Here is a 72089-nt window from a genome sequence, read left to right on the forward strand (position 1 = left end):
CCGAGACCCCACGGATTTTTGTTTAGAAAGATTAAAGATATAACAACAATTGATAATTAAGAAATATTTTTAATAATTGATAGTGGTGATGAGCAGAACTAGATTTTTGATATGCGGAAAAAGGATAATAACAATGTAGAGATAATCGCCGAGAGTTTTTTACGCTACATGTTAAGGAAATATTTTAAATTTCCTTAATGTCGGCAAATTTTAGATTTTTGATTTCTACAAAAAATACCATTCATCTTTACAATTAATTATACAATGAAATCGACGTACGTAAATTGTGGGACGCAGCTTATATGGGACCGCTATAGAATTGTGTACCGAGCTCGAAAGATAAAATATATAGAAAATATATACATGTATGTATACAGTGGTATATATATGAAACTTCGTAGCGACACAATGAAGCCATACGAATCCATCTATGCGGTGAGTGGCAGTTAAAACAAAAATCAGGCAAGTCAATACGCATACATTCAAACAAACGTGTTTACCGTTCTCTCAATGGATTTCTAAGCGCGGTGTGCACCTTTGCGGCCCGTTGAGTTGCTCATTAAGAAAACCATCAGTGACCAGATTAGCGCTGCTTCAATTTTTATTACTTCACTACATCCGCTCACACCTCCTGTGGCTGCTCCAATTGTCGAACGCTGCTTGACCTGTTGAAGTGGCTGCCTCAACTGCCGCGGCCGCATTTGGTTTCGGTGCGGTTGCTTATGTCTACGAGTATGTAATTTAACAGTTAATGCCACTGTCTCAGTCGTTAATGTTGGTACTACGCCTACCTCCCGCCACCGCTGGCCAACTTTGTACGCGCATGCCGTTTCGTGCACAGATGGACTCACGGCGGCAAGTCTTCACCAGATGACGCAAAAGCTCACTTGCCCATTCATCTCCGGCATCAAATGGAAACCATAAATTTTCGACATACTCGCGCGTGCAAAACAGTCATTTGCTCCAGTGCAGGCCCCTACATGCGCCATTGGATGTGTGTGCGCCACACAGTCGATCACACAGGCATTCAATCAGTTGGTTAGTAACTTTATAAGTTGGTCAGTGAGTAGACCGTTGCATTGTAGGTACATAATTTTTGATGTTTCATTCCTTTCGATCGTTTTTTTCTAATCATCACCATTGTTATTGTTGGTTTCTTAGCACCTTCTACTCAAGCTGGTTAAAATTTGTGATTTTCTTTCAGCGCGCTTCATTGTACCGTTCTATGGTTACTCATAAATAAACGGAAAATCATTGCTTACTCGGTGGTTACTTACCGAGGGAATCATTGAAAGTTCGTTTAGGTGGAAATATATGTTCTGAAAGCCTCAATATATGCTTCGACCAGTTATAAAATAAGTGAACTAACTCTAAAGGTTATCCTATAAAAGCATTTAAAGATTTTAGATAGATTTCCTACAATAAAACAAATTTAAACATTTTATTAAAAATGTAGCAAATTTCTTTTCAATAACTGTAAATACACCTTGGAATGGATGTAATGATCTAGTCTCTTATGTATTACTACAAACTCTTCCTTTCGTCACTTCTCTTCTCGCTATGTCTGAGCTCTATTTTCTTGTCAAAAGATTTACATCAAGTTAATATTAGGGAGTGTACTTAAAGTAGCATACGCGGAATCATTAAAAATCTATTGTATCTCTATTCAAATATTATAGCCAATTTGAATTATACCAGTTATTTGTTCACATCCCCCGTCTTTAAATTTCAACAAAACGTTGAAAGCTGTCTTCGCAAACTTTTTTTTGGAAACTTATCCGAGTGTGATATCGTCAATACTGAAATGCAGCGGTTGGTTGAAGTGATACAATTATTTTTACAAATCATTCGCTGCAGTCTATACATAGTAGCTAAGCATCTACATTAATCTAACCACATATTAGTAAATACAATTAAGCCAATTTTAGTCCAGTTCACTTACATACTTACAACATGTACGAGTATAATTACTCTTCTCATAAAGATTTTCGGATTTTTCTTGGGCAGCTGCTAAGAGTAATTAAATAATTTTGCTATAAGTTGTGCTATCTAATAGTTAAGAGCTTGTATAATAATCGAACGGGTGATTTTTTAGACGTGTGGTTTTCAATGAGCTAATACTTTTTTCGAAGTTGTTTCTTTTGACAGTTGTTACTTGATTTATTCTAAGTTTGGATTGTCATTTTATAATAAACCAATCAACTCGGAAACAAAGTTTGCAAATCGTGCAAATTTATTACCAAAGATAATGGATCGGTTCGCGCGACTTATCGCGCGGTGCGTTCAATATTCGATCGATGTAATCAACCATGGATCACTTTCACACCACGTGTCCTCAGAGACGCCGTACAGTGCGTACCGAACACGCTATTGCTGCTATGGAACAGAGTATCGAAGATTACTCGAATGAGTCCATCCGCCATCACTCGCAACAATTGGAGCTGTGCCCATACACTTTATTGAAGATTTTGCGGTATTAGTTTGGTGTTCGGGCTTATGAAATCCAACTGGTATAAGATCTGTAGACGAACATTCATCAAGCGTGTCGCATGTTCGGTGAATGGGCACAAAACGAAATGGCCACCGATACCGATTTTCACAAGAAAATTTTATTCAGCGTTCAAGCTCACTCTTGGTTGAATGCGGACGTTAATAAACAAAATTATCGAACTTGGAGTGATGTTGATCCACATGCGATTGTTGAGACTCTGTGCTCTATGGGCAGAGGGAATCATTGGTCCATATTTCTTCAAAAATTAAGCCTGCTATAAAGTCAATAGGGAACGCTATAGAGCCATGATTAATAACTTTTTCGTGTTTGAATTGGAGGTTTTTAATGTGGACGACCTTTAGTTACAACAAAACAGCGCTATATACCTTACAGTCAACGAAACAATCAATTTATGGAAAACAACTTTTGGTTAGCGCATTATCTCGTGTCGTGGACCTATGACACGGCAAGGTCATGCGATTTAACACCGCTGGACTATTTGTGGGGTTATGTGAAGTCGCATGTCTACGCATATGAGCGCGAGAGGATTGACGCCTTGGAAGAAAATACTCGGAGCGTTGTTGCTGACGTACGGCCCCTATTGATGCAAAAAGTGGTCGAAAAATGTGCGCTTGGCTGAAATTTTTTCGAGCTAGTTACATCAATTACTTGCCTGAAATCATTTTTAAAACATAATGGCAAACCATAACATTAAATTATATGCATTTTATTTCTTATTGTCTATATTTGTCGTCACATCCGATTTAAGGTTATGCATAGTAGTACCAACCAAGGTTCTCCGGTTTGGCTAAGATTTTATTTATCGCATAAATAATGAAAACATAACACTTTGTCATTCAACGATAATATAGTTTCTAAAGGTGCTCATTGTCTAACCGAGGAAGCTAGTTATTGCTGAGTGTCCGAAAACAAAGTAACGTATATAAGGATTTATGTTTGAAGAGACACTGAATACACGCAAACATTCATAGATTGATTTCAGCTGGCCTGGAACTACAACGTTCGGTGTTTAACGGGTTCTACATTCTACATTGAACTGACACAAGATCAGCTCTTTACGCATTCGAATATTAAACCACCATAATACTCCCCGAAGGGCCTTACGATTGAGTAGGTTAAAGCGAACTCCAAGGGTAAAAGAATTAAGTCTCCGATCTTGACTGCGAACCTAATGTCCGACTGGCCTGGAACTACAATTGAACTCAAGTATTTAATTGAGATTACATTGGCCATAGTTCGAATTTGTTAAAACACAATTAAACTGACAGCGCTGCAGAATTCAATGTTACAAACTCTCTAATCCTAAAAAAGAACACTCAAAAAGTCTTATTTATCATAAAAACATTTTTTTTACCTAATAATTTTATTGGTCCAACAACTTCTCAATAAAAGTAATCATTATTAAGCCTCTGATTAAAGCTTTCACAGTACATCGCTGAGAAAGCTACAATTTCTCAAAGTAAAATGTGTCGAACCATTTTTTAAACCAAACCATTTAAGGCTTATTAGTCCGTTGCGCTTTTCGACGCCTTTTTACGAGGCCATTAATCTACACTATGATTTATCGATAAGATTTCGAAGCATGAAATGACTGCACTTACCAGATGATTAAAGATAACACTCATTTTAAATTAGTTCCATTAGCAGCTAATTGCGATCGAAAAACTGTAAAGCAATAATTAAGCCATAGTGATGTGAAGAGAGCGTACGAAATTTGAATCAAAAACAACTTAACCTTGATTTTAGAACGTCTTCAAGAGTTCCGTAAATAAAACGCGCATACACGGCAGCCAATGCACATATCGGAATGTGTACATACGCTTGTAGATATATACATATTTATATGCTTATGATTACTTACATATGCATATGTATATATGTACATATATATATGCTTGTGTGTGTATGTGTGCGCAGTAATGAAAATGAAAGTGCTAATTCGGTGATTAAGTGAATGGCGTTTTTATTGCAGTCGATTATTTGGACTTGAAACGTTTCCTTCACAAAACGCCGCTGGTTGCCCAACAACAAGAATAACAGTAACAGCAACAACAACAACAACTATAGTGAGTGTATTCAAACTACGAAAGAAGCAAGGAGCAGCAGATGAAATAAATGCGCTAATGTTTACCAAAAAGCTTTGATTTGATAAACTTCAAGTCACGGCTGTAAGATTGAAACATGAACAGCTCACATACGCAGTTATAAGCGTAATTGTGTGTCTTGCACCCATCATTACAATAATAGCGAAATTTTTAATTGAGTGATGCATGGAACATGGAAAAAATAACTCCAGGCCAGAATTGAGTCGTGCAATTTTTTTTTTCCAACCAAGCGAAGCTTTAATTCCCTTTACAAACAACGAAGTTCCTATACAAGAAGTTGATGTTGATCGTTTAGTTTGTATAACAGCTATATGATATAGTGATCCGGTCTAACAAACTTCTTCAGATATTGTAGCGTTGTCTTAGAAAATAATCTATGCCAAAATTCGCAACGATATTTCGTCAAATATAAAAGATTTCCATGCACAGACTTGATTCCTATCATTCAATTTGTAGGTCAGCTATACGCTATAGTGATCCGATCAGACAGACAGACAGACGGACATGGCTAAATCAACTCAGCTTACATGCTGATCAATTATGTATATATTTTATATTCTCTCCGACGTTTCCTTCTAGGTGTTGTAAACTTCATGGCAAACTTTTTATAACCTGTTCAGGGTATAAAAAAATATTTAAATTTTTTTAAATTTTTTATTTATTTATTAAACGACTTGTTTACTCTTACAAATTACAAAAATCAAATTTAATTTATTTACTTAAACATTTACATACGTATTTCTCCTCATATTCTGTTTATTTAATTTATAATTGTATTATGTGCGCGTGTTGTCTCAAAACATATAACTACCTCTTTCATCATTTATTATTATTAGATTTATTTACAAGTGACTTTTAGTACTTAGCTTACTAATTACTTAATATAGGTATATGCATTTATTTTCGCATTTTTGCTTATTTATTTAAATTTTAATATTTAATTGTGGCACTTACAACTAAACAAATACTCTATTGACGCTTTCAAGTGCTGCTGAGTGCAAATTGGTGGACTGTTGAGGCCCAATTCACACTTTTTGGTAGCAAAAAATTATTTTCAACTTTCCTGACTTTTGCTAGCTAACTAATCAAAAATTCATTTAGGTTTAATATTACATTATAGTTAATTTAACAAAACTTATTACAAAAACAACTGTAGTTTAGATACTTTGCATATAATGCGCTCACCTAAATACTACATACTCACACACACACCTATATATACACAAATACCATATGTGTATGTACGCATGTGAAACTGTATGTTTATGTCCAACAATTATTATTTATACACTTAATTTTCATTATGCTTATATTTTCACCACATCTGTTTGATAGTAAGTCACGAGTATATGCGCACTGTTTTATCACTATTGACGCAATTGCTAAATGTTACAGAACTCAGCATGAAGCTGCGCTACGAAATATGCTCGTTTCACCTACACATCCACGATGACCGTTAGTTATGTAATTTTCAACTCAAAACACTTAACACCTTCTAAGCAATACTGCCGTTTGTCTCTTTGCTCTCGCTTATGAGCTTACATCCACCTCGTCGCTGGTTTTCGTCGCATCTGCCGACGGCTCTTGTTTTACGAGCACTGCATCCTCACCACTACTAATAGCCAACGCATCGACTGACGATGAACGCGAGACGGATAACTCCACGTCTGCATCGCTGCCCGCATAGTCGGTATCGTTTTCGGCCCCACCAATACTTGTTGGTGTATACTGTTCTTCGCTGTATGTGCCTTGGCCCATGAAGGAGCGTATCTCATCGAGATAGTTGTCCTCCCGATCTGCCTCATTGGAGGATGGCGAGTCGCCGAAACCAACACCCAAACCGTTCGTGTCGGCTTCGTGTTTCTTCAGATGTCTGTCGAGATTCGTTTGCTGGCCAAAACAGCGATCGCACAGATGACAGCGGAACGGACGCTCTTTATTGTGTATATTGCGCACATGACGCTGAAGGTTCGACGAAATGCTGAAAGCACGATCGCAGTACTTACACGTGTAGGGTTGTTCTCCGGTATGTGTGCGCACGTGACGTGTCAAATTGGCTGAACGCGGAAATACCTTGCCACAGTACTTGCATGTGTAGCGATCCTTGATTTTGCCGGAGGCCGTGGCCAACATGCTGCCGATGAGACCGGCAGGTAGTAGATTTTTGCGAAAAACCGGTTCGGGCGGAAACGGCATGTCAGAGCATTGTAATGCTCTATCAAAGGCTGGCCGTCCGCCCATTGGCCCTAAAAAAGGAAACGGGCGTGGAAAGATGTCATTTAGTGTGCGCGAACGATGATAGATCTCTTCCAAGAATAGCGGATTTCGTTCTAACGGTTGAAGGCAATCAAAGTCCGCCGCCGACGCTGAAGAATTCAAATCGTTTGACAATAAATTGACTTGCTCTTTGCTGGGTGGCGAAGGTGATGGTGTTGGTCCAGGCGAAGCGGTAATCGAGGGTGTACGATTGAGCTTCTCGCAGCGACGTGTTGATATTTTTTGGCTTGATCGCTTGAGTAATTTATGGTGATGCACGCGTATTAGGTTAGACTCCGGTTGCTGTTCACAATCAGACTTGTGCTCGCCTTGCGTAGCCTGGTTGGTGGAGCGATCGCTGTGCACCGATTGCGTGTCGGCAGTTGAACTGGAGCTTGCGGTGCGTGCACGCTTGCGGCCTATACTCAAATCTAGTGGCAGTTCCGCAGCTGCGGCGCTATTTGTGGTTTTGCTATTTTCTTCATCCGAGGGGTCCGCCGGAGGTGGAGTGCTCATTATATCAATCGATTTCTGAAAACAGAGGACAGGGTTGTTAGTTACATGGCGACGCAAGTGACTTTTAAGTGATGCTTCAAGTAACTTACCTTGTCATCTTCCATAAGCTTGTTGGTGCTGGTCTCAAACTTTGACATATCTGCCGCCTCCTCAACTTCTTCTTGCTCCTGTACGTCGACGTCATCATTTTGTGTAATCTTTAGTTCTACAGACGAGCTGGTATCCTCATCACTTGGATTGTGTGTGGAGAAACTGTTTTGATTGATATTAAAATTTGGTGAATTAGAAGCTAACGTCAAGGCAAGTGGAGTGGCCACTTTTCCATCTTCATCAGTATCCGTGGCTAGACTTAGTGTGGCATTAGCATTACTATTCGATTGCTTCAGACTGTGCTCACTCGACGGCGGTGATACATCTCCTGAGCGCATACTCTCGCCAGAGGTCAAATTATGAAGCCGTCTAGTTTTAATAGACGGCAGACTGCTGAATGTATTGTGACCACTTGACGTCGGCATACCCGGCATACACATATCCAAATTAGTCTTTGGAAACAAGAATGGGAAATTGGACGCCTGCGCTGAGCTCGGCGGAAATATGCCCGGCAATCCGTAGGCAGCGGCTGCAGCAGGAAAATTTGGAAAGAACGGTGGAAACAGCACGAACGGATGGTCGGCTGGCGACATGCCAGTACCTGGTAAGCCAGCGCCTGTACCATTGGTATTACCAGTGGCGGCTGCGACGGCTGCGTTCATCGATTGTAAGACGCGAGACTGCATGACTTGCTGTTGGTGCGACGGCAAATGTGGTGGCAAATTCACACCGGATCCGGCTGATACGGGCTGTGGTGGCAGCGGCACGTTGGTGGGGTCACAAAAACGCTTGTGCTTTGTTAACGAGGTACCCGTGCTGAAGCTCTGGCCGCACTTAGGACATCTGATTTGCATGCGACAATCGGCGTGCATGCGCTTGTGACGGCATAAATTCGAGAATTGCGTATACGCCTTGTAACACACCTCACACTGGAACGGCTTCACCGACGAGTGGATGTGCGTGTGCTGTTTGAGGCCGGACGATGTACCAAATGTTTTTCCGCACTCCGGACACGCGTGACTTCTGGCACCGATGTGGTTGGCACGAATATGCCGCTGTAAATTCGATGGATCACAAAATACCTGTGCCAAAAAATAAACGAAACGAAAATGAAAATTATGAAATGAGACGGGAGTACACACAGAAGTATTGCTTGTATGTAGCTTGCTACACACAATCAAGTTTAATCGTATAAGAAATATAATACCATATACAAGCATACAAACAACTACACCGAAAAATGTAAAAAGAGATCAAAATTATAAAATGAGCAACGCTTAGCATCAAATCGAAATCAAAAAGCATATGGCGACCTTAAATGTACCGTAACAGAGAACGGACGCGGCCAAATTCGGTATGAGACAATGCGAAACGAACGGCGGAGATGCGAGACGTCGCGCAGCGATGGCGGTATGAGTTCAACCGTGTAGCATAGTTGCCGAGTGAGGCAAGCGAAGTGAAGGTACATGGCTCAAAACAACGACAAAGAAGCAGCACGCCGAAGCAGGGTGAGGCAGCTTCGTCGTTTGTGTGGTAAGAGGTTTTGAGGAAGCTGCAGTGAGGGTTGGGCAATGCGAAATTATGTTTAAGATAGACAAAATTGAGTGCGCCATTACTAGCAGGCCTAAGTGAGTATTACAAATTTTTTTCACATTAGGTGCCAATCACAAGGCGAAGTAGTGGCAGCTTTGTGGCCGTTTAAGGCCATGCTACCGTTTGAACGGTAATCACAACTGCGAGACTAGAGCGCGCAAGACGGCCTGGCTGGCTATTTGAAATGGTAAGTGAAAGGGTGTGTGTGTGGTTTGATAGTAGCGGATCAACAGAAAAATCGAAATGCAAATGAAATTAATCAATCATAGCAACGGTTTTCAAAAGCAACATCAAGTGCTTGGTGTGCACTGTGTAGCCAGCGCTGTGACAAAATATCAATGTCAGAGAATGAAACGGAAAAGGCAAAAATTTTAAACAGGTAATGCGCGCTCAAACGGATCTGCGCCATATGCAAATGCGCGCTGGCTGCGCAGGAGCAACAAAAACACAGACACCGAATGGCAAATATACTTAAAAGGCATAATAGAATAGCAAAATCGAAAAGTGGTAAAGATTAGAGATAAACGAGAGCAAATTTAACGCGCTGCCAAGTGCCAAAACGAGAGCAGCTCCTAAGTCCAACTGCGCAAATCAAAGCAGCGCACTGCGACAACGCCGCCACCCACAACAATTATTACCTTCAATTGTTACAATTGTCGCTGATCCGCAACGTGCGCGAAAAAAAGTTAAAAACAAATGTCGCACCAAAGCCAAGCAAATGTTTTTTCATCGGCGCTTGGCCGTGCGCAGGCGCGAACCCGTACCCGCTATAGAAGCGGACGGTACAAACCTAATGACGCAAACCAAGCGGCCAGGTGTAGATTACGGCACTGGTTGCCAGGCATTTGCCAAGAGCCAACAACAAATGTGTTATAGAAAGATTTGCGAGAATTTGTTACGCTTGCCGCTGGCACTAAGCTGCCGCGGCCCGCCCGCGCAACCAACAGCTAGAGCAAAGCTTTGACTTTTCGTTTGCTGCGCTGAGCGCGGGCGTGTAAGGGACGCTTTACTTATCGTTTTTATTGCAATTGTATTTGTTGTTGTTGTCGTTACGGACACGGGGCCCGCGCACGATTTGCTGCTTTTATGAAACTGTTATGCCTAATCATGCTGTCATAATGGCACCGGCTGGCTGCTCGCCTGCCCGACACGCTAGCTGCCTCAATAGCTCAATGGCTGACTGGCAATGTCTCCCTGCCTGTCATTGTCTGTCTGCTTGTCCGTCCGTCCGCTTTTACAGATTTCTATGGCGCTGGAGTATGTACCTTTGCGCGCATTAGATTCGGTGCTGGCGGATGATCGAAGTACAGCCGTGAAGCCGTGAAGACTTTGTTGGTTGTCTTTCATTCCTCTGCATGTATGTTGATTTGATTTTTATTTTTTTCTACTTCTATGGCGAAACAAGAATAGCTCGTGCTATAACAACATCAAAAGGATTAGTGTAAAGTCGATTGAAGCATTCGCTGAAGCACTTTTGAACGTAAACTCACTTTGAGCGCCTGTTATTTATTATAATGTTGCTGCTCTTTTTCTTTTATTTTGCACTCGCTGATATGTTCAGTGTGAATGGCGTAAAATGAATTGATTGCGTTCGCTCTGCGCCAAGCTGATTTGAGTTATGCGCGTCGCTTCGAGTTGCGATAGCCATTTGACGTGAACAAACGTCCAACCGGCTTGCTGCTCGTTATGCTGTTGTGCCTGTGTCAGTGTGACAAAACCAACTGTCTTCACTGTTGGCGCTCCAACACCCTCCATCGGCACTTTAGCACAAAGTAGCTTTGCTGAGCTGAAGCTGCCCATCGACCGCACTCAGCGTGTTCGTTTGGCTTGCATTGGTATGGTGTTCTACGAATTCTTAAAGGAAACGCACGCAGCACCAATGCCACCTAACCACGTAATGCAGTTCCAAATAAGAATTTTTCGTATGCACCCACACTCTGCTTTGTTTTTTTCAACATTTTCTACCGTCTGTCTGTTTCCAAGAAATTTCATTGAAATCTGAAAGTGCTCGCCTAGCATGCTAACGCGCCTAAGTAGCGTTTATAAAGCCTACACTTGATGAGCATTTGAAAGAAATATTTTTTTAATTTCTGAAATGACCATGCAAGATCGATCAGCCCAACAAGCCTTACGACATAATAAGACCACACCATTGTCTACTTACGCAATGCGGGTGTATCTTCAGAGTTGTGCCCATTTTGTAGCACGATCAGTTGAAGTATACAATGTACACGACACGTTAACTACTGAAACAATTACCGCGGTGTGCCAGAGTCACGCGCAGCATAAGCTCATCACAATGCGCCCATTTGGCTGCGTAACTGCAAACAGGCGACCATCAGTTTCTGCCCCAATGACCGTTGATTTGATCGATCGATCGATTGTTCGTTCGTTTTCATCCGTTGACCGTTTGATCGCAGCAAAGCAGCGGTAAAGTAGCAAAATACAAATCATGTTTGGTTGCATGCCACCAAACCACAACTTGCCGCTGCATGTCAGCCATTAAAAGCATCTTTCAAGATGTTTCCAACCACCGAGAACCTACTTATTGCTAATGACCCACAATTCGATCGACATGCAAACCAAATTTCCACACTTAACGCAATTATTGTGTGTGAGTGTGTGCAGTGTTATGGTGATGCGCGTTATCGTTTTGTTGCGTTGTTGCTGTGAGGCATTGTCCATCAATCTGAGCTGCTGCCCAGTTGGAAAATCGTTAAACTGTGCATAAGGGGTTACATGGGTTACACGGCTTCAAAAAATTGATTTTTTTTATTATCTTATTTAATTCTATAACATCTCTAAAATACTGTCCTAAATGCTCAAGCTGGTCCGAGTAATAGTTTTGGAGATACAATCTTGAAAAGTCGCGCGCTCGAAGTCAGCTATGTAAATAATCACTTACGACTTTAAAAGTGTTTTCCTCGAAACTGTGTTTTAAAGTTTGTAGGAGATGTATCGCCTACATGAACCTGAACCTTGAACTGAAAACCAATTTTCAAATTGCCAAAAATAAAATATCCAATATTGTCCTTCATTCAATATCTAGTTTGTGGCCTTAATTAAAACACGTATTTTTTCTTTTTTACTTTAGATGATCCTGTATGATGTTCTGCTATCAACGCGGAGGCACCTTTTTACAGAGTTACTGCCGAAAATAGCGTCGTAATTTGCGAGTTTTGAACATTTTCTTTTGAAAATTTTCAAAAATCTATGTAAAATATGTATCTTTATAACCATTTGAACCTTTTATTATAGAACTTTATTTTTAAAAATACATAAAATTTTCTTTTTATAAGGTTGCTTAGGTTCGAAAACACAGGCAGTAGTCTAACAGCATATTAGGTTTAAGTTTATCTGTTCCGCTCAGTTTCCGCAAAGGCTGAGCTATTAGCTGCCGCTTTATGTGTGTGTGTATTTTCATAGTGCACCATAATCGTGGCAAGTGCTCAATAACGTTCCGTTTTTTGTTTTATTTACACCTTTCGACCTTTTTGAAGTGTGCGGGCGGACGTCACAGCTCCAAATTTGATCATTACCACACTTTAAGTACTTTGGGTAAGTACACGCCCTGATTTTGAATATTTCAAACTCATTTTTCTTTTGTCTAATTTTCTACATTTTTTTAATTTTGTTTTTCATTTTCGAGTTATTTTTTATGTTTAAACAATGCATTGAAATTTTTTATTTCGAGTCTACTTTTTTGCGTTCAATTTCATTCTTTTTCATGGTATTTGTTGTTATTCAAGTAACAATTGTTGTTATTGTTGTTAATCTTCTATTGTTTTCTTCTTGTTGTATTTCGCTTCAGTGGTAATTCAAAAGTAAGTGGCCCCGGCTATTGATCTACTAGAAATCAAAAGTATTTTATCATCAGCATTATCAACACGGCAACGTCGTCAGTGGCGCTGGCAGCGTAGCTCCTCATCGCTCATAAATTTATAGACCGAGTATATATTTTTTTCTCTATCAAATCCCCAGTACTTTATTATTGCGTATTTCATGCGTTACTTTGTTAAATGCCACATTGTAATGAAATCAATGATTTGGACATTTGTCGTTGCTATGATTCGAAATGGCGTCTCCACTACGCTCCGCATCTCAAACTCTTAACAATCACGCAGGTCTTTCAGGTCTATTTGTTATTGTTCTGTTGTTGCTTTGCCTTAACTCTTTCATTTTGGCGCTGGTTGATCAATCTTCGCACTTAAGACATTAAGCACCGTGACATTCCATTAATTTTTATCTTATTCATTATACTATTTTCTTTTCTTATGTGCCCCCATCCCACCACCGTTCTGCTTTTGAAAAATTAACGCATACTACGTAATCTTGGATTTGTTGAAAACATATTCCGCTACATAGAGAAACACCGAGGCATAGCTCATGGCAAGGGAGTGTTGTTGCTGCGAGGCGCAAGATTGTCACAAAGAAGATAAATGGACAAGGCGGAGTCTCTTCAAAGTCAACAACAAGCAGCCGAAACGGCGCACAGGTGAGCTTGCATGGGGTGCGGCGCGCTGCTCTACAATGCCACACTCTGGCCGGACAATCTCTTTCGTTTGAGAGGCAAAACACGTCTGAGCTGACAGCCCCTGACCGCGAGCCTCAGCTTCATTTGCCACTTGGTAGAAATGTGCTCGCGCTTATGGCTATTTCGCAGATTGACTAATGTGTATACAAATGATCAACTACTGTTGGCTACCGCACCGCGCTGTGTTAACAAGGACATGAACACGTGGTGCGCTTATTAAATATGACCATAAGTAGACACGTGTTCACGATTTTGGATAACGAAGCTCGTAAAGGCTTCCGTCACAACGAAAGGTTTAACTGTATAATTATATTATAAGTATTCATACATAATATATTCGCCTAAGTGAAGTATTTCTTTTTTTGCATGCACAATGCTTGGCATGTGAGGGAATTCTGCTCTATCCACAAGAAGAGAGACCCCCAGTCTCGTTAATTAGAGCGGGATCAGCCTTCTTAACTTTGTATATAAGGTTCTTTCGACAGTATTATGTAGAAGACTTTAGCTCATTGTAAATAAACTTATCAGTTAGGCTTTAAACCTCGCAAATCATTCATAGACCAGATTTTCACATTACGTCAAATCCTGCAGAAGACCCTCGACAAACAAATCGACCATTACCTTTTTGTCAAGCCGCTTTCGACAGCATTAACGGAAGCTGTCTATTCGACGTCATGTTTAAAGTTGGTATCCCTGCGAAACTAACATAACCATCAGCTCCGTCGATATCGGGAAGAACCGCTTCGGGCCGTTCGATACAAGATGAGGTTTTAAACAGTGCGACAGGGCATCTCATGAGTCTTCTTCAATATAATGCTGAAAAAAGTAAAACGAGCCGCTACTCTGAACCATATTGGCGTTGTCACTCTAAAGATAAAGTGAAGCAAGGTTTGGAAAAATTCTGACATCAAAAGTAGTTTTGGGTTTGGAGATGAAACCAAACTATACATAATCTATGAAAAATAGGACCTGATACGCACGAATGCGATCAAAACTAATACAGTTATCGTAAAACCGAGTGACCTATAAAATCTACAAATACTATAAGCGATTTGGTGGCGAAATTGGATAAAGCGAACAGCTGTCAAATTCGGTCGACGAATGAAGGAATAAACGTTAAAAAAAATTCGCGATTGAAAAGCCGTCAAAGTATTTGTAAAAAATTATAGATATGGTGATTGAAGGGAGTAAAGAAGAATAAGAGTATCAATTCGTTATTTTTATTGTCTTTGATAAAAAAATTCATTACAAGAGTAATGCTTCCTTTACAATTGTTAAAAAAGTTTGACAGTTCGTTTCAAGAATTTCATTTCTCTCGAATGATTACGAATGTATAGGAACTTAGAAAATATACGATATATAACGAAAAACATATTTTAGAAAACATTATATGGTTCCAGATACTGACCAGTTTCTGGATTCAATGTTAAGATCTCTGGCCTTAATGAAAGGTAGCTATGTAGCACTTCGTCGGACTAACGCAAGCGCATGTTCTCAAAGGAGCACCCAATCTGGCCATAGCTGAGCAGCCGGGGAATCGCTACCCGTATTAAATCGATGGGATAGAAATAAAATTTCCCAACATAACTTCAGACGCCAATGAAAAGAAGAGTATATAGGGGGCCTCCATAACACGTACCGAAGACAGACGTCTGAAAAAGTGCCAAGCCTTGGAGATTCTGTTCTCATCCATGACGATTGTCTCCCGCCCCAACGAATGGCGGCTCTGACACATAGAATGGCTGCATAACGACTCCGATGGTCATATCCGAATAGTTGATCTCCACATGCAAGCCGGAATGCTAACTAGAGCGCTTGTTAAACTATTTTTCCTACCAATCGAAAAAGCAAATAATGAACAATCCGAAAAAAAACCGAAAACAAATCTAAACAAAATTTAAATAAAGGGTAGATCAACACCACCCCTTAATGCTTAATAACATTGCTAACCTCAAGCACAAACTTCCCTTTATAATTCTTCTTTCTCAAATTTAAATTTTGCGAAATTTGGTAGTAAATAATAAACGAACTTATAAATAATTTATTGAAACTCACCTTTGGGCAATTCTCACAGGGATACTTTCGAACTTCGTTATGCGCTAAGGCGCGATGCTTCAGTAATAAAGGTCGATGACAAAATGGCTTGTTGCACAATTCGCAGGGAAACTCGTCTTTACGAAACGAGTGCTTAGCAACCAAATGATGGTCCAAACTAGAAAATAAAATTATAAATTAGAAACTTGTAAGTTTTTAAAAAATGTATACATAAATAAAATCAAAAAATAACTGAAAAAACAGCATAAATAAATAATATATAGCAAATATATATGCTAAGCAATGTAGCAATCATGATAAATATCCTCAATGCCGCCAAAGTTTATTATCTAAATATTTGTCTACTGGTTCGCCTGTCAACAATTAGCCAAATGATGTTCAATATTTAATGTGCGATACGATCGCGCCGCTCCAATATGTACAATCCCGACCGAAATCGCTTTGTGAGCGCAGCTGTTGGAAACCATGCACAACAGAAACGTCAGGATTTGTGTCCTTGATGTGCATGTCCACGCATACACAGCGAATAACGGTCATATTCGAAACATAAAAATTCACAATTTGACGACCGAAGATGCTTATCGCGCACGGGCGTTCAACGAGTGGGGCGCGCTGTGTTGTCGGTTGGGTTGGTTGGAGTACCGCGCGTAATGAGGTAGCACATGTCAAGTGGCTAATACAAGCATGCTCTGCCGCGCTTACAAAAGCCTTGTGCTATGTGTGTGTATGTGTTGGTGTGTGCGTGGGTGTTGAGTGCCTGAAGGCGTTATTGTTTGTATTTATTTGTCTTTCTGGGGCGGTTTGCATGTACATCAAAATGAATGAGTGCACGACAAATATCAGATAAGAGCACCAACAAAAAGGATGGCGGGAACGCGGCGATAATCAAGCAAATAATAGACATATGAGCGTATACTTATAAAGGCATATGTGGTGCGCCGCGGTGCGCGCTTCTCAAGTGGGGCGTTCTTATTGTCTCTCCACACATTTATATTTGTATAACTGACCGCTTTAGGGATGTGGCGCTCAGGTAAAATACAGCGAACGCCTGTTGGCGCAAACTTTGCTTTATGCTGGTTTTTGCTCTTCATAATGGAGAAAATATCAGCGAAAGCACCTGCGATATCTTGGTTGCATATAGTGGCGCCTGAGCTGCGCTGAATGCCATGTGTTGCATAGTGGCGTGGCGAGTTATCTGTTGCGTGCCGTCGCACTTGCTCATTTAATAATGGCAGAAAATCTAAAATATGCATTAGGCGCGAGCACACGAAGGGCCGGCAAGCGCCCAAACGAAACATCCTGCTCCACATTACTTTACTTTCGACATAATCACGTACATATTTTATCGTATTCCACGTGCAGCGGCGGTGGCACAGTGACCAGCTAAGCTCGCTTGAGTTCAACTCTCCCTCTACCTCCGTTTGAATGTGCAAACGAATCAGTATTTGAATTGTGCCTGTGTCCCCGTCGTGCTCAGCCGCGCTCAATCACTGCATATGTATGTGTATGTGGCGTGGCATGTAAATATATCAACACTTCAACAATTGACTTTAACTGTCGTGCAAATAAGCTGGTATAGCTAGTGCGCTCCAACGCTTAGCGACACAACGGCGTTTGCACACAAAAACTTGCACTAATTCCACTCGAATTGGAAGACACTCAGGGGTGTCTTCAAACAAACACCAACACTTTATCACTTTTGCGTATAAATATTTGCATTTCAATTTGCTTGACAATCCATTTTTGTTTACCAAGTCGTTGAGCTCTTTGTGATAATTGGAGAAAAGTGTTGTGAGCAAATAAAGTGATTAGCAATGTTAATGAGCGGTATGGATTTATGGCCTTTTTCTGTTGTTGTAAAAGGTACCGTGTGACTATTTTGTTGTAAAGCAAAACATCACATGAAAAAACCTTAACTTCAGTTGCATTGAAGCTATATAACTCTTCACAAATAAATAAGTTCCTTACAAGCTTTGATCGGTTTGGTTTATATTGCAGCTATATGCTATAGTGATTCGATCTGAAAAATATCTTCAGAAATTGCATCATTACCTTAAGCAATAATCCATGGCAAATTTCTTGAAGATATCTCGTGAAATGAAAAAGCTTTCCATACAAACTTTTTATTCCGATCGTTCAGTTTGTTGGCAGCTATATGCTACAGTGACTTGATCTGAACAATTTCTTCGGAGATTTCAGCTATGCCTAAGGCAATAATCTGTGCCAAATAACTTCCATATAAGCATATGAGAATTATAGAAAAACGTAGATAATAGAAAACAGAAAAAAATAAAAATAAAATCGTTTTTTCACAAGTGGTACGTCAAGGTCAATCTAAATATCAGCTAATACGAGTATATATACCTAAACGTGTAGTAGACTAAGTTCTCATAAGGTTACAGTTAGATTGACACATTTAATTGCTGCCTCATTATCGCTGATGACACATACGGGTGTAATTAACAGCGGTAATCTGATTAAGCAACCGATTGACTGCTACAGTCCTATACTATTAATAGTTCCTTCTTGGCAAACAAATACAATTGTGGTTTCTTTTATCTGATTTCCGTTGCTTATTAGCGTTCGAAATTCAAAGGGTTATTTTAATTATCAAAACAATCACTGACGATAAGCATATCAGCACTTAATAGAGAAATAACTTGCCTAAGGATGGGTTAAGCTCTTGGACGAGTGTGGCGTAAATATGCGAGTAGAGGTTAAATTAATTGAGACCTGAATATTTCAAAAATATTCGATGGCTACGAGTGATACTAACTATACGGTACAATGGAAATTCTTAACAAAAGTTTGTTATTATACCCTGAACAGGCTATATAAAATTTTCCATGGAATTTGTAACATCCAGAAAGAAACGTCAGAGACCTTATAAAACATGTATATAAATCATCAGCGAGATGAGTCGATTTAGTGACGTCCGTCCGTCCGTCTGTATGTCTGTATATACGAAAAACTAGTCCCTCAGAGATATCGATTTGAAATTTCGCACATGTCTTTTTCTCCCCAAAAAACTTCTCACTTGTCGGAACCGCCGAAATCGGACCACTCTTAGCATATCGCTGCCATACAAACCCAACGATCAAAATACTGTCCTTGCAAGGAAAACATTTTTATTTGGCAAAATACTTGGACAAAATTTAGCTTGGTCTATCCCGCAATGGTGCAATCTCCGAACAAATTGTTCAGATCGGACCACTATTGCATATACTCGTCACTGCCATACAAACTGACCGATTAAAAGTTCTTGTATGGAAAAATTTGTATATGTGAAGGGTGAAGTATAATATTTATAATTTAGAACAAAAACAAGAAGACCTTTCTTGCATAATTGGAACTTTCTTATATAATTGAAAGCCGGAAAAGTGATATTGAAATTCAAAATAATTGAAAGCTTTCTTAAATTTCCTAATGAGTTGAAATCAAAAGTTTTCCAAAATTTGGGCCCACAGATACACTACTTTCCTATACAAATTATGTCTATATATAATATATTTGGTTCTCATTAATATCCCTGTGAAAGAAAATCAGTTTTGAATATGTATGGAAAAGTGTAAGCGCCGAGTTGACGAAGGCCACTGTTGCGGTAAAGTGTCATGAACTGCCTCTATGGTGAGACAGACCATTTTTGTATAGTCACTCAGGTCGTTAAATTGTTAATTACGGCGCGTTTTTTATTACTTGTTTACTTAATTATTTTCCCTTCCTAAAATAAATACTAATTTTGGGCGGCAACGAAGCAAACATTTAATAATAATATTTCTAAAAACTCAGATAATGTAGTTAATTGATTTACTTACTCGTCTAGGTCCGAAAATGTTTTATCACAAACTTCACAACGTATGTCGAAACCGTTTTCGTCGTCGGTCAAATCAAGGCAATCCGCTTTCTCGCTAAACGAACGGTCACGGTTGTACTCGTCGTCGCCTGTGGTGTTGCCGCCACTATAGAGAGATCCTGAAAAAAATAAATAAATAAGTAGACGAATGATTCCAAAGTGTAACATTCATACAAAAAAAAAAAAAACACAACAACAATAAAATTATTGACACATATTTCGGCAGCACAATGCTCATTACATGCATGTAGCGCGGCTATCTTGGAGCCCAGTAGCGGGCGGCGCGCTTACGGCAAATGATTTATGAGCGCCGAGGCGGCAGCAAAAGGCACGTTAACTACCCGCGCTGCTCCGCGACATCTTCGCCGGAAAACAGCGCCACAGCATCAGCTGCCTTGTGGCATGAGTTTGTGGCGACGTACTTATTGCCTCGCCACCGGGCATCACAACCGCAGGAAATTACCAGTTGCAGCTGTAATTTTGGGCTCATCAAAGGTCAATTGACCAGCGTGGAGGACGCCTACTGACTAGCTGGCGTGAAAAAAACTACCAAATTGTTGGCTACCAACCAGCAACATTCGGTAGTAGCCCACTATTGTACTCGCCATTAAATCGAACGCTGTGTGTTAAACAACAACAACATACGCCACAATTACGTGGGTGAGCAGTTCGGAGCACTAGACCACTGTACCACTTTTGGCGTTTGGCTGGCAGCTTACGGCTGGTAGCTCGTAGCTGGTGCAATGGCCGCGCCACTTTTAATGAATACACCGCAGATAAAATCACTGAACCAATAGTTGTTGTTGTTGTTAACATTATTATTGTTATTGTCTTTTTGCTTCGCGTAACAGGATGCTTTTTAATTCTAATGTGGCAGCCATGGGCTGTACCGTTGATGGTATTGTCTTGATATTACTATTATTTAGTGCGGCTTGAACGAAGTTGAAAGTCGTAAGCCGAAATAATAATATTATATTATACCAAAGCGAAAAATTTCAAAAATTGATTTTTTCAAAATTTTTATTTTTTTATATAGATATGTACTATTTGATTATAATTATTTTTTAATATTTAAATTGTTATTATTATTTTTAATTTGGAAAAACAAAAAAATGTAAAAACTAATATACAAAATGTAATAAACCGTGAAAATAAAATTTGAATAAATAAAACATAACTAACACATTTTTTTCAAAATCTGCGTTTTTCAAATTTTTTTCCTTTTTTATTATGTATTATTTCATTATAATTACTTTTTAATATTTAAAATATTATTTTTTTAAATTGGAATGGTTCAAACATCAAAATAGGAAAATAAAAAACTAAATATACAAAACTTAATGAGAAAAAATAATAATTAATTATTTTATTGTTTTTTTTTCAAAAATCAAAAAATTTTGTTTTTTAGTTTTAAATATGTATTATTTTAATATAATTATGTTTTATTATTGTTCAAAAAACAAACAAAAAATTAGAAAACAAAATACACAAAATGTAATAATAAGAAATATATGCTTAACCTTGAAATTAAAATTAGAAATAAGATAATTTTTTTTTTGTTCTATATTATTCATAGCCCCAACAAAATATATGAAAAATTTGAGTATAACAATAGCCATTTGTATATTAAATTTCCCATTCAAACTAGTAAAAATCATAAAAAAATTAGCAAACGAAAAAATAATAGATATGTTAAACAATCAAAAATTTTAAACAAATATATCTCTATATTTTTTTATATAACTTTTGAAATGTGTAAAAAATTTGTTTTAATTTTTTTTAGAATTAGACATATACATGTCTATTTTTTTAATAATTTTAGAAAACTAAGAAAAAAATGTTTTTTATTCATTTAAAAAATATTTAAAATTAAAAATATAGAGGAAAATATATCTGAAAACTATTAAAATAATTTGTTAAAAATGGGACAAAATATAACAAATGTGCTGAAAGTAAGATTTTCTTATAAGTAAAAAATATTTATTTTTTAATATTTTAACATTAAAAAATAAATATAATAAAGAAAAAATGATATACTTTTTAATAATTTGTAAAAAATTTTACGAAGCTACAACAAATATATTTGCTTTTTGGAATATTTTTGTATTAAGAGTTTAAAAATTCTATACAGCTTTCTAATGTTAAAATGTTAATTTTAAATATTTAAAAACTCTGCTTTCCAAGCAAACCTAACATTTGTTTTACCAAATTCTTTAAGGACTTACAGTTAGCTTTTAATTCAAAAAATTCGATACTAAGATAAAATTATTTTTATACGCAAGAAAAGCGCCAAAAAGGTGTACCTTAATTTTCGATTATTAATATATTTTTTATAGCAATAAATAATGCTTTCATTTTTCAATAAATTTTTGAGCACACATACTATAATACAGGCATAATGTACTTACACAGTAAAAACCTCAAAAATTTCACTCTAAACTAAGGCACATATTTTCAAAACGCTTCTCGATTAAAAATAACTAAAACCAACACAAAACTATTGAACTTAAAACTTTTTACACACTTTTACAGAAGATTTTCGAGATGGACACAACCGCTCACTAGACGCTTTGTGGAACAAGTGTGCCATTTAAGGCCGCGCAATTGACTCTTTAGTCCAAAAAACTCGGACGGACCGGAAGGACTCACACAGGACTCGCGCTCGGCGACGAAAGTGAATGCGAGCAGCGCTATCTGTGTGTGTGTATGTGTGGGCGAGTGTATGTAAATGATGAATCGTGTGCACTCATATGGCACACAATAAACGCAACAACAAAAAAAACAACAGCATTAATAATAGTTAGTAGTACATTTAAGTCAGAAAAGTGAATAGATAATTGGCCCGAATAAACAACCCCTACGGCAGCGACACTACCTGGCTTACACTCAATTCCACTTTATATGTGGGCAAGTGTGCTGACACTTGACCGCCGTTCCAAAAACAACAGCAACACTCGACCAAAAAAATAAAATAGAATACAGAACACTAACACATGCGTTGTTGTTATAGACGAACTCATTTGATGGCGTGCACGACGAAAACAACAATTGCAGAGCAAAGGTCGAAGTGCGGGTACTGCTCTACTTGATCCCAAAGGGACCTAATGGCTATCTAAAGATCAGAAAGTGTTGTTAAAATGCATTCAATTCAATCAAATACCCCAGACAAGCGTTGGTCAAAACCTTAGTTCACCAAGTGAGTTGGATAAGTCAAAGCGAACGGTTCGTACGACCGTGGTGATTCGGTCAAGTTGAGATTGTCAGGATATTATACTTCGTTGCAGTGCTTGTTATTTGTGAAGGACTGCAACACAGGTTGCACGGGTCCACATGCATAATCACACAGGTGTACTTCTTCAGGTGAGCTGTCATGAAACATCCCTTCGAGAGCTGACTCAACAATCCATTCAAGTTTGCTCAACTCAACTCAACACCGCTCAATTCAGCTGAGCACAATTATGCATAATTCAGACAGCAGGTCGTCCTGTTCCTCTGCGTGTGTGGGGTACGCTGGCAGATTGTTGCATACCACGAAACGTCGAAATACTTGCGTGGGCAAGACGTCAAGCCAAGGCAAGCCGGACCAAGTCAACCACCACTGTTCCGCTGGATTGCCTTCTGAAAAGTCATATAGCACCTTTGCCTTTTTCGTTAGAGTCTCAGCACAGGTGTTGCTTTGCCGACACACACATACTCTCTCGTATGATTTTGAGTTTTTGGGGGTTGTGTTTGCGGAAGCGTAGCACGTTTTGACAATACCGCAAGAAGGGTCAAAAGTTAAATTTTAAGCGCTACAATTGATCTAAATGATGACTCGGTCATGGTGCACCAAGCATGAGACCGTCAAGCAAGGGATGTTCATATCGTCTAAGGGACGGGGTGCAATACTTGTATAAGGAATATGCCATAAGTCACCAAGCATGCGGAGTTCTCACGATTAAACTGGTCAAGTACTAAATACCATAGTCTCCGAGAAATGGAAAGTATGATGATGACGAAACGATAAGATGTACTTTCGGTCACAAGTAGCTCAAGGAAAAACAAAAACAAACATAACAGTGATAAAGTCAATTAGAATAGTAAGTGTCGCTTGTGGGAACTTCTCGTTGCTGATAGGAAATATTAAAATTTTGCGAACATTTCTAAGATAGTTATCAGGGTAGTGGCATATGGCTTTTATGACATGGGAATATTCATACATTTCTCTTATAATTCGCTATGGAAACTATATTCATATCAATAATGTATAGAATTTGAGAGATGATATATGCACTTTTTCTTTATCAGATGTTCTTTTTTTCCTTGTTCAGCAGTCTTTAAATGAAATAACTCGAATGCTATAAATATGACAAAACTAATGGCTCTTTCATGAGAATTAGCAAAAAATAATTGTTTTTTTTTGTTAAGTTGAGAATGCAAGCCAAGAAAATATTGACTGTATTTATGTAAATTAAATAAACAATTTCTATTGAAATATACAAAACTCAACTGAGAGAAAAACTATTTTAATATCGATGAGAGTTAAGTACGAGCACCAACAAGAAGGTTGAATAGCAAGATATCTACATATCTCTTTGAGAGTCAGCAAAAGCTCGTTGAATTCTTCCGACTTTTGATGAATGAAAAGACGTTCTAAAATATACCAGATATTCTATCTGTAACCAAAGCATAGAAACGGCATAGTTTAGACAGATGCTGCCTCGTCACAAGTTTTCTACATTTTGGATGTTCTACAACTGTTTAGACTTACAACTGGTCTCTTGTCCTAAACTAAGTTTATTGGTTCCCAAAAACTTTCCAACTTAAGTAAAATTCTTTACATATTAGAAATAATTGCTACCTTAAATTCGATTTTGATTCTACCCAATGCCATTTTCGCAGTCTTATAGAATTGAACTTAAATTCGGTCCCAAATATTGCCTTCCTTTCTGAAGAAGAGTGGGAAAGAAGCAAGGTGGATAAGGGCGCAGGGATAAGCAGCTATACGGATGGGTCCAAATTAGATAATAGAGTGGGAGGTGGTGTCTTTTCTGCAAAATTAGTGTCTTCCAAGCGCAGATCACTGCAATTAAAAAAAACCTTCCTGTTCTGCAAAAAGTGAAATCAATCCCTAATTTTGGCATCAATGGAATATGGAAATATGTAATGACTAAAGAACTCTAGTGGGAGTGCTAACAGGTCACTGTCTGATGTCAGAAGACTACGAATACCATATAATAACTAATGTAGAAGCTGTCAGAAAGTAAAAATAGAGGAGACTACAAAATATCTTCTCGTGTAGGAAAAGAATCGCATCTATTGGTCGAAGGTTTTTTGACTATGTTTCAGAGATTGCACAGATACAACTTTTTATACTGATGAACTTCATCAGAAGGACGGAGTGGTTCGGAAGGGAGACAATAGAGTGAGGGGATTTTAGTCCAGTTCTTTCACAAAAGGTCTCCTAAAGGCATAGGTGCGTCGTTACACAGCCACTCTAACTGTCTACTATCCTTTTCCTTATATCTCCCTTTCGATATATTTTCTGACAGAATACAACCCCTGGCCACATGCATAATACCTGTTTTATATACCCTAAACAGGTTATATTAAGTTTGGAGATTTTATATTTACACTATATAAATAATCAAGTCTAGTCTCTCATTTTTTTGTCCTCAAGAAGCTGGTCATTTGTCGGAACCACCGATATCGGACTGTCATACAAACTGAACGATCTAAATTATGTATGGAAATTTTTTTAGTTGACAAATATCTCCACAAATCTTGGCACGGATTATCGCCCAAGGCAATACTACAATATTCGATCAAACTGTTCAAATCGAACCACTAAACCATATATCTGGCAAAAAACCTACCGATCAAAATCGAGTTCTTGTATATTTTTTTATTTGTGAAGGGTATTCTAGTTTTGATGCAACCGAAGTTAACGTTTTTGCTTGTTTTCTTTTAAGCGAGTGGCAAAAAAAATGCTTTACTCTGTTAAATTCTCCTTGCATAATCCTCCGTTGAACATTTACTCCATTTTGTTATTTTTCCATATTTTAAGAGATTATCGTTGTGATCGTTTGAAATATTTTCAGTACTAATTTATTATTTCTCACTTTTTGATAAAAAGTTTTAATTCGCTTTACTTGAAAGATTAGACCAGTTTCTATATAGTACTTTTTTCTTAATTTGTAAACTTTTGATTTGAAACTCAGTACTTTTTTAAAGATAATAATAGTTATATCAAAGCACATGCAACATTTTCATTATTCTGCAATGCTTATCAGGAAATTAAATGAGTAGTCTCGTGGAACAATTAATCATGTGACTTTTATTCACACTTTTTTACTCCTTACACAAACATCTGGGTATCCTATGCACATCAGTCATTTCCCATATACGACAGCAGATAAACAAGCGAGTGCCATCCCTCGTTTAATCCTTTGGGAGATGCGCGCATGCGTATATGTGTACGTAAGCATGTGAGTCTGAAGTCAAGTTAATGTTGCCTAATCGCAGCATCAGCGCACAAATTAAGATCATCATTGATGCATTGTTCGCCGCCACATACACTAAAATAACAACAACCGCACTAACAATGGACACGGCAGCGATTCAACACTGAATTAGAGGTTGGTACGTGCTGGGCGCGTGTGCCGCAATCGATGCCACTGCCAATCAAGCCAAGGTGCTGTGATAAATGATGACAATCGGCGGCGTGACGATTGATGGCACATTGATTAGAAATTGAGTGTCCAAAGCAAGCGCAGAGAACACACACACACTCATGTACGCCTCACAGCCTGACGAAAGAGTTACTCGGCACCGTTGATTAGCGCAGTGCATTTTGCTTTTGTGTTCGTGTATTGTTGTTTGTGTGCAGTTGGGCAATTGTCGCGCAATTTAGTTGTCATTTCAGCACGCAGTCCGCGGCGGTGGGAAGTTCCAAGCCCGCAGCTATTGTCTGGCAGCCAGCATCACGGCATTCGCGTGCCCACTGCAACTTCGTCTTCCACTGCAGCAACAGCAAGCCATGGCGCGAGTTGCTCAACTTCGAATTCCCAAAAAATCAATTTCGAATTTAATGCCAGTGGCAGCGGCAGTGTTTTGCAGTGCCCAAAATGTTGCAGTTGTCAATTGTCTTAATGGTTTTTATCAAGCGACAGCAAATGATTGATTCTATGCGCGCAACGCTTCAATTGCTGGGCGCCTACATAAAGTTGTGTGTGTGTATGTAAGCAAATGTGACAGCATCCGCATGCGCAAAAGGGTTAACTACATACATCTATGTGAATTTGTATGTGAAGGCGTAACGCGAAGCGGATATGCAATCGCTCAATTTAGTCAGCGCAAATTGTGGCCAACGATCAGCGATGACGCGCTAATTGAATTTTAATGCAAGTAATGACTTATTTTTATGCAGAAATTCTTAGCGAAATGACATTGTGTAAAATTGAATAAAGCGATTGATTTTCCGCTTTGTTAGCTAACGGATATATTCCGGTGAATTCTTTCTATGCTGTCAATAGAAAGATGAGCGGAACTAGAGTGTGCGATGTGTTCATTGGCGTTCTCACTTTTCGTGTGGAAATGGAATTCCCAACCGCATTTATGCAAAGCAGTTGGCCGCCGTGACAAGCGTTGAGTAAGTTTTTGTTAGCAATTCCAATAGGCAGTTCCGCGTTTCGAATTGTAGGTGATCTAGGGATCTAGTTTATTTTATGGTATTTTTCTGTTCAATTAAATCACTTGGTCGATAAATATATATATCAATATACAAGTAGTGCATATAAAATATTAATTTATCCGATTGATTGAGTTCCCCTCATAACTGCTTACAAAATATTAACTAATTTAATTTACCCGGTTAATTGCATAAAAATTCATTTTAATTTAATTAAAGTAATAAAATTACGTTAAACATTTTTACTATTTTGTTCAATTCCAGCCTCTTTGTTTGAGAAATTATTTTATTAAGAATATTTTTGGACGAATGACATTGCTAAATCGACTGAGGTCGTCATGTTGATCTTATATACCATATATAAATCTTATAAGCTTTCTGACATTTCCTTTTAGGTGTTAAACACTTCGTGGCAAACTAAATATACCCTGTTCAAAGTTATGCTATTTTTTAAGGCTGTAGACTGGCCTAATCTATTAAGCGAGTTTCCCACACCATAGTTGAATGAACTGGGCAATAAATTAGGGTAATACCTTGTAGTAACACCTATGAATATGATTTCCATTTTGACAGTTTCAGTGTTAAAATGATATTTGGCATATAATTTGTATTCACGAAGCTATCAACGCTAGCGTATGTTTTTAAGAATTGTATTTTAATCTGCTAGAAAATTTTATTACTCGATATATCTCACTGAGGTAAAGGCGCTAACCCCAGCATACGTATAAATAACCAATAAGAACATAGTATGTCAGTTCCCACACTGTCGGGTTGGCTTGACCGAAACATATCCAGTTTTTCGATATAATTCGCAGATATTTCGATCCGAAAATAACCACTGTATAATCACTGGGTTAACAGTAAATTTTTAATATGCGTAATTTTTAGTTTCTCAGAAACCTCATATATATAATTCCTGGAGTAAGGTTGGAACCGGGATAGAATCTTGTCTGCAGCCTAACTTACGATTCTAAAGTGGCTTTATGTAGTGTGTTAGAACTTTTGTCAGACACTGGATTACTTTAAAAAATTTAAACATACTATACTGGCATTTGAAAGCTTAGACTAGGTTAAGTTAGGCTAAGGCTATGGTCATACTTTAACTGCTAAGGATAATCCTTAATGAAGCCATGAAACTCTTGTTGTTGTATCTCACATATCAACAAACTGCTTTGAACCCGTTAAATACACGTTAAAACAAACTTTCCAGAACAAAAAAAAAACAAAAAAGACTCGTGCCCATTCTACCAATAGCGAGACCTTTTCATGCAAGCTCATAAGCTGTATGATTATCTGCGATTTTGCTTCAGCTTGGTGTGCTATTACACCTTTAACTATATCCTAAGTTTGATTTGATCGTAGGTTTGATTCAAAAATCGAAGAATCTCACTTGGACAGATATTTGTTCTATTCGGCCAATTCAACCCCAACCTCTTCGATATGTTCTCCAAAGATGTGTCTACCGAGATATTTTAATTTAAGTCTGACAAAAGCTGAACAATATAAGAGAAAGTGACACCTTGCTTTTTTCCATATTGCTTTGACAAAGAGCATACGTCAAAATATTTAGTTGCACCGCGTGTATACATATTGGACAGTGTCCAGTCAGAATAATTCCGGCTAGATTGCTAAGAGCCAGTAGTTCAGAAGCTTTCTTACGTTCACTCTGGGCCAGAAGGATCTCGCAGTTGCACAAGTTCTGGTTGTGGATCAGCATTTGCTGAGCTCACTGGAAGTCCAAAGCTCCAACGCCAGAACACAAGAAGACATCGGAAAACCGTTTTTGAGCGCACGCAGAAGAACTAGATCTTGCTTGCTAAAATTTTTCTGCTTAAGCAGAAAGCTAAATTTCATTAAGGCAATCAGCCAAACGTCAATATGAGACTCAGCGGCTATTATAGGCATGTCTGGCATGCGTTAATGTTTGAACTCGAAGAACGTGAAAATAATGCTAGAATATTAAATAAATCTAAGATTAAATTAAGATGGTAAAATCGGTTCCTTCCGAGCTACGTTCATGACTTGCAAACTGTAGTGTGCAGTGGCCTTGAATAATGCTGCTTTCTTCGAATGCGGAAACACCGACCAACCACATATATTGGTAAACCACATGACATGGCTAACGAATTTTCTTCAAATAAATTAAAAATTTGTGAATCAAATTAACTTTGGAAAACGCACATTAACAACATGACCACTAAAGGAGAGCCAACGAGCAAGCGACCGAGCAGCAAGGGTCTTAACCAGATGTCCTTCTGGCACGAAGTCCTTGCAAGAAGGGGTGTGCAGTGCGTGCGCAGTGCAGCGGAACACGAACGAAGAAACGCTGAATGTCATTACAGAGCACGAAACGAAGTAATAAGTGGACACAAACATACACACACATAAAATGTGTTAAAATACGTTAAGAATTTTCACGTGCAACACCGGAAAGTTAGTAAAGTCCGTTATAGAATATTTGGCGGCGGGGCGGCGGGCAGTAAGCCACCGTTGTCGGGCAGGTGCGCATGTGAGCGTTGGGAAATTCTCGCGCGAAAACGGTTACAAAAGTAGAACCTTACCGTCAAGGTGATATACCCTACCGTTATTATGTATGTATATATATATGTCAGTTGCGGCATAAATTATTAATTTACATACAAATGAAGCACCGAAATGCACAATATAAATGTGGGCAATTTTATTAAAATTAATCCTGAGCTGTTGGGCGTTGCGTGTCAAACGGTCGCTTACAACCGCCTTAAGCATCTATCACGCCGTCAGGATAAGCGCGCGAACTAACGCACAAGCGTCGGCAAGCGAGCGATCAGTGGCCAAATCAACAGATCACAATCGCAATCACACGCGTTACATGACACAAACACACACATGCACACACGCAGGCAGTGCCTTTGATTGTGGCGCGTTCAATTTGGCTGCATAAATCCCACATATTTGTAATTAACCGCGTCACGCATGCGCCGCCGCAACACAGTCACCACCACCGCGATGACTGCGATTGCCGCGCTGATTGGGGAATGTGCCGCAACTGTCAAACGGCCACACGACAAGTCAGCGCCACTATGTGTGTACATTTAATAACCATGTGAAACAACAACAACAACGTCAAAAATGCAACTTGCTGTAGTTAAGTCGAGTTGTTGTACAAAAACTAATAAAATACTGAAAATATAAAATGCGCAAACATATCCTGCGTCTGTTTAATGTTTCTTTGTGCATATGTATGTTATGTGGCGTGTGTGAATAGGCTCGTGTAATCGCCGAAGTTAAGCTGTCGGATAATGCCGCTTCCAAGTGATGATGGCCAACAGCTACTGAACTGCCTAGTAATATTTTTGCTGCTGGCGCACAGTGGGCTCACGAAGGCATGTATAGACAAAAACGTGCCTACGAGTATAAGGAAATTTAAGATTTTGAATTTTTGTGTGTGATATATTGTTGACTTAGCCAGGACCCGAACATACGACTAATAAACCATTTAATATCGATAATTGTTACAGAATTTCGGTTTTTTGCACCTTTCGCCAATGTTAGCCAGAAAGTTCTTGTTCCCTATTTATACCCTAAAGAGGGTATATTCAGTTTGTCACAATTTTTGTAAAACCCAAAAGAAAACGGTGGAGAGACCCTGTAAAGTGTATACATATATAAATGATCAGCCGTCTATTTGTTTGTCCGTTTATATATATGCGAACTAGTCCCTCAGTTTTTGAGATATCGATCTGAAAACTTTCATTCGCCCTGTTCCCCACAAGAAGCAGCTCAGTTGTCATAACGGCCGGTATCGGACCACTGTAGCATATAGCTGCCATATAACCTGGCCAATCAAAAAGTTCTAGTAAGGAATCTTTTGAATTTGTGAAGGGTATTATAAAAATCGATATTAAAAATAACATACTAAAATTTTAAAACGATATCTCAAATAGTTTTTGAGACAAATTCTTCTAAAGCGTATCCGCTCAGTTCAATCAGTTCAATCAGCTCCATCAGTTTATCTTACAAAACGTTTTTCTCAATACAGATAGATGTCCTAACTGGACACTGTCCCTTTGGCACTCACACGGTGAGGCTAAAGGTTTTGGAAGACGCAACTTGCAGGGAGGAAGATGAAGTGGAAACATCTAGACACTGGTTTACGCCAGACTAAGGTTGAAACATCTCAGCTGTCATACTTTTTAAGAACCCGGCGAAGACTGTCCTAGTGGGATTATTCGTGGCCTAACCTAACCTAACCTAACTTTGTACGAATATATAGTTGGTCATAACTGGCCGACCTGTTTTTTGATCAAAAATCGAACTTTGGCTGGCCAAAAGCGACCAAAATTTTGGGTTGAATTCAACTTTTTTTAATTACACCCCCTTTTTGTCAATTTTTTATTTCTTTTCGACTGTAGGTCATTGTACATAAATATCTTCAAGTATGAATGTCTTTAACAAGGATGACCGTTTTTATATATAATATACCAAAATACTTATCATTGTTGAATCTCAAACGCAAATATAAATTATGAATGCGACGAATACCGGGATCACGATTAAATTGAGCGTATGCCATATTTTGAGCGCATTTGCCTTGATGAGGCCGCTGATGAGGCGACATTGTCGACGCCTGGCCGCCAATTATAGTCACGCGCGGTAACAAACTTATGTATGTAGATGTGCACTGTCATCACTCCTGTGCACGGCTGATCGCCACACAATCCAGTCTGACTGGCCTGTGTGCCTGACAGCCCGGCAGCCAAACTGATTGCGCTGATGCTGCAATGTGGCATCCATGGTGGTTGTTTAACTTGATATTGATATTGTTGTTGTTTTTGTTGCTGCAATGTCTTAATGGAATTATCAAGTATTTTAATAACAAACGAAAACATATGCGGTGGTCGCTTCATAATGCGCGCCAGCAATGAATGTGGCATTGTGCGCATGCGCAGGGCGCGCAGTGCAGGGTGTAAAGGGTATGAGAGGGAGATTGTAAATTTAAATTGAAATCCCCGCAAACAATCAACGCCCTGTCTCATAATTATTTTCACATTGTTATTAATATTTCATTTATGGTATTGTTGTTGGCTTTAAAATTGTATGATGTTGTTGCTACTGAAGCATGTACATCTGTATATATGATGCTTATCGCAGTAGCAACAACACTAGCACTGCCAGGCATTTGGCAAACCCTTACACTGGCGCCCTCGCAAGAGGGTTGTCAACTCTACCTTGTAATGCGGCAATCAAACGTCTGGATCAAGAATAAAGCTGGCAGCTCCTGCCACAGGACATGCGCAATTGTATGATTGCACAAAGTGTGAATAATGTTGCAAGTAATTGCAGCATGTAGTATATTCACATGTACACATTTGTGTTTATGTCCATATGTTTACCGTTGTAGGCAACAACAGCAACACGCGTGCCATGTGGCAAGTCACGCGTATTGCCCCCTCGCGCGTTATCAATTGCATGTTTGCGCTCACTAATCACCAATCATATTTGCTAAGCACAAACATTGCCCTTGAACAACAGCAACACCACCACCAACAACAACAAACAAAAGTAAGCATTATTTTTCAATTGGCCTGCGTTGTGGTTGCACAGCTGCTCATTTTTCCGTTCCAGCGGATCAACTTCTGCAGCATCGCGATAAGCTTGACAGCAGCATCGAAGTCAAATAAATGGCAGATAAATGTACAAATGAGATAAAACGAATCGAACTTAGCTGCCAGAAATGACACCCTAACTATTCATAACATCACATCAGTTACAGCGCTTCTGAAGCAGTGTATAGTGGTGTGTCTCCACTCATTAGATTAGTTTATCAATAGAAGTGTTCTCTACTCACCATTATCACGTTCGCTTTTATCATCGCCTTGCAGCGATGCACTCGTCGCGCCTAACGGACCCGCATCCGTGCCATTGGCGAAGCCATCGTTTAGGTGTATGGGTGTGCGCGGCCGTCCATCGATGGTGATTTCTTCGCCGGCATTAATATCACGATTTGTTTCATACCAAAGCTGTGAAAAATTGTCATGTTATTTAAACGGTATTTAAATATGTATTTGTTGTTGTTTTATTTTTTGTTAGTAAATGCATTTCACTCACATATCCTGCCACCAGGAAGTTCTTCAGATTAGCCTCTCCGTCATTGTCGACAGCGCGTATTTTGCGCAGCCACGTCGAAACATCATGTGACGGTTCCAACCAGCCGCGGAAATGTGGACCTGCAATGACCTATTGCGAAATGACGCGATTAATTTGAGCTGTGATTGGGTTTATAAACATAAGTAAGTTTTAATGTATCTAAGTATGGAAATTTGGCGGCTATACAACAGCATAATAGATAATCTATACCTATAATATATATACCGGACCACTATAGCATATACTTAGCTGTCAACCGAAGTAAATGTTTTTTCTTTTGTTTTATTAAACTTTATCTTCTTTTTACTTTATTTTATTTTTTACAAAAAAAATTTAACGCACCGTATTTCACATATATTGCGTTTTGCAGTGGTGAGATAAAATATCTAGAGCAATTGCGAGCGCCATCTGCCGTGCCGTAGCTAGCAAAGAAAGTGTTATACAAAACTAAGTATGTATGTGTGTGCATGAAACAGCAAATGTGGTAAGTAAAGTAGAACAGAGGTGAGTAATTGATTACCTTATTTAAAGTCTTAATCAAAAGGAATAAGATGGATGCATATCAACGTTCATATAAAAAAGGTTACGACAACATTGCAAACATAGCCTGCAAGGCAGCTATCGGTTAAATCACCGGTTAGTTAGGAATAGAGATTTCTGTTAAATTTTCTATGAGTTTCTTAGGGCCCAATTGAGAATTCTAACCGAAACTCTTGTGTAGACCATATACTATTACGAAAACTCTATGTGGAATTTCCTGAGGAACCGAGGGTACTGGTTCTCGAATTTCACGGTCCAATAGTCCAATTATCAAATTTCTTTTATTGTGTTGTACATGCCACTGAAGTACGAAAACATTTTCAGCTGTATTAATTTCTTACTTTCTCTGTAGCAGCCGCTAGGTTAGACGTGTTTTATGAGCTTGGCGATTTCCGTTTGTTAAAAGCTCACACTTTGTTGCTAGTTCATAAAGTCTTGTCCAAAAACAATAGTGTAATATCTCCATATTCGCCTGATATTGCTGCGTGCGACTTTTTCCTATTTCCAAAAATAAAGGGAACCTTAAAGGGCTGCCGTTTTACAAGCTAGTTGAAAATCACTAAAAGAGCTTTAGGCCATCCCAAAAATAGAGTTTGAGAAGTGTTTTGACGATTGGAAGAAGCGCTGGCATAAGTGCATGATATTGAATGGGACAACCTTAATATAGATGAATGAATAAATACTTTTTTCAAAAAACTAAATTTCCCGTTATTTTTTAAACACACCTCGTAGGCAATAATGGTTTAAACAAAGAACGCAAACATAAACAAGTAAGGAAGGGCTAAGTTCGGATGTAATCGAACATTTTATACTCTCGCAAATTCAAATAGTATACTCGTTTGAGATTTCTTTGTGGATTGACTGATATTTTCGGTAGAAGGTCAACTATAGGCACTGGGGTTCACATATTTAGTACTTAGGGGCTTGAACAGTTTTGGTTCGATTTAGACAATTTTTGGTCACAAGGTGGCATACTTTAAACGTATTATTCACGCAAAGTTTTACCCCGATATACTCATTGTAGCTTGATATGCATAGTGGAAAGTGTAACAATCAGATGGAATTTAAAATGGTGTTATATGGAAAATAGGCGTGGTTGTAGTCCGATTTCGCCCATTTTCGCAAAATGATTTATCGCGCTTTTAGTAGTTTTTAACAGTACCGTTATATGGGGAGTGGGCGGAGTTGCCACCCGATTTCACCCATTTTCATATTGTAGGTAGAGGTTCTAAAAACATTTTCTTTCAGTGAAATTTGTTATTACTGCATTAGTGGTTTAGAAGATATGCACATTAAACCTATTAGGGGCGGGACCACGCCCACTTAAAAAAAAATTATAACTGCAAATGTCCCTCCCTATTGTGATGCTGTATATCAAATAAGAGTCTTGTATCTTGTTGTGGAGCTTAGTTATGGCAATTTATTTGTTTTTGAATAATGGCGTTTTGTGGGCGTGGCAGTGGTCCGATTACGCCCATCTGCAATACCAACCGTCTCACGGTATCAAGAAACATGTTTACCAAGTTTCATAAAGATATCTCAATTTTTACTCAAGTTAGAGCTTGCACGGACGGACGGACAGACGGACGGACGGACAGACAGTCACCCGGATTTCAACTCGTCTCTTCATCCTGATCATTTATATATATTGTATATAACCCTATATCTAACTCAATTAGTTCTAGGTGATACAAACAACCGTTAGGTGAACAAAACTATTAAACACTGTAGCAACAGGTTGCGAGAGTATAAAAACTTACATAGCTAATGATAATTTTTTTTCAAATTCGTTCCGCTGCACGTATGAGGACGTTGGTTCTATGACGTCAATGGTTTTCATAAGCTCGTATTTTATGAGCGTTGTGCATCCATATACAAAAACCCAAACTGACTAGAGTTGAAGACTTGATTCATGTTCTTCATATTATATATTGACAATAAAACTTTACTTCAGATAAACATATATACATGTAAATATGTACATATGTAAATATTTGCGTTGATTTTCGTTAGTGTAATTTAATAATTTCGTTATGCTTTAGTTTAAAAAATATATATTTCGAAGTATGCTGCACCAAAAATCGCATTGATGGAACTTTTACTGGTAAAGTTGGCCACCTAAATGATTTCAAACGCGAATGATGCATTTCTCTCCCTTTAATTTCTATAGTGAAATAATTGTCTTTGATCCTGACAAATATTACTATATCAACTTTCAATGTTTTTGTTGCAAACCGACTTAAGCTACAACAATATCCCGCTTCCCGCGACCAAATCGAATGTCGCCCGCTGCGCCAAAACAATTTCAAAATCACCAATTACAGCAAAAAATCACATGCTTACGATGTGGTTGCACTAAGCAAGAATTTTCGCAAACACACTCATATGTACGTGATGTCCGCCCCACACCGCTTGCGTTTCTGCTTCATTGCCCGCCAATTACGGCAGTGTCACATGGCCCTTACATGACAAATTGAGCCAGCTTGCGTAAAAAAGTGAAAATGTTGAAAAAATCTGACCGCCGGCGGACGGCTGTATGTCATTAACTCAAATATCAGACGTATAAAAAACAGTGGTGAGTATTAGAAGTGCATTAAGGCAGAACACAAACGAAGGGCGCTCGCGGAAATAAGCAGTGTAATAACAACAAAGTGCACATTAAACTCGTCTTACTCAAGTGTATTAATGTGCGTCAGATTGTTTAAACCCGCGCCCACCTCCCCTCGGCTGGCTGCCGAAGCGACGTCAAGTCGTATTTGCTTAGAATTGAGTTGTTAGCTCAATTTGCAGAGCGTGTACGCGTACTCATGCACACGCGGTTACGGTTAAGCGCTGCCTGCCTGCGCGCCGCCTGTACATGGTGCGCTGAGCTAGCCGCTTTTATCCACATGTCCGTCCGCGCGCTGTAGCGCATACGCGTATGTGCCACTTTGTGGAAACGTCGTTTTTCCGAATGACTTGCGAGATAAGAGTTTCGGTGCGTTTCGAACAAAAAACAACAATCAACTGCATGCGTTGTGTGTGTGTGTGCGTTGCTGCTGCTGAGTGTGCACTTAACAGTTGTTGGCCGCACAGCAACATCGGCGCGCATTTTGCACTCCAATTGTTTGTTGCACGCTGGCAGCGTCGAGACGATTTGTTGTAAAACATATTGTTTGTTGTCAAAAGTTGTGTTTTTCGCGTTTTCATATTTTTTCTTTTTGGTATTTTGTGATTTCCATATTTTGCTCATTCTGTATGCACACAAACGCAGCGGTCGCTGGCTGGCGGCTTGGGGGTGCGTGGCCCGACAAATGTTTCTTTACAAATTAAATTGTTTGGTAAATTCACTAAATACTCGCGTAATCTCAAGAGACTTCAGCTCGGCGGGGCGAATGCCGAAAGTCAGCGGGACCTTATGAAGGAGTCATCACAGTCACATTTACGGCGGCTCACCTCATCATTTCATGCCTATTCTAACGGTACCATACGCACACGCACTCACATACACAGGAATGCTCTTCAAGTTAAGCCTTCGCTTAGCCTCCTATTATCGCTTCGATTATAACTGTAAATTGATAAATTGTGCGTGACCGCAAAATAACGTGTGCGCATCCCAATTCCCTCCACGCTCTTCTCGCTACTTGGCGCGCAACGCAGACAACCCGTCGCGCAGTTATCTTTGGTTTCCCAATTCCAGTAGCCGAGAAGTCCCGCTGCGCCTTGACACCCTAGTTAGTAAGATGACCTTTGTTGGTTTTGTTGCCGCTTCTTGTTCTTCTTTCTTATCCTTTCTTCACGTACACGTTTGAGTCTTCCTTCTTCTGTGTGTGCCTTCTTCCCGTGTGTCTTGTCTTTTGTACCGCGCGTAAACATGTGTTGCTGTCTTCTCATAATTAATGTTAGTGCTACTTATCCGCTCGCTTGTTGGTTTAATTGATTGCTGTAAAATCCTTTTGGATGAGCGCAAATGTCGCTTAACAGAAAGAATTTAATTGGCTGCCTATTTTTTGGTCGAAAATCAATTGACTTTTCAGGTTACATTATGAAGTCGTATGACAGTTAAGCAGTTCGGTAATTTTTGAGGTCATGGAAAAAAATTTAAACAATTTAATTTGTAACATCGTAAATTAAGTGTCAGCAGCTGTGATTTTTTATGTATTAACTTGTCAAAGCAATTAGTCGACCTTGACATCTTTTTGCTATAACTTTTGAACTTTGTTGCTGTGACATCTTGAATCATTACGCAGCAACAGGAAATCTCAGACTTAATCCTATAAGCTAAGACATCTGACGTGGATCCTCGGTGAGCGTTGGTCGACAATCAGCCTTTGTAAGGCTGTGAAATCCTTTTGACTCATAGTGGAACGCAAGAGGTCCGTCGTACTATTCGGTCTCAGCAATGTTCATCTTGCCGCGGCTGTAGGGATTTTAGCCACGCACTGTTCGATAAGCATAGGTATGAATAAAGAAGACCGTCGCATATCAACAAAACGCCTGATGATGGCTGCCACTTCTGCTTGAAAGACACTACAATGGTCTGGCAGTCTGAAAGAAAAGATTGAAAGCTCCCAACAGAAAATTTCACCTCTAACCTTTCTCTTGAGCTTCTATCCATTCGCTAAAAGCTCGAACCATACTTTCGATAAACCGAGCAAATCGGTTGAAGTTGACAATGGTCACCTCAACAGATTTGTAATAGATCAACAACAGCAGATTTGTAATGGATCAACAACAGAACTCTGGCTAGTTTTCTTTCTAGCAATACATCACATCGTTTTTAAGCTTACTTACTACAAAAAAGTTGCATGAACTACTTCTAACTGGTCGGGTTATACTCTTAGTTGTGAAAATATTTGCTACATATTAGCTCCATCGATAGATTTGCTTACGATCTACAAGCAATAATTTACAGTTTCTGCACGAAATTGAGCGCAAGTTAGTAGAGTTGTTGTTTCTCGCCGAAAAGTAAAATGTGAACTTCAATTGTATGATATAAATGACCAAGCAGTTGCAAATATATTTTTTTGTAAATTCTGATTCACTTTCAGATTGCCATCAAGGCTACCAGGATATTCACACTACCATCACGACAAAAACACAAAAACTTTTTCTTGGGTAGTGACTCAAATTGCCAACATATGCAATTAGGTTTCTAGGGATTAGCGGGACAATTGGCAAACAACAACACACAGTCGAGGAGACAGTCACAGTCGCAGATGACAACTGACGACTGACAACTCAATATCGGAAGATCAGTTTAATCCGTTGCGAATGTATGGGTCGCATGGTGTGTCAAATTATAAACGGCAAAGGTATAAATACAATTACTGTTTGCCTGGCGCATTTGCAGCTCGATCCTGCTCTACTTTTAACAAACTCTATCTGCACACATAAAGCCATACATAGTACATATGTATTTCACAGTTTGAAAATTGGCTTCACAATGCGCAAGCCAAAAAAGGTAAGATAATAACAACAATGCGAGGTAGAACCCCTACAAATGTATGTCAACAATAAGAAAAATATTTACACGCACGAGATAATCTACTATTTGTATGATGATGTTCACACCAGCGGTTTCATGCGCACGAATTTGATGCCGACGCCCAGGCGCTGCTGCCGAATTGAACGCTCGATCTCGTCACTGATCGGTTTGCAATGGAAAAAGTGTGTCACTGTTTGTTCAGTATGATGTTTCAGTGAAGTGTTGTTTTTCACGTTTTTTTCTAAATTTAACAGGGAAATTGTCTCTGCCGTGTCTGTGGCAGAGATAAAGTGTCTATGCTGCCAATATTTGTTCAGCTAAAAGTTTTAGTTCGGAACTATGAGTATATGACTGTCGACTATTTGACAATTTAAGAAGGAATATACAAGTACTTTCTTGCAAATGTTTTTACTGAGTTTAAATATGAACTATAAACCATGTTTTTGCAAATGTATAATAAGTAGATTCTTGGAACGCTTGTTGTTAAAACCGGGTTAATAACTCCCTCTCATTAAAATCGGTTGATCTTAACAAGAATTTCACTTGAACAGCTTTTAACCGGTCCGTTCTGGTACCTAGAACTCCTTCAAAATTGATTACAAAGTCCCTCATAAAACGACGAACCGCTTTGAATTGATCACAAATTTGTTGTGGTGGCTAATGTCAGTTTCGGCTATGTCTCCTGGTTCACCGAAGTTATGAAGTTAGTCTTGCAAAAGCTGGACAATAGAGGAGAAAGTCACGTTTCCACTTTACCCTTCTCCAAACAAATTTGACAGTTTGCATCCGACTGGATTTTCAGCTTTACAGCATGTATTCCTATTGGACAGTATCCAGGCATTATTTACCTTTAATAAAATTATTTTGAGTGAGTTTGGAACTTTTCGTTTAATTTATAAATTCATTCTTTTCCAAGAGTATAGGCGCTTACTATTAAAAACTAGGTTTTGATCGAGTTTTTTGGCCACAGGTCATAAGAACTTTATTGAGTTAGTAGAAAAAGAATGTTTCCCTTTCAATGTCCAATCTGCAGTAATGTCGAAACGTTCTAGTGAGTGAGCTTCTGCAAGATGATGGTATTCGGAGACTATCGCACGTATCTATTTGTAATTTTAACTGAATCTTCATAGTAACTAGTCCCCAGCAAGACCTATGTAGATTAAGGTCCCATTTTTATTTAATTTTTTTTTTCAGAAAGAAAAGACTTATGTAGATTAGGATCGCGTTTTTTATTTTGTTTCAGAAAGCACGAGCTCATTGATTCATTGTTGTTCGTAGAGGTTCTCTTAAAAATTAAGATTCCAAAAATTACCCCTGTACCTCTTTTGTACCAAAATGTCAAAATAAGTTATTAAAATACTTTATTCTAAATCTGTTTTTTTTACTGAACTTAAGACCCGAATCACACCACTGATAGAATATAAGAATCACTAGACGTAAACATGAACTTCCGAAGTATGGTCCAGAGTGAAAATTGTTTTTTAGTTAAAATACCCTCTTCATAAGGTTGCTTATTTGTCCACTATAATATCTGAGGCTGAGAAATCATTTGCGATTCGATCTCCACCTTCTGTAATGACAACACGTTCATCGACTCTAGTACTTAAGATACTTCTAAATTTTCAAAAAAACTGCAGCGGCAGATACTGAGCGCCTGATACGAATTGATTCGGGGATCATCCTGAGCAAAACATATGCTTTCGAAAATATTTTAAGAAATAACAAATAGAGTTAGCAGGCAAGTAAATGTCAAAGAAACGTCGGCTATGTTAAGCGTCTACCCAAGAGTGTGGATCAATTTGTAGAGTATGCTGCAACTCGAGTGGCTTGCTTCTTGATACTGCAAAGTAGAGTTGAAGTTGAATGTAACTACCTGGGAATTGTTTTTATTGTTTACTTAGAAATTTTTATGATTGACAATTGTCAGCTCGAAACACAGAGTTGAGTTCTCATCTGGGCAAGGCGCGATAATTTGATTGGATTGTCAAACGGTAGCGCCCCACATGCATACGTATACAGCAAGGAAGGATGCAGCGAACGGACGAAAATCGAAAGTGCAGATGAAGGGGATGACAAACAGACAGCCTGACAGCAGAACCGGAGCTAAGATAGCTGAAGTGAGGTAGTGATGGTGATTTGTGTGCGTGTAGCTGTGTGAGGAGAGCAGGATGCGTGCGCTGTTGTCTGCACATAATACTGTATGCCGGACCCTAATTGGTATTATCTGCTTGTTGGCGAATTTAAGCCTCATTTGAGGGACACTTTGTGGATTTGCGCGTATTTTTGCACACACTGTTGTTGTCGCTTTAATTTCCACACACGCATTTGGTTGCCGGAAATTAGCTCCGGTTTGTGGCACATCCCTAAACATATCCGCCGCTTGTGTGTGCGAGCTTCTTTATACTATCCGATACGCTGCTGTCTCAACGCAAACTCGGCGTTCTGTTATGCTATCAGTCCATAGGCCTCTTGTCACAGCGGTGAGGCGGTGTGACAATTCGCAGCCGCTTTTCTGATTGACAACTGATGCGTGCAACAACAGAACTAAAAACAACAATAACAACTCGGAGCTGTGTTCAGTCTGCTTTAATCGAATATTTTCTTGATCACTTAATTTTCATTGATTTTGTCGCATTTTTGCACCCAAAAAGGATGCGAGCTAAATAATTATTTGAAAATGTGCAAATTGGGACTGTGGTAATTTTGGGTAACGCTTGATGGGATTAAATTTCAGTGCCACACACACACACACATGTATTTATGCAATTTGCGACCGCTGCTGGTAATGCGATCCGCATTTGCAATTTTCGCACAGATGCGAAAGGATTAAGCAACGGAAAAATTGTCAACCAACCAAACAACAAAGCAAGGCGCGCCCAGTGACGAGTTTTCACCCAAAATAATGCGCAAATTTCCAACGAAATCGCTGCGTTTTCCCACTAAATTAAATTAATCAGCATCAGCTGCGAATTGGTTTCACACACTCATGCATGCGCACTTACCTCCCAAGCCAGGCTGGGCGCCGTCGGCTCACTGCACAACTTCACCGCAAATGGGCCATAACGCGTTCCACGGCTGAGCCGCACCTTCGCATATACGCCGCTCTCACGTATATCCAAACCACTTATGGAATCGTCGCGTCCACGCAAACGCGCCAGCTGCGTGAAGAAGTCTTCCGCGTGCGCTTTACTGCCAAAGAATGGATTGTACATTGGATGCGCTGAACTGGACGCAGAGGCGGGCGATGTTGCGGACGTTGCGGCTGCCGCTGCTGCAATGGCTTGTGTCGGCAAGTGTTGTTGGTTTTGTTGTGGTGGCTGCAAGTTAATGCTTTGTTTGTTGTTATTGTGATTATGTTGTTGCTGTTGCTGATGATTGTGATATGCCCCCCCAATGGGCGCCGCATAAAGTGGCGATGTTTTCAAATCGTATGTCGCACTATTATGGCCGTTTTGTAGAATTGTGTTGGCATTGACGTTGGCGCTGGCGTTGACATTAGCGGCGATTAGGTCACCGCTCTCGCGCTTGTGCTCGCCGCGTTCGTAATTCAACGACGGTTGTGCGGCGCTCGCTGTCAGTGGCGTCGTTGGCAGGTGTGTTTGTTGGTGGAGATGATGTTGCAGGGGGAGTTGATGATTGAAGTGATTGCTGTGGTGATTGGAGAATGGCACAAAATTGAGGTGTCGCACTGCCGCCGCTTCGTACTCGTCGCCACTATTGCCTACAAAAGAAGGTAGAGAAAAAACACTGAAGTTAAATATCGCTACAAATGTATTTCATGACAGAAGTTATTTATAGAACTGTAACAGTTATGATATGCATATAATTGCAAACACTTTTATTTATTGAAAACGTTATTTTTAATGAGTTTTAAAAGTGTTTTTAATCCATCGATGTGTCCATTTATAACGTTGGCATAGCATCAATGCTTAAAATTCCATTTTTAAAATAATCGACAGTATTCGGTCTTTTCAAAAGTCGCGAAATTGGGTCAAATGCTATACTCAAAAGTACTCAGAACTTCTGTAGGACTACTCAGAAATTAAAAAAACCGTGCAAGTACTTGATACGATACCTTTAAAGGTTAGTGGTAGTCAGGATTTTGATCGATCGATTTTTTTTGCATAAGTTGTGTAATATATTAGAAATCTTTTCTGAAAACTGAAGTAAGTCCTACAAGTACTTTTTGAGTTATTCGATAAATAGCAAAGGATTCTCGAGTGCTGTGGAACGTTGGTGTAAAATTTCTGATGCGTTTTTCTCAAAACAGGTTTCACCGAAGTTGTAATAACCATCACGAATAACAAAGTTTCCATACAAGGACTTTCTTCCGATCGTTCAGATTGTGTGGCAGCCATATATAATACTATAGTGATCCGATCAAATTTTCTTCGGAGAGTACATCGTTGCTTTGGACGATACCACATGCCAAATTTCATGGAGATATCTCGTCAAATGAAAAGTTTTCCATACAAGCACTTTATTCCGATCGTTAATTTTGTATGGCAGCTACATATATACTAGAGTGGCCCGATAGCGGCAATTCCGACAAATGATCAGTTCTTGGGGAGAAAAAGACGTGTGCAAAATTTCAGATCGATAGACGGACGGACATGGCTTAACCGACTCAGCTCATCTGATATGATGTGCTGATCATATAGATCTATATTTTTAGGGTCTGCGACTTTTAGACTTCGGGATGTTATAAACATCGTGGCGAACTTAATAGGTCCTATTTAGGGTATAAAAAAGCTTCTATCAGGCACTAGATCATCTTTTAAATATTATTAAAGAATCACCAAGAATTAGCGATGGTCATCGCAAGGAGCTTCAGTGGGAACTGGACCAACAAAAAACATTCATTACTTTTTAATTTATTGTATTTTTTTTTGTATTAAAACAGTTTACTGGCAAAAAAAATTATTATAAATTTTATTTTTTTCATGTCTCTGACTACACCTAACCGCTTAACATACAAGTATATCAGGTACTTTGAAGTATTGCTATTTGTTCCCACGACGATCGCGTCTAAATAATTGAAACAGGGAGGGACTATTACTCGGCAAAGAGCTGTCAATTGGGCAGCATTCCTTAAAAGATAGTGGTACTCGCACATATTCGACTAAATCTCAAAATAAACTAAAGTAATGAGTTCGAATAAGTTGGAAGGAAAAGGAGAATTGTCAAATCTTAATTTTTTAGATGCTTGTTCATGCCTCAATCAGAATATTTATTTTTCTGAAAGCTTGGTCTTGGCTTTTTGTACTTAAATAAAAGGTTAAGCAGAATAATCGACACAATGTCCTGAACCAATGGCTCACCACTTCGTTCCAGTATCAAGTGCTGGATACTTCTATGAACTTTGAAAAGCCAAAAACAACAATTTAGTTTTATTTTGTATCTCTAAAATAAGCTTATCAACCCAAATGTGAACCTTTCGAAGGGCTCTTCAATTGCATGTCTTCTTTTGAAGCAACGAAAAATTGTGTTTTCACTTCGTGTCACTATCGTTGCTTTCAAACGCCAGATAAGATACAAATATCGTAAATTAATCAAACAAATTTGGTCAACCGAAATACAACGGTATCTAGCAACGTAACTAATTTGTGGTGTCAAACAACTGTAAATAATTATGAAATGTACTGCGTGAATACTCCAATTTACTTTGTACGAAAGACAAGATAGAGATTAGTTAAGGCTAAGTGGCTTCTTGACGGCACAAAACGGCACATATGTATATACATGTATGTATGTGTGTGTTTGTGTTTGCTTAAATAGATACATAACATACAAATGTCTATTTATTCGGCAGCATTGAATCCGATTTGACATACAGTCTATAGATAGGATTGGCATTATCTCTTCTAGTGGATCTCTTTAGTGGCGTACACATACATTTGTGCATATGTACTATATCACTACGGCAATACGGAATATGATAAGCGATGTGTCATCGTTGTCAGCGATTTTTCGATGAATTACAATAACAACAAACAATGCGGCAACAAAGTTGTTAACGAGCCAATGTGGGAAGTTTCGCAATCTCAGCGCTTCTGAAGAGCCAAAAGACAAAACAACACACAACATCTACAATGTACTTGCAAAATAGAATATGATATGAGAAGAAGAAGAAAACGAAGAAAAGGACGCCAATATACAAATAAACAAACCGATTGACAGGCGCGATTCGATATCGGAAGAGTCATTCAAATAATCGTGTATAAATATATAATACTGAAAAAACATACAAACATATTTTCAGATAAGAGAGATATTCAATATGTCATTGTATCTGTCTACATACTCACGTAGTTTATTTAGTAAAACAATAACATAACGCTTTTAATTTTAGAAGCGATTAAATCAAACGTGAGGACTTTGTCCCCAGAACCAATACAAAAAAAAATAAACGTTACCGTCAGCTGCACCGAAGCTATAATACACTTCACCGTTGCATTTTTTATACCATAAAGGGTATAAAAAGATATTTATTGTGATCTTGATCGATCAGTTTATAGGGTAGCTATATGTTAGAGATGTACGATCTAAGCAATTTCTTCGACGATTGTTGCAATGCTTTGGATAACCTACTAAGTCAAATTTCGTGAAGATACCCTGTAAAATAAAAAGATTTTCCATACAATGGCTTGAGTTTAATCGATCAGTTTGTATCACAGCTTTATGCTATAGTTGTCCGATCTGAACAATTTCTTTGGTGATTAGAGTGATGCTCTGGCTAATAATTTATAAAAAATTCGTAAAGACACCTTGTCCAACTAAAAAGTTTTCCAAAAAAGGACTTGAGTTTGATCGGTCAATTTGTATTACAGATATATGCTATAGTTGTCTGATATCGGTGGTTCTGACAAATGAGCAGCTTCTTGGAGAGAAAAGAACATGTGCAAATTCTCAGATTTATATCGCAGAAACTGAGGGACTAGTTCGCGTATATCCAGTCGGACAGTTATTTATATACTTTATTGGTTTCCGACGTTTTCTTATGAGAGTAACAAATATCGTGGCGAAATTAATGTACCCAGTGCGAAGTATAATAAAACCAGAAAGCTCTTACATTAAAAGCTATCGCAATATATAATATTTATGCTAGATGATATATTTCATAAAAAAATTTCTTAGAACTAAAAGTTATCGTCAACGTCACCTAAGGAAGGGTCCAAACGTAAAACGGACTTTTCGGCTAGCTTGGGATATAAGGAGAGGGGGTTAACTTAGTTGGTGTGAGGAGGCATGCACCATCTCTATCACTATCATGTTGAATATCTTGCAAAAGTGGGGGTCGCCAAATGAACGGCAGCTTGAGTCATTATAGTTCCAACTCAAAGTAATTAAAGAAAAGTATATTATCATCTGTCACATCTTGTTATCTGCTTGATCTTAACCACATTGCGCCCATTCAATCATTCCGCCGTGCGTTAGACCACACACATTTCCGGCCGGTATATGTACATCTATAACTGTCCACGGTATGTGTGTGGCCGCTCCCTTTGCGAGCACCTTGTAACGCCATTTAGTTCTCTACGCAAATAAGGCAACCCAAAACTAAATAATCAACAACAAATCTATAAAGACAACAACAATTATGCTATTCAAATTAGCTCTAAGTTGTAATTTTGTTGCCACAGCCGCGGCGTTAGCCTGTTTGTCTCTAAACTATGCCGCTGAGTGTGAAATCCTTCACCAGTTGCGCCGTACAATGAGTGCCGACCGCAACTTTGCATAGCGCTTATCTCAAGGATTCACATCCGCATGTCAAATTACATGAGCGCACGCCAAAAGCAAATATGTGTATGTGTGTGTAAATAGTCCTGCACAAAGGTTGTAATATAATAGGAGCTCTAATCAAATAGTCGGTAATCTGAAGGAAGTGTGACTTCAGACTATGCGTAAGAAAAATTGTTTTAGTTTGGAACTTTAAAGTACGAGTCATTCATGAAACAAGTCACCCAACCTGATCTTTAGTTTTCTATTTTGTCAATATTTCTATTCAACTAAAGCGAATTTCCCAATTCATTTCTTTATTGTTTTTGTTAAGCATTTTGAATTATATTGCGTCTGATATCCTTAAATAGCCATGGCTAATTGTAATTATTCCAATAAAATCAAAACCATATTTAAATTAAAAGAAACTACTTTACAATTTGTTGCTGTTGTAGGGTCATACAATTGTTGTGAAGTAATTCTCATGCCTTAGAATTATATAATTTATTTTATTTAATTGTAGTGACCCTAAAAATATATATTGTTTTTGTTAAAGCACAAATATCTTCGCAAATCGTTTTGAAAAATATTGTTGCGTTTGCAGTTATTGAACGAAAATAAATTCGGGAAGTGTCACAGAATTAATCTCTTATGACTAGGGAGACACAATTTTCCACTGCTTTTTGTTCAAGGAATTGCTAGTATTCAAACACAAAGAAAATTTCGATATAAATCGGCATATATTCCGTAGTACTATATGAACTGTTATTATACTCGGTTCCCACATATTCGTTCGTTTTGAATCGTCGCCTAACGTTACGCTTCTTTCCGAATTTTCTTATATTTCAGAATTTTATAGACCTAATGCGGGATGCTCATCATAATCCGCTCTAATCAGTCGAAAAAAGAAGAAAAAAAGAATAAATATTAACTACGGTTGCGCCGAGGTTATAATACACTTCACAAATACAAAAGATTCCTTACAAGAACTTGATTTTGATCGTTTAGTTTGTGTGGTAGCTTAATGCTATAGTGGCTCGATCTGAACAATTTCTTCGGCGATTGCACTATTGCTTTAGGTTACAATCCATGCCAAATTTCTTAAAGATATCTCGTCAAATGAAAAAGCACACACAAGCACTTTATTCCGATCGTTCAGTTTGTATGGCAGCTATATGCTACAGTGGTCCGATATCGGTCATTCCTGCAAATGAGCAGCTGCTTGGGGAGAAAAAGATGTCTGATGATGATGATGCAATATTCCAGACCGATATCTCAAAAACTGAGACGAACTAACGGACAGACGGACGTGGCTAAATCAACTCAGCTCAGCATAAAAATGTATTTGTCCTGAGCGGAAATTCCATTCTCATTAATTATAAACAAAAGATAAAACTATTAAAGAAAAATTTCTAAATTCAGTTGTGCATATTTGTTCAGAGTAAAATATCTAATAAATATTACCAACACATTACTACATCAATTACTAAGTAATCAATTACTTTTAATGCTGAGAAAATTATCGTATTTTGTTGTAACCGTACCTGATAATGCATAGCGATCGAAAATCATATTAAAGCCGAGCGTTGCAAACCAAAATATTTGGTTGATATATCTTTTATAGTTTAATTAAGTATTGATTATTTTTTATTTAGTTTACTCATCCATGTAAGTACGCAACACATGCCGACGGTAAATGCAACTTGAGTTGAGCATTGACTACTTGTAGGCGAATTATAAATAATTTAAATAAATTATAGTTAATTTAACTTAATTATAATTAATTTAATTATGCATTAAAGGTACTAGTACGATTTGCGATTTGATTTTTAAGCGTTAGTTTCTTAAGTGTTTTGAAAATTATGAATTATTAAATTTAAACTTTTTAATCATTTTTTAAATAAATATTTACTAAATTTGCATAAATTAAAAACTTTAAATCATAGTTGCATATAAAACAATCTATTAACTCTTGTTTCTGTTTTTGCACTTAATTTGTAATTGCCTAAGTATTGATAATTGTAATTTGAATACTTTAATTTCATGTTAACAGTACTTTGACGTTTCTACGGTTATCTTTTTAAAACATCCGCTACTTCCACTTTTTCTAGTCAATTTATAAATTTCACTGTTCTAACACACCACTTTCCGGTAATTCTAAGTATTTTTTTTTTCACATATTTTGTAAAATTTAAATTTTGTTTAGTAGGTATTTGCTTTTTTTTAAATAAAATTTTTGCAAATCAAAGACTTTCACGCGCCCATTTCGCACAACAGCTGTGATTGCAGCGTCACAGACACACTTGTAATTATCCAGTCAGTAATTGATAATTTTAAAATTACAAGCTGCTTTTGAGCAAAATTACACGAAATTAATCTGAATATTTGCTATATTCCACAAAATAATTAAATCATAATTAAGTCCTTGAAAACAATGATTTTTCACTATTTTAAAGTTTCAACTTTTCACAGTTACACTAGTACCGAGTGCGTACGCGTCAAGTACGACTTCTTGAAGAGTCACAAAAATGTCAAAAACGCTCGAGCACTAACGGCGAACGCCGAAGTTAGTTAGTCAATCGTGCGTACCGCTTGCCAAAGACGAATGCGAATAATATGCAGTGAAAATCGCAGAGCCAGCGAGCACTGAGTGGTCTGCGTGAGTTGTCTGTCTGCCGGTTGTCTCCGCAAGACTAAATCAAACCAAAGCAAAACGAAATGATGCAAACGGATGCGAACACGTCCACGCAGATACATCAACACCCAAGGCGAATGAACGTCGTTTTAATATTTGAAATGGTTTGGGATGCTACAAACGGATGTTCGAGTTGGGATGTGCGTTCACTCGGCGTTGCTTCAGTGCGCGTCACTAGCACAGTTACAGTTAGCGGTGCAGTGACTTAACGGGGATGGACCGGGATGTTCGATGAGGATGTTGTGGCTGATGACTAAATATTTACAGTGTACGTGTCTCTGTGTGAGTGATCGAGCTGAATGCAGGGAATGAAGAAGGGTGGCATATGTGTGCTGTGCGTATTTTTGTTGTTGTTTATTTATAGAATATTTGAGTCTCTGTGTATGTGTGTGTGTTCAAAGCGGCGTTGTTGCTCGTCAATGGTTGGTGGTAGCATCAGCGTGTCTCGTTGCGATGACTATCTGCATCTCGTATCCGCAAACAGCAGGGGATGAACGCAAACACACAGCCATCCACACACATACACGCGCGAATACACACAAAAGACAGAGCACAGCTGCAGCTACAACTATCGCAACATATTTAAAATTATCAAAGCAAAAATAAATACGCGACAACAATAACAACAAAATGTTGCATCCACAATAACCACGAAAACGATGGCGCTGACAACAACGACAGCGCACACACACGCGCTGGCTGCTACCGACGACGACAGCAACAAAGCACACGGAACGCCACAACAACCGTTCGAATTGGGAAATCGTCGTGCCTGCGGCGAGTGAACGTTGGCGAATGAATGCCAAGTTGGCAAATATGCCGCTACGGCGACGGCGAGATAGTAGCTACAACGTTGTCGACGTCGGCGTCGTATTGCGGCGCCGAGGATGAACGGGCAGCACTCGGTGCGCAGGATACGAATTCCAATACGAAAAATAAAACTCATACAATTGTAATACTACAGCCAGCCGATTGCGGCAATTGTGGCAGTAAATGTGCGTATGAGTGTATATGTGCGGTGTGTATGTGAGACTGTTCGAGTTACGGATACGGATATGGTTGCCTAGGATGATACGCTCAAGGATGAGCGAGCTCTCTCATTGCTCGATATAGATAGATTTTGCTTGAAGGTGGACATAATATACACATGTATAAGCATATATGTAGATATGTACATACATATGTATCTATATATATTATGTAAATTTACATATAGATACAAGTATGTAATATGGTATATATGCATGTTCCTGGTATCAAATATATTCGGAAATCTACTTACACAAATAATTTTATCTGATGACATATACGAGTGGGTATCTACATATACAAATACACATATATAAATGCATATTGCGTAAGGCTTTCCAGCAGCATATTCAATGCGAATGTGGTTTACCCAAGCTCGTTGTCGTTGTTCATCCGTTTCTGATTGGATTTGTGGGACTGAGACGAGTTGGCAGCGCATTAAAACGAGCATGCGGTTGGCAATGAATGAGATTTGATTTTGAAGAGCCTCATTGTGTTGTTAAGCAAGTCAATTTAACTTTTTAGCTTGTTGACAATGTTTACAAAAGCCATATAATATTAATTTGCCCCCAAGCCCAAGAAAAAAAGAAATTACAAAATTTATAGCTAAAAAACGTGGAAGCCAATTCGAGATGGATTTTTGTGCATATTCCACTTGTATTAAATTCTAGAGAATTCCTAGAAAATAATTTGATCTTCGATAGAGTTCTATCGTTTCATATGTCATAAGAAAATTCTGTAGTTAAAAAATCGATTATTAATTTAACATTTCCAATTGGACAAAAATTACTTTGAACGATCGATGGAACGTTGGTCTCTTTAAAAATGTTCCATCGAAGATATTTTGATGGTTTTGATCTTATGAGTAACCTCTTGTTTACTCCACTTCAACAGTAGCTGCCAACATCGGACGTTCCTACGCATTTGATGCTAGAAGGCCGTCTGCCGGTCAACAATTTTAATAACTTCTGTAGGAATCCAGTTTCCTGTTTCGTCTTTCAAGCCATACAGCAATGACGATCTTCAGCGAACTCTGACATTCTGAAATGAACTTAAAATACACTGTTAACTGACTTACTTAAAGTAATATTACTCACTAAATTTAGTTTAAATCGGTCAAGTAGATCCCGATAAGTAGGTTTTCACCCAAAGGTGTGCGTTATATGGGTGAGGTTATCACCCGATTGCACATATTTTCACACTGTCGGTAGGGGTGCGAAAAAGATTTGTCCGCAATGAATTTGGTTATTATAGCTTTATTGGTTTAGGAGATTTGCACATTAAACCTATACTAATATTTCAAATTGCAGATGCCCCTCCCTAATGTGATTCGTTGTACCAAATAACAGTCTTGTACACAAGTTTAAGTTTTAAAATTTGAGTTTGTTGGGTGTCGGCATGCTTATCATCTATACCCTCAATTCCAACGTGAGTAAATAACACAAATATGCACAGCGTGAGATGCATCTAACTCGAGAGAATGCATGAGAGCATGTGCGGGCATCCATTCTATATGAGCACAAATAAACAGACAAAAGGTGAGTATAAATGCTAAGGCATTAGATAAAGACTTTGAAGCAATGGGACGTACAACGTCAAAACAAAATGGCTGTACGGCAATTCAAATGTAACAGTCAGTCAATTCAGTGATGAAGAAGTGCAAAGAGCGAAATATTTAAATGAAATTAGCATAATTATGTTCTTAAAACTTTTTTCTTTTCCTCTTTAATCATATGGAAGCCTAAATTGGCTTTTGTAAGGAGCAGCAATATTATTTTAGGTTAGAAGATCGATATTTTTATATCCATTGAATAAGAGTACGAGTACCTTGCTTATTTGAAAATTGCGCAGTAAATCAAATTTATTGTAATTATAAGAAATATATAATATTATTAGAAATTAAATTAAATACCCACACTCTCAAAGATAATGTGTTTAAAACAATCTAGTATAATGCGGAAAGCATTTTGCAAGACTCGTTTAAAATTAAACTGTGGATTCAACTTAACAATCGGCGCACGATATCAGAATTTTGTAAAATACGTTTCAGCTAGAAAATTATGATTTCAAAAATAAAAAATATGAATAACTTAGGGTATGGCTAACTTAAAAAAACTATGCGAGTTCTTAAAGAATTCATTCGTCGATCTGGACCTAAATGAAGAAGAAACGTTAAGTTCGATTACATCGAAGCTATAATACCCTTCACATATACAAAAGATTCCATACAAAAACTTGATTGTGTTCAGCCAGTTTGTATGATAGCTATATGCTATAATAGCCTGATCTGAACAATTTCCTCAGATATTATACCGTTATCTTAAACAATAATGCGCACCAAATTTCGTGAAGAGATCTCGTCAAATAAAAAAGTTTTCCATAACAGCACTTAATTCCGATCGTTCTGTTTGTATAGCAACGATATGCTATGGTGATCCGATCTAGAAGGTTTCTTTAGATATTATAACGTTGTTCAAGATAATTTATGCGAAATTTCATGAAGATATCTTGTCAATTAAAATAGTTTTCCATATAAGAACTCAATTTTAAAAATTCAGTTTATATGACAGCTATACAAGTATGCTATAAAATGTCTTTATTGCCGGCTCCGACAAATGAGCAGCTTCTTTAGGAGAAAAGGATGTGTGCACAATAACAGAGCGACTGAGGGAGTACTTCGCGTATATATAGGCAGACTGACTGTTGATCATTTATATATTCGTATATAGTTTCTAGGACCTCTGACGTTCACTTCTGCGTGTTACAAACTTCGTGGAAAACTTAATATACCCTGTTCAGGGTAGAAATATGCGCGTTCTTAAAAAATCCATTCTTCGATATGAACTTGTAAATATAGTTGCGGGTTTTAAAAAGAGCCTAAAGTATTTTAAAAATCTGATAATTCAATTTGCTTGCTCAAAAATGCTAAAAATACAAAAATTTTTGTCAACACGCTCGGTTATATAATATTTGGTTCTGCACGAATTCAGTGCGTTCTTACTTCCTATTTATTGTAGGTATTTAATGTAACCGAAATAAATAATTACATAAAACATGGATGCATTATTTGCACGTATTGGTACGGTGGAAACACAAAGGTATACATGCACATATACTTGTATGTACGTAAGACATATGTACATATGAATGTGTGAGCATGTTACGTTCATTTATAGGGCGAAATGTATGCGTTGAAGTACAACTATAAGCATATGTGAGGCATTTGGATGGCGGAACCACCTCAGGCGCGGTGAGAGCGTTCTGTGCCTCGCGGTTGGCTACAAAGAAAAGTGAAAATAAAAACATCAACAATAAACTTCGAACAAAACGCTACACATACTTATACGTATTGGTAAAAAATAAAAATGTGAAAATAAAATTCCAACCAGAAAAGTTTACAAAGACTCTCATGGATGAGCCGCAACCAAATAAACACACGCGCACAAACGTCAAGCGCCGGCAGACAGTGCACGCATACCTACGCAGCAGGCACACACACACACGCAGCAATGTGAAATAAAATGAACCCGGCAAATTGGGAGGAGCAACAGACACCGAATTCAGGATAATAGGGCGTGTACATTGTCCTCGCATTCATTATTTAGCTGCGCGAGTGTGTGTGTGTGTATTATTTGTTTTTGGTTGCCTGCTTTTGAATCAACAAGGGTATGTAACTCTGTGTGGATGGGCTCTGCGCCAGCAGCAGATACAGCAGCAGCACGAATGATACAACGAAGGATGCGCCGGTCCACAACCAATACATCGTCATAAGCGGCAAGTGATTGAGGTGAGCAAGCTAGCAACCAGTCCTTGCGTTTCACAACAACAATTATGAACATTGTGGCAAACAACTACCTGCACTCCAGGCGACTGCCATGTTGCCACATCCAATGACGCATCCGTAAACAAACAGACAGAACACATTGCGAGGACATACAAGGCGCATCAGGCCACATCGCACTCATATACGCAGCATGCGACGGTGAGAGCAGCACTATCATTTGCCACATTGTCTACAGCAACAACATGAGTACATAGGCGCGTCTGTATGTAAGTAGCGCCGTGTTGCAAGTAGATACATGCGAAAATAATCGCATGTAGGTGGTTGTTTGGTTGACGCTTCTTTGGCTGGTTGGTCGGTCGGCTGACTATTTTGTCTCGATTATCATCATGCTCGCAATCGTCCTGGCGCATGTCTGGTATCTCGCTCTGTGGCATACACCAAGCCCAGCAGCGCTAGCAGATACCAGCATAGAGATACAGATACTCGTTTGCTCTTCATCCAATACAGATGCGACAGCGTCGTTGGCAACATGTGAGAGCACAGTGGGCGCGCCGGTGGGTGGATGTATGCCTTGCTTTTCTTGTTGTTGCTGCTATTGTGCGCAGCATAAATGTGTTTGCGGTTGTGGTTGACCGAACCCACAGCGCTTGCAGCAGATGATGGGTACACACCATGCCACACGCAAACATGCTCGCCACAAAACCAACGTGCACAACATCGTCCTTCCTTCGTTTTACCAAGCCGAAGCTTGCGCAAAACATCCTCACACATTAGCCGACAGTGAACGATTGAAGATTTTATGTATTTTACGGGGTCGGAATAGTCCGTGGCATGCTGTGGGCTGTGGGTTGTGGTAAGAGGCATAAGCCAGCAGCACGATGCAGGCTGGGAGTCAGACAACGAGCCAGCAGCGAACGTCTGCTGCTGTGTGGTGCAAATAATTGCAAACTTTTCACTGCACGGCAGGTGAGTGCGAGTATGTATAGGGTTCGGTGTCGATATTGTTGTTGTTGGTGTCGGTGGCTGCGAAATGCGCAAGGTTAGCCAAAGTATGGCCGGAGGGCACAACAATTCGGGCACACAGCCACTTGCACGAGCAAAATGCGAATATCTGTCGCTCATTGCCCTCCCTCGTGCACAGCAGCCTCGCCATCGGCAACCACATTTGGCAAACAACCAAAGGGCCCACAGTGCTTGTGAGTTCAAAGTGTAGCTTCTTTCAATTGTCGTGTGTTGGGGTTTGTCGAGTTGTTTGCTTGGCTGTCGTTTGGGGTCGGGTCGGGGACGGTACGTTGCAGTGCGGTTTGTAATTTGTTGTGTTCTGTGGTTTAGTACGACAACCATATTGAGCGCTTAATAAGCGGATTTTCGTATTGGTTATGGACATGATTACAAGCAGCTGGGTCAAATTGTGTCTAAATCTGAAAGCATTCGCTTTGGTTGAGTGCTGTCATTCTTTATTGTAGAAAATAAACTGTTTTCATTTATTTATTTATATTTCTTACATATTTATATGGGTTTGATAGAGCGAAGCCTACGCCGAGTTTAAATAGAAATCATTTTTCCAAGAAAATCATAATTTAAGAACGTCTGTGCGTTTGAACTACGAAGAAATATTTTGAGTAACCAGGTACTCCGAAACAAGAATCAGTTACAAGTTTAGAAAAGTTTATGAGTTAATAATATCTTAATCCATCTAGAAATATCGTTCATACCCGCGGATCAGTGAACTACTTCGCTGCGAGGGAGAATAGCTACAGCCATCAATCAGTACAGATCATGAGCTCCAATTAGAACGTTCAATCTGTCAGACCCATTGAAGTAAATTTAGCTGTTAAGCCAGGAGATGCCCTGTCATCTCTGGTCTTCAACTCAAAATAAACCACGACAAAACCAAATATACCATATGCTGCGTAACAAAAAACCTAGGGCAAGGAAGTTCTTAGTTCTGGTGTTATCTAACATTTTATACTCTCGCTACTTACAAGGATCAAAGCTCGGGAAATTACTTTCGATGTTGTCAAAATTTTATAGGAAAGAAAGTATTGATCTGATTCAATCCATTTTTGACACAAAGACATGGGTTTCATCTAAAAGTGGGTGGTACCACGCCCACTGTCTATAAAGTGATCTCATACCATCCCAGAGATAAAATGTATAGCACCTTTAGTACTTTTTAACAAAAATGTTATATGGGGAGTAGGCGGGGTTGTCACCCATTTTCACACTGTCGATAGAAGTGCTAAAAACGCTTGCTCTCAGTGAATTTTGTTATTGAAGCTTTATTGGTTTAGGAGATATGCACATTAAACCTATTAGGGGGCGGGAACACTTATAAACTGCTGATGCCCCTCCCTAATGTGATCTTGTATACCAAATAACAGTCTTGTATCGTGTTGTGGAGCTTAGTTATAGCAATTTATTTGTTTTTGATTCATGGCCTTTTGAGGGCGTGGCAGTGGTCCGTTTACGCCCATCTGCAATACCAGCCGTCTTACGGTACCAAGAAATATGTGTACCAAGTTTTATAAAGATATCTCAATTTTTACTCAAGTTACAGCTTACACGAACGGACGGACAGACAGTGACCCGGATTTCAACTCGTCTCTTCATCCAGATCATTTATATATACATAACCCTATATCCAACTCGATTAGTTTTAGGTTATACAAACAACCGTTAGATGAACAAAACTATTAACTCTGTAACAACAGGTTCCGAGAATGTAAAATTATTTGGTCCGATCAGGTTAAAAGATGACACATATCAGCTTAAACACCTCATTTACATGACAAGACATCATAAAATTCAAAGCCCAGAGAATACAGAAGTAAATCAACAGCAGACCAAAGAAAAGATGGGTAGATTCAGTGATCAATGGCCTCATAGAGATGAACGCGCAAAAGGAGAGGCGCTTAGTAGAGGATCGGGAGTTCTGGAAGAAGATAGTTGAAGAAGCAATGGTCCACAGAGAACCGTCTTGCAAAGGAAGAAGAAAAAGAACTAAGCGAATAATTTTGTGAAATTGAATTCAATCAATTACTTGCTTGTCATCTGAATTTGTGCCTCTATTTCTAAACGTATTGAGTATTCGAATTCAGCATTATTAATTGATACACTATTACCTATGAAAAGTCATATTAAGCATAATCTAATCATTCATTCGTTACTTGTGTCTCATAAATCGGTTTCTTTATTTTCTTTAAAATCGTAAATAAGAAAAGAAAAAAGGAAAATAACAATATATGTTTCTTCTTATCTTTTTGGTAAGCCCAATCCATTTTGCGCCTAGAAGCTCTTTAGTAAAAGAGCAAAGACTGGCCGTGTCTTTTGAGTTGCAAGTAATTAGTTCAACTAAACACAATTCTAATATAATATGTTTATTTCGCGGAAGACCTAGGCTGCTTTGAAGCAAAACAAAAATTTAACCACAACAAGGAAAAACGTTAAGTTCGATTGCATCTTCACAAAAATAAAAGATTGCTTGCAAGAACTTGATTTTGATCGGTCAGTTTGTTTGCCATCTATTTACTATAATAGTCTGATTTGATAAATTTCTGCAAATATTTTAGCGTTGATTTGAACAAAAAATGGATAAAAATTCTTGAAGATAATTCGTCAATTAAAAAATGTTTCCATACAGGGACTTGCCTTTCATCGTTCAGTTTGTATGACAGCTATAAGCTATACTGATCCGATAGCGGCGATTCCAACAAATGAGCAGGTTCTTGAGGAGAAAAGAACATGTGTAGAATTACAGATCCATGCCTCAAAAACTAACGTAACTGAGAATTGGTTACTTGCAACAAATCAATTTTGAAGAATACAATAAAGATTTATATAACAGAAAATAGTTTTTGCAGTCGTATATAACATACACAACATATGTGTGTTATGTATGAAAACCTTAAACTAACACTTTTTTCTTTCTGGAAAAATCAACCGAAAAATCTAACAACTTTCTTAACAATCATATCATTGTAATATTTGAATATTTGTAGCTTTTGTTCGATTGCAAAGCAAGCTCATAAATATGACATTAAAAACACCTTTTCTTGTTTTATTTGAAACTCAAAAGATAACAGTACTGAACGAATACGTGAATGGAGCAAAGTTATAACCTTCGTTTGCGCTAAGTTATGGGCGTTGTCATCGAGGGCTCATCTGCAAATTATTACATATTCAAATAGAAAGCAAACAAAGCGACTTCGACGCAGTAATTTAAATCAAATCAAATTTATTAGTTTCGCCTCATTGTTAGTCATTCACACTTAGGTGGAAACGGCAAACCGAAATAAATCCGAGCACAAAGGCGGCATAATGAAAACTCGGTCCTTACGTGATCGCATGATTCAGCTGAAATCCAAATTCGATAGTTTTTGACTTTGCACGCCTGCTTGGCTACGAAAAGGATTAACCCGTTCACTTACACAACTCAATCGCTCAATTGTCTGTGACTTATCGCATTCATTGTATGTTGTTGGTGTGCGTTTGTGTGTGTATGTGTTTGCTGCATACATACGTTGCCTGCACCGTATCCATATCCATGTCAAATGCAAATAGACTATCTGCCTCATTGTCTGGCAGCGCGTTGTCGCTCTCATCTTAATTTAACGCTATTAGCACCCTTCACTCACACGTTTACCCCTAATTGTATGCTTTGCATAGACAAACAGGATGCGCCAGCATGTGTTCATCCCCTAACTTCGCTACGGTGCCGTGGATCCTTTAGTTACATAACCCAAAAAATGGAAAACAACTGTTCGCGCACGAAAAATGGGTTTGATGACACAACCGTTTTACGAGCGTCACTCGTGGTGCCACCGCTATTTGGAAGGTGCGCCGCTAAACACACTCACATGTGTGTCGAGCAAATTCGGTAAGCAAATAAGAAAGACATCAATAAATGTTAACCTCTCGTGTCGCGCTAATTTGTTTGACAGACCGTTACCGTTATGAAGGCATACATATCGACTAATTTCCCTATGCGGCTCATCTCTTAATGCCATCATACCAACATTTTTACTGTTACTTCTTGTTAGTGTGCTCACTTATGTGTGTATCTTCCGCTGATAGCTCACCTTTCCGGGTTCAGAAGCGCGTGAATTATGCGGTGTGTTGGTTAATATGGAAAATACTTTGTGTCCTCGCGTAAGTTTACACGAAATTTATGAGCTATCTGCAGGCGCGAGTTGCAACAAAAACAACACCACCGAAAGGCAAAGAAATGCAAAGCTGTTGAATTGTTTTGGGTGCTGCGGTGTGCTCGTACAAATTTGACACTGATTGTGACAATTGCTGGGCGATTTGCATACAATTAAGAAAATTATAAATAAGTTATATTTAGTGGAATATGGAAGGCATGCACACATGCATACTCATTAGCATGTTTGAAGGTATAATTGTAGTAGAAGGCGACAACAAATGCGGCTGATGTTGTTGGCTGGAGCAATAAGTGGATGTAAGTTCAGGTGTCTGGGCATAATATTAGCCGAAATTAAGAGAATAGATCTAAAAATAAGAAAAACCGTTACCTTCGGTTGCACCAAAGCTAATAAAAAAGTTCCCATAGAAGAACTTCATATACTATAGAACTGCTATATACTATAGCGGTCCGATCTGAATAATACGTTAGAAATTTGTAGAGCTACTTTGGAAAATAATCGATCCCAAACTTCGTTAAGATATCTTGTCAAATGAAAAATATTTCCATACAAGAACTTGATTTACAATTTCAGATTGATTTTTCAAAAATCGAAGGATTTATTTGCGTATATACAGACAGACGGACATGGTTAAATCAACTCAGTTCGTCACACCGATCATTTATATATATATACCTTATAGAGTCTCCGACGGTTCTTTCTGAGTGTCACATTTTTATGCGTCCAGCATAAAACTTTTGAGTAAATACTTCAAAAAACATACATTTAAGCTTTTTAAAACACAAAGAAACCCTCATCTGCCATGTATGTATAAAGTTGTATTGAGCGCACCGCATACCCGAACAAGGAACAAATCCTCAGATATCTGATTAGTCCACTAATATTTTTCCAAGGTATTTATTTTCGGTAAATTTTCGAAAATTAATATTTGAACCTAAAAATATTGTCTTTCTTGGTCTAAGCACTGCACTGCAGTGGTGCACGTGTCCCGCGTTGGCAGAGCAACGCATCAAGCATTTGGGGGCCCCAAGGTAAAAGAACTGGAAGAGATATTATTAATGACGCCACAGAGTCTGTTGAAATTCGCGTCAAACACACGCACTGCATAAGGTATCGGAAAGTACCAAAACTGGTATATCCGAGGCTCATTAGCCTACCAGACTAACCTAACCTAACCTTCTAAAGTAATAGTTTCGACTCACTAATACTGCAAAAAATTCGGACTCCCTTATGTCTTGTCATTTAATCGTTTTTCATACCTTTGGCAAATCTGTTTAGATATTAAGGTATTATATAAATATACTTTGCTCCTGAGGTTAGTTTTGGAAAAGGTCGATATCAACAAGAAATGAAAAAATGTGGATTAAAATCATGTATTTATAATCTTGCAACATGTTGCTACAGAGTATAATAGTTTTGTTCCCCTAACGGTTGTTTGTATCACCTGAAATTAATCGAGATAGATATGGAGTTATATATATATAAATGATCAGAATGACGATACGAATTGGAATCTGATGTCTGTCTGTCTGTCCGTCAGTACATGCGATAACTTGAGTGAAAATTAAGATATCTGAATGAAACTTGGTACACGTGTTCCTTGTCAAAAAACTGAGAACGAGTTCGTAGTTGGGCGTAATTGGACCACTGCCACGTCCACAAAACGTCATTAAACGAAAATCCATAAAATTCCATAACTAAGTGTAATTTGGCATACAAGTAGAGAATCGCAGTAGCAAGGGGCACCTTTCGGTTTCAAATTTTGAAAAAATGGGAATGGCCCAGCCCTCTAAAAGGTTTATTGTACATGTTTCCGAACTCATTCAAGCTAAACTAACCAATTTCGCTCGGGACGTATCCCTAAAGCATCCTTACTGACACTGTACAAATGGATAAATCTGATGAGTGGGCGGAGCACTCCCCATATAACGGTACTATCAAAAACTATTTAAAGCGTGATAAATCAATGACTAAATACACCAGAGACATAAAGTTTTACCCATGAGCTTGACCAATTTCAACCGAGTTCGGTATATAACGTTCTTTTGATATTCCTATGAAACAGTGTAAAAACAGGGACTACAACCACGCCTACTTCCCATATAGTACAATTTTAGTTTCCATATGATTCTTTCACTTTCCAGTATTTAAATCAAGCGTTAATAAATGTACAGGGATAAAACTTTGTACGAATAATGCCGTTATAGCCGTGTGACCTTGTCCAAATGGAACCGAAACTCTTCAAGCCCTAGGTACGAAATTTGTGGATCCCAGTACCTATAGTTTTTTATCGAAAATATCGGTCAATGTGTGAAATATATATTTGAAATTCCGGAAGGATCCTTAATGCTATTTTTGTAAATAAAAAATGGGTAGAATCGGGTCAATATTCCCTTAGCTCCCATATACCTAATATAACGACTTTTCAACTTCCGGGTGACTTTATACCGCATATATCGGCCAATATGTAAGTTATAACATTGTATTTTTGTGCCAAAAATGGATAAAATTGGGCGTAAATTTGATCTAGCTCCGAAATCACTCCATATATTGGTGATGGATGGTACTAATGATTTTTTAATTCTAACAAGTTTTATGCCGAATATTTCGTGCAGTGAGTATTATTTATATATAAAATGCTTTGAAATATGATCTCGAGTATACCTGAACAATGTCAAAATTAATGCAATAAGCCCGTCCGTTTCTCTATCCCCAATATACCCCATAAAATTATTTCAGCCTTTCCGCCTACATTTAAAACGTTCAGATTGAACAAAATGTATGATATTTTAATTAAATTAGTTCTTGTTTTATATAAAGTTTTGCAACACCTGAAGGTATTTCCCCTGCTTTGACCCTTGCAAGTTGCAAAAGTATTAAATGTTCGGTTACTCCCCTTGATTACTTGATTTTATTTTGTTTCCGATAACATATATAGAAAAAGTGATTCACCGTAATCTTATTTATTTATATAAGCTTGACTTTAAAACTCCCGACAAGCTTGCAGTCGACTATTTTCGAATCGAGCTGCGAGTAATAACACTCTTTTGCTATCATGATCAAAAAAACACCCAAACTGCGTTGCAACATAATTATTGCAGCAAATTCAAAATTCACTTTCGCTATCACCATAATTATGAGTTTCAGTGGTGAGCAAACGCTTGCCTATAAAATTGCAAAATCGAAACAATAAACAGTTATACGTACATCCATTCAATAGTTCATATAAAGCTTTTGCGATTTTCAGACCATTTCGATTTTTTTTTATTCAAAAGAACTATGCCTTTCATGCAATTTGCTGTCTTCAAACAAAAATGCACAGTGTGGTGCGAGCGGGCTCAAGTGCCAGCAAATGACATTGGAGGAATTTAAGCGAGCTGAGCAATTGGACTAGATTTCAGCTGACGCCCCGCGGGACAGCAGCAACTGAGCGCGCAAGGATATTTGCCGCGCAAACGTCAAACAGCAAATGTCAAAGTTCAGTTGACTAAAGCAAACAAAAGCAATAACACAGATAAAAACAAAAACGAGTTTGAATAGAAGACAGAAAAATGTGCTGCCGCGCAATCGGTGCAAAAAAGCTAAACTATTTATTAGACTATGTGAATTTGATTGACAAAGTGAAAGCAAGTTTCGTCTATACACATTTATTGTACAAGAGTGTGTGTGTGTGTGCGCGCACTGCTCCGTAATTAACTCGGCGGGCAGCCACTGCGACGTTGTTGCGCGAATCAGAAAAAACTTTTCAAAATCAAGACGCTGCCAAGTTCATACCAACAAAGTACTTATATTTAAAACCCAGGCAAAAAACACAAACATACATACATACGAGTATGTATATATTACACACATACATACATACTTATGTAGATTCCGCTACAAGGCGCGCACTTTTGAGGCTTGATTTTTCTTCGAATTTTTTATTTTTAAAACTGCACAAATACTCACACGCTTTTATCGCATAACCGTAATTACAGGACAGCCAGCAAGCGATTTGCCATTGTTCGCTCCCCAGTAAGCGCGTCGCCACCACCGCGTACATGATCAAGTTTACAAACATACATAGTCGTATGTATAAAGCATTATGTACTTCTGTATGCATGTGTGTGTGTATGTAAATAGTCGCTCGATCTTGTCGTTATTCCGTCAGTGTCGAGTGCTGATCCGTTCGTCGATCCAGTTGCACGTACCCATATCGCAATCAACAGTCGGCCATGCCGTAATAATCACACACACACTCAAACACTCAAACACAAGCATGCCGCTTGCTTTACATTGTTATTATGCTTGTTTCTTGTGTGCTTGCCAAAGTATCTTGTAAATTGTTGACTTCTACGTCGGCGACCCGCCGCGTCAGGGCCAAGTGGACCGCGCACATACCGACTAAATATGTACGAGATATGCTTGCGCAATCACACAATACACATATACACATATTATTTGTAAAAATTCCCGCCACTCGCACTTACACACACTTGTGCGCACACGCACATACCCATATGAAATGCAAAGAAGGTAATCCAGCGCTTCCATGAAGTATTGTGTTAGTAATCAGATGTGAAGCTGAAATCAAGTCAACTCAAAAGTCATTCAAATAATGAAAAAGCATCTCTACAAAGAATTGAATGTAAACACACACGCACATATACCATATATGTATATATTGTACATCAACTAGCGCAAGTAAGCAGCCCAAATAGTGAGGCAAGCAGACGAAATCATAATTATAATGCGAAACGATCGAGAATCGAGGATGTTCATTGTGTTGTGGAGAGCGGAAGTCGTCCTTTTTCGCAGACACGCAGACGCATTTCGGCTCTACAAACGTGCGAAACAATAGAAATACTAGAACGACGAACTGTTGTGCAAAATGACTTTATTCACCGTTTCGAATAGAAATCAATGTTTACTTGTATAACTCTCAGGATCACTACTTGCAAGAGGTTGGAGGTGATAGTATGGCATTATATGTACACTAGTGCCATGTGCCAGCACACTTGAGCACAGTGGTCGGAGGTGCAAGAAAAACAGAGCGAAATATCCGATTTAAAATACTCGTATAAGCAGTTTGGTTGGTATACCACGCCAACTAAAAAGTTTGTTGTACCATTCACAAACACAAAAGATGCTTTACAAGAACTTGATTTCAATCGTTCAGCTTGTATTGCAGCTATATGCTATAGTCTTCCGGCCCTTCTATATCGGCGGCTTAGACAAATAAACAGCTTTTTGGGAAGAAAAAGATATGTGCAAAATGTCAGACCGATATTTCAAAACCTGAGGGACTACTTTGGTATATACAGACAGACGGACATGGATAAATCCACTCAGCTCGTCATGATGATCATTTATATATGCATTTTTTTTAGTGTCTCCGTTTCCTTCTATATTTTACAAATTTTGTGGCAAACTTTGTAACTACACTGTTAAGGGTATAGACATTTTCCTGTCTTAATGATTCTTAATTTCAGCCTCTGCGTCAAAGGAACTAATGTTAAGTGATTTCCTAAATTCCGTACTGGAAGCAAATAGTTTCGAATGACAGTAAATGTTGCTTCATATGAAAATCTGATCGTATGCGAAAACAAACCAAGAGCGAATAGTTGGAGAGGAGTGGGGTCAGGTCTTCGAAACAAGTTAGGCAAACAACTGGTATATTTCCACCAAAGCAAGATGAATTTTAAACTCATATCCGACGTTGCGGTGTAGTCGAATCGGAATCATAGAGACTTTGCCAACCATGTGACCTAATTTCTGTAAGTCCATGCCAGATAATCAGGTACGACAACAACACTTACTAGAGAAAACTCTTTGGCAACTTTATCTAACATGCCACTTCTACAGCGGATTTTTACTTTCAAAGCCTTTCTTAGAACACTGATTTAATTAAAAGTTGCAAAGATGAAACTTTTATAAATTTTTAAATTATATTCATATTGTTTATTTTTATTCTAAAGAAATATCGAAAAACTTTCTGAAATTTGTGAAACCGCGCCACTTTCTTGCACGATTTTCTTATGACCTTCCACGCATTTCAACTAGTTTTAAAAAGCGCGTAGCTGTTTTTGCCCCAAAATGCAAACCTCAATGCGGCCGCCGGTGAATTCGGTCTGATCTCGAATTGTGTGTGAGCACGCGGAAGCCGAGTGGAGGGCGGGCGCATGATATGCAATTGCAATCGACGATAGCAGCTGACAATGCGCTTAACTATTTAATGAACGAACGTATCTCTCTCCATATAAATATGCGCTACTATTTATATGTTATATATAAATATGTATAGTATATATACATACATATATGGATATGTACGGTGTGGTGGCATGTGCGCTTTCATTAATGGCACAGGCAACCGGAAGTGTTGAGGCGCGTGGATAATCAGTTGCAGCACTCTTCAGCTGAAGGCCTGCTGTCATTTTTTATCAGCTGCTCGTCTTCGAATTGCTCGAGCATGTAATAAAATATACATATGCCATTTTAAAGATGTGCAAGTAAACTTATTATCATTTGGGTCTTCGCAATTTCACTTCTGGGTTTAAAAAAGTTTTCAAAGTCAGAGCCTTATTTCAAAAAAGCTTAAACGAAGAATTCTTCCGACTGACTTATCAGAAAGTTAATAAAATATATTCTCCAAAAACGCATATTTAATGTTTAGCTTTATTATAAAGATAGGGGTTTGACACTAAGTTTTAAAAATAATTTGGGGCAAATGACCGCCGCAGCTGACTCGAATAAATTCCACCACTCTTTGCAGCAATAAAGCCGTATGCCAGCAATATTGCATCGAATATTTTCTTCCAAGGCTTCAATTGTTAAAATATGATTTAATCAATAAATACAAAAATTTAATTTAATAACCGATTTTTTTTTTAATTTTGGACTCCCTTTGGGCATGTATCACAGGAACTGAACACGCAAAAGGTCAGTAGACCTATTTGTTTTTTTATAATGTATGTTTCCGAAACCCTCGAAAATTACCAGAGTGAACATTGTTTCCAACTACTTAACAGATGTTGACTGAAAAGTAATTTACTCACAGGAATATATTTCAGTTTGGTTCATATTCGACTAAGCATAAAAGAAACAATATCTTTAGTTTGCTATCCCGCACAGATGACAATTTCAATATCTTATCTACCATTCCTCGACCGCATAGCAAGATTGAAACAATCCCTATCCAATTCGGGCAATACATTAATTTCAATGAAGGTCAAATTTCTAATTTACTGTGGACAGGTCACTGGCAGATTAGCCGAGGTCTTTAAAAGACGTGTTATACATATTGCGGGCATATTGTTATATAATTGCGGGACATAATTTATATTTCCTGAAACTTGCTCTTTTTTCGAATATCCTCTGAAAACCTTTTCCCAAAGCTACAATTTAAATTTGGTCAGTTGGCACAGTTGATCCTTTCTCATAAGTAGTCTTCCACAAAAGTTAAGAACAACCTTAAATCATAAGCAAACTTTTTTTTTATCTCAATAAGAGTGCTTTTCTAAAAAGTTAGTAAGTTCTTTTCAGATACTTCTAAGTTAGTTTCACTCGAATGGTATGCATAATCAGTGAAAATAATTTAAAAGTAAACTCTTACTAACTTTGCGTTTGCGTAATGGAGATGTTTTTCATAGCACCTAACAACCTTCGAAGGAGATTTTGAACTTGCAGGACACTACACAGACCACATAAAACCATTACACAACACATTATGAAACAATATTTTTTTTTCGAGGAAGTTCCACCCTCGGAATGTACTATCAAAATTCGAAAAAATCGAATATAGAAAATGTCAACATTTGTTAAATCGGTAGGTGCGGAGGGTTAGAAGGATGATGGGCCCCACTTTTTATACTACAATCCTTAAACGTCACAGCATTTTGGTAGATTCTTAAATGAAGTACTTACCTCTTCAGCATGTTTTTAGCTTAAGTCCACAAATTCCAGAATGCTTTCAAAATTATCTTATAATAAATGAACTTTTTCACTCAAAAACAATTTGTTTAAAATTTGTCAATAAATTTCAATCCATTGGATCTCTCACTTTCACCGTTCGTTTCACTTTCTTTACAACAAAATTTACAACAGGATTACTTCTGCAACTCTTTTCAAGCAAATATCGCTTGTTCAACAAATATCGGGTTTAGTACGCGGCTATCTATTTGAATATTTTAGTTCATAGAATATAAGCGTCTAACTGTTCGCCGTTTCGACGCTGGCACATTTACCGCGTATCACACAACTTGACACAGATCGCACGCGACGCTGTGTTGCCACTGACTGCGGTACATCCGCTCCACATAATTGCTACTGATCTTCTCTTTTGTTTCGTTGACTTTTTTCATTTTTCAATTTTTTTTCAGCCTTCAGCTACAAATACACTTGCTGGGCTAATATCTAATTTCAATTTACATGTGTGTGTATAAACGAGGCGCTTTTTACACTTGCTCTACATACGCGGGGATTGCACTTCGGATTAGAATCGTCTTAGATACAAAGAGATCGGCGGCGTTGCCGATTCGTCAAACGCTTGAGCACAGTTATAACAACGCTAAGCACCACGTAGTGTGGGTGCGTGTATGTAGGTATATGAAACTTAATATTCATACGTATATATATATATATGTATATATGGAAATGTATGTGTTCGTTGTTGTATTTAAAATGTTTTGCGATAATCCGCATACGTCCATTTATCCGGCCGCGTCGTGTCCTCTATGTCAAAATAACACTTTTTCGGTTTATCGGAGCGAAAAGGCAGCGTATGGTTCGCGTCGAATGCGGTTGACCGCGCGGTATGCCTTCCTCACTTGCGCGCCGAGTGACTCCTCCAATGGTAACGGCAAGCTTTAGTATGATCTGGCATTTGATATTCATAGCGGGCAACAGCGACTTAACAACCCGAAATACAGCCCACTCAACCCACTAAGCGCACACACACACGACCATTTGCATTGAGATTCGTATAGATAGACGAGCTTCTTCCAAAGATAACGGCTATTGCAGTAGAAAACGCTTTTAAATAATAAACGCGCATGTGTGTGGTCACATAACCGTTATCTAATCATAGAGACTAAACTAGAATTTTTGAAAAACCAACACACAGGCAAATTAAAATAGATAGAAGACGTACATGTATGTATGTACATATGTATTTCCTATGAATACTTTGAAAATGTAGGCGCTGTATCCATTGGCGAGCATGCTCAAACACATACATATGTACATCTAAGTACATTTGCGCGCATACATATTCACGCGCTCGTCACTAAAAGCTCCATTTTTGACGTGGTAATCGTACAGCTAAAACACTTGTACGAATAATTAATAAGCTATCTTCGGTATCAGCTGCAAAGGCTTCCACAATATACATACATACACACACATACCAAATAACCACTTGTAATATTATGTAAATATGGATCCGTATTTCTCCGGGGTAAACTCCTAAACTACGGAACAGATTTTTGTAAAATTTATATACTAGAACTTGATTTTGATTGGTCAGTTTATATTATGCTTTAGTAGTCGGATCTGAGTAATGAGATTATACCATTGTCTTAGACAATAATCCATGCCAAATTTTCTGAAGATATCCTGTCAATAAAAAAGTTTTCATACGGGAACTTAATTTTGATCGAAATGAAGTATATGTCTGAAGTTGTTAAATTTAACTTCTTTGTGAAAACTGTTCATTAGTATGATATATTGCAGTTTTAAGTAGCCTGAGAAACCTTGCTCACCGCAACTGGACTTTTTGAAAAACATCATTTTGAGATAATCGCTTTTAAGAGATTAGACCACATGTGAGGAGCGCGCTGTTGACTGCTGTAACTTTTGCTTTAGTATTCAGATCTTTATGAAACTTGGAAGAATTAATCTCAAAAGGTTATACTTTGAGAAAACGCAATAAAAAATTTTCGATTTTTTCGACCAACACATGCGCACATACATAACACCTTAAGAAGAATCAAAAGTTATATCATGAACGCGATGGGACTAGAGCATCTTAATTGCTTTCTGAAAAATTCATAAAGGTATAAAATTAACTGCAGACGAAATCCTTCAATAATTTTACCTTCAGTAGAGCGCGTTGGTCGTATTCGTTTATCCTCCGATAAATTCCTGATATTTTCTCTTTAAAAGTTGTAAGTGTTGGTATATATTATTACTGGTTTTCGAGGACAAGTATTTAAATGTGCTTATTAAATGAAGTCCATAGCTCTAAAACAAGATTGCGTAGCGCCTTATGTTCTATCGTTCAGATGAATTGGGAAAGTTTAATTTATTTAGTAAAAGCCATACTTCCTTAAATATGGCTCCGCTAGTAAGTAACGACTGGAAAATGATAAGACTTCAAAACGGCGATTACTGTTGACACGGGAAGTCGGTGCCCAATGAGCAGCGCTGTTTCAGATGTTTTAGTTATTATACACACTTTAATGTCCCAAATGAAATTTGGACTTGATTTACTCGTATTATTTCAAAATAATGTTTTTCTAGGTTAAAGGTGGGCTCATAAAGTATTATCCTTGAATTTAAAAAAAAAAAGTATATACCCTGAACAAGATATATTAAGTTTGCCACGAAGTTTGTAACACCTCGAAGGAATAGTCGAAGATCCTATAATATGTATGTATGTATAAATGATGAGTTGCGTCGATTTAGACGTATCCATCTCTCTGTAAATACGCGAACTAATCATTAGGAACTGCAGATATCTGACCAGCATAATATATAGCTGCCATACAAGCTGAACGATCAAATACACATCCTAGTATAGAAAACTTTTTATTTGGCAAGATATTTTCACGAAATTTTGCATGGATTATTATCCCAGGCCACGGTACAATTTTGAAGGAAATTGTTCAGAGCGGACTACAATGGCATATAGCTGGTATACAAACCGACCGATTAAAATCTAGAGATGATGCTATTGATGCTAAAAGAAAAGCACCTCTAAGGGTACTATAGCTTCGGTGCAGCCGAGGTTGACGAGTTTTCTTGTTTAGTTTGTAAACAATACAAATAAAAACTATTTTTGCTGTTAAAAAATCAAGCTCTCATACAACTGACGTAAAAGCAAGTATAACATTTAATCGATGAAGTCCAGCAAATATCAATATATCTACTAACTCTGTAAAATGTCGTCTCATCATGCCACTCGAAATTCAAACACTGATATTATAAATTAAAAACAAAGTACTATAAATTGTATGCCTACTCTCCAACGTCTTAGAATGTCTGATCGCAAGCATTACAGCGTGTCACAACACAATGCCTTTTAAATGCGCCTTTATACCAAATAAATAGATATGACAGACGAGTGTTATCTTTTTATGCTTCATTTTATAAGACAGTCCGGAGCGATTGAAATCCTTCATAAATACGTACGCGTGTGTGAAGTGAACTAAATATATGCGTTTGTATGTGTATTGTGGGCTTCTAAAATTAGTTATCTTCGTAAATGTGCTTCACGAAAAGCTTTTAACCTATTATTATGAAGTTTTTGTTGTCTTTTTCATATTTTTTATTGAGTATGACATTATTTAACTTACTCCTTACAGGCCTCTAATCAATATCGATTGGTAAATGTCTAATTGTAGATAGTGTTTTATGAGCTTAGCCAACGATGAAAATCTTCTTTATAGGTGGAAGTCATAAATTATATAAATAAGTACAATATTATTACCAAATTTTAAATTGGCACTTGTTTTCACTCGTCTTCAGCAGAAGTAGAAACAACAACAAAAACGAAGTACCTTCACATAGTTCGCTTGACGTTATCATCTATGGTTTACGATCGCCGTTTTTATACGAGCATTTCAGACTAAATGTGCTCCAGTATTGGGGTACTCTTTTTAGATTGCCCGATAATAGCAATGTCTAACAAACCATACTGCCGAAAAAATAATGCCTTCTATTATACTCTTTTATTCTTGTTTATGTGCGATTTCCTGCTTAAGAAATACAAAATTGTCAATTTATGAGACAATACTGATATTGCGATATTTACAAGTATTTACGCACGCTTGCACTGGAATATGTTTTAGAAGCCTACAGTTTCGTGTGGACTTTAGACAGTTGTCAGTTAGTTGTTTTTTAGATATAAATTAGTAAATATCAATAGGTAAAGATTTTATAATGAAATTTTGTTCTTGCTAAACCAAATTTAAGTTTTGCTACTACCTTTGAGGCTTTATAGTACAGTACAGAAAATTGATGACAAACATCTGAAGACACACTTTGTAAATAATCATAAAGTATTTGTGGGAAAAGCGCTCAAGACTATCGATATTATACTCAACGATTAAGATGTCATAAATTAATGCTCAGAGCTCAATCAGCGCTAAAATATAAAATATACTTGAATCTAAACTA

At 38.2% G+C, this 72089-nt stretch overlaps 1 protein-coding gene across 1 annotated transcript; it reads right to left on the minus strand.

The window, feature by feature from the left end:
- Nucleotides 1–5251: 5251 nt before the first annotated feature.
- ham (hamlet) lies at nt 5252–48777 on the minus strand. Its single transcript, XM_036374013.2, has 8 exons — nt 48583–48777; nt 42322–43040; nt 33274–33402; nt 33014–33185; nt 19477–19633; nt 15662–15818; nt 7479–8561; nt 5252–7404 (listed from the first exon to the last, which is right to left on the minus strand). The coding sequence occupies exons 1-8, from the start codon at nt 48608–48610 to the stop codon at nt 6148–6150; spliced, it is 3702 nt and encodes a 1233-aa protein (XP_036229906.2). The 5' UTR covers nt 48611–48777; the 3' UTR covers nt 5252–6147.
- Between the last annotated feature and the right edge of the window lie 23312 nt (nt 48778–72089).

The sequence above is a fragment of the Bactrocera oleae genome, chromosome 3 (assembly GCF_042242935.1).
Source record: "Bactrocera oleae isolate idBacOlea1 chromosome 3, idBacOlea1, whole genome shotgun sequence".
Classification (NCBI taxonomy): Eukaryota; Metazoa; Arthropoda; class Insecta; order Diptera; family Tephritidae; genus Bactrocera; species Bactrocera oleae.

What these genes read in the sequence shown, in the direction of transcription:
- ham (XM_036374013.2), bottom strand. Translation starts at nt 48,610, where the DNA reads ATGATTTTCGATCGCTATGCATTATCAG. An exon ending in CGATCGCTATGCATTATCAG is followed by an intron (nt 43,041 to 48,582) that starts GTACGGTTACAA and finishes CTTCTTTTGTAG; the next exon opens with GCAATAGTGGCGACGAGTAC. An exon ending in ACTTCCTGGTGGCAGGATAT is followed by an intron (nt 33,186 to 33,273) that starts GTGAGTGAAATG and finishes AATTTTTCACAG; the next exon opens with CTTTGGTATGAAACAAATCG.